The sequence below is a fragment of the Mauremys mutica genome, chromosome 20 (assembly GCF_020497125.1).
Source record: "Mauremys mutica isolate MM-2020 ecotype Southern chromosome 20, ASM2049712v1, whole genome shotgun sequence".
Classification (NCBI taxonomy): Eukaryota; Metazoa; Chordata; order Testudines; family Geoemydidae; genus Mauremys; species Mauremys mutica.
The window spans coordinates 24,876,306-24,934,385 of NC_059091.1; the positions used below are offsets into that span (position 1 = coordinate 24,876,306).

Genomic DNA, 58,080 nt, shown 5'->3' on the forward strand with positions numbered 1-58,080 from the left:
AAGGCCGTACCGGTTCAGACCAAAGGTCCATCCAGCCCAGTATCTGTCTACCGACAGTGGCCAATGCCAGGTGCCCCAAAGGGAGTGAACCTAACAGGTGATCAAGTGATCTCTCTCCTGCCGTCCATCCCCACCCTCTGACAGAGGCTAGGGACACCATTCCTTACCCATCCTGGCTAAGAGCCATTAATGGACTTAACCTCCATGAATTTATCTAGTTCTCTTTTAAACCCTGTTATAGTCCTAACCTTCACCACCTCCTCAGGCAAGGAGTTCCACAGGTTGACTGTGCGCTGCATGAAGAAGAACTTCCTTTTATTTGTTTTAAACCTGTAGCCTATTAATTTCATTTGGTGGCCCCTAGTTCTTGTATTATGGGAACAAGTAAATAACTTTTCCTTATTCACTTTCTCAACATCACTCATGATTTTATAGACCTCTATCATATCCCCCCTTAGTCTCCTCTTTTCCAATATGAAAAGTCCTAGCCTCTTTAATCTCTCCTCATATGGGACCCTCTCCAAACCCCTAATCATTTTAGTTGCCCTTCTCTGAACCTTTTCTAATGCCAGTATATCTCTTTTGAGATGAGGCAACTACATCTGTACGGAATATTCGAGATGTGGGCGTACCATGGATTTATATAAAGGCAATAAAATATTCTCCATCTTATTCTCTATCCCCTTTTTAATGATTCCTAACATCCTGTTTGCTTTTTTGACTCCTGCTGCACACTGCGTGAACGTCTTCAGAGAACTATCCACGATGACTCCCAGATCTTTTTCCTGACTCATTGTAGCTAAATTAGCCCCCATCATACTGTATGTATAGTTGGGGTTATTTTTCCAATGTCCATTACTTTACATTTATCCACATTATATTTCATTTGCCATTTTGTTGCCCAATCACTTAGTTTTGTGAGATCTTTTTGAAGTTCTTCACGGTCTGTTTTGGTCTTAACTATCTTGAGCAGTTTAGTATCATCTGCAAAGTTTGCCACCTCACTGTTTACCCCTTTCTCCAGATCATTTATGAATAAATTGAATAGGATTGGTCCGAGGACTGACCCTTGGGGAACACCACTAGTTACCCCTCTCCATTCTGAGAATTGACCATTAATTCCTACCCTTTGTTCCCTGTCCTTTAACCAGTTCTCAATCCATGACAGGACCTTTCCTTTTATCCCTGTGACGATGCGGTTCTGGCGGGACCCAACTGAGGTGCCAATTCAGGACCAATTGCTCAAACAGGGCAGTTACGGCCCAAGGCTGGGGGTTTTCCACCTCTAAGGCACCAAACCAGCCAGACAAAGAGGACTTTGGTTTCACCCCACTGGCTAACCACAAGTCACACAAGCAATTTCCTTAGACACTCCAGTCTCCCAGTATCCCCACCAGTGCCACTCGTCCTGGGGATGAATGGTTATGAAAACCAACAACCCAATAAAAGAAAAAGGTTCCCTCGATCCCAAAGAATCAAGCCCCAGACCCAGGTCAATATATACATCAGATCTTACCCACAAATCACGCTGTTGCCAATCCTTTAGAATCTAAAATCTAAAGGTTTATTCATAAAGGGAAAAAGATCGAGCTGAGAGCTAGAATTGGTTAAATGGAATCAATTACATCCAGTAATGGCAAAGTTCTTAGTTCAGGCTTGTAGCAGTGATGGAGTAAACTGCAGGTTTAAATCAAGTCTCTGGAACATCCCCCGCTGGGATGGGTCAGTCAGTCCTTTGTGCAGAGCTTCAGTTTGTAGCAAAGTCCCTCCAGAGGTAAGAAGCAGGACTGAAGACAAGATGGAGATGAGGCATTAGCCTTTTATAGGCTTTTCCAGGTGTAAGAACCTCTTTGTTCTTACTGTGGAAAATCACAGCAAAATGGAGTCTGCAGTCACATGGGCCAGTCCCTGCACTTTGCTGAGTTACAAGGCGCGTCTGCCTTCTCTCCATGGGTCAGTTGTGTAGCTGATGGTCCTTAATGGGCCATCAAGCCAGCTAGGCAGGGCTAACACCAACTTGTCTGCGGTGTCACCCAGAAGCACAGCACAAATTTGAAATACAGACAGTACAGAGCCAATACTTATAACTTCAACTACAAAATGATACACAGACATACAGACAGCATAATCCTAACCAGCAACCCATAACCTGGTCTTACACACCTTATATGACCCCTTTTACATAAGATTTGGTGCCACTACAGGACCTTGGTTGCAACCATGTTCTATATGGTCCCAGATTATATCAATAACGTCACACCCCCAACGCAAAATTGATGCAGGAAGGGATGTCACAAACATCACTGACTGCATCCCAAGAGCCCCCATCCTTGGGTCTGTCTCACTACAGCTAGTGTTGGGCTAGAGGCCGTACCAGTGTATAACTGAAATGGTTTATCAAAGTCATGTTCAATAACATGATTGAATCTCTTTACAAACTCAAGGTATAACTTGGTTAGCTTTTGCAGCATGGTTCCTGTATGTTTCATGTGATCTTGCCAAGAGCTAACGAAAACAGCTACTTTAGCCATACCAGCTCTGGCCAATGTTTGGAACCCAATTAACATTAAACCAATGTAGATATTGATGTTGTTCATAGTACAGGAATCTTGGCATTTAGCCAGGAAAGCAATATGGTAGCGTGCCTCAGTTTCCCCTTTCATACAGCACATCAGGTCTGGAATGTATTTTCCCCTGTGAAAAGTTCCAATACTGTTTACAGGCATTAACTGTGAAACATCAGTATAGCAAGGCCCTTTAACAAAGTGTGTTCTCATGTATTCCTTTCAACATGTTCCAGGGATTTTCCAAAAGATTAGGCCCATTGTACATTGTTTCAGTTCTTGGCAATAGCAACACATTAGTTACAAAAATCACCATTAGCAATAACAACAGATTCATTGCAAGTGTCCATCCACAATCATGTTTGTCATGCCACACCCTTGGCTCAACACCATTGGAGTTTGGGCATTTTAGGGTTAACCTGTGGCTTCCCTTTGCAAAATTCAGTTTTCTCTTTCCTCCTTGTCCTGCAGGATCAAACCCTGATTTCTCTTGCTTAACAGAAGTCACTGGCTGATGGGGTGGGCCCTCTGTGCTAACAGCTATTAGCAAGGTTTCAGAATAGCAGCCGTGTTAGTCTGTATCCGCAAAAAAAAACAGGAGTACTTGTGGCACCTTAAAGACTAACAAATTTATTTAAGCATGAGCTTTTGTGAGCTGCAGCTCACTTCTTCGGATGCTATTAGCAAGTCTTTCTTCTCCCTGCCAGCCAAGTAATTTGCATCAACACAAATACCAGCTTTTAACTTCTTAGCTGCTACCAATTCCAAGGCTGGACTCTGTCTTACAGAGACCCCACGAATCCAGAGGGGCTGAGGGTGAGAGCTGGCTGGCTCTCCCCTGCATCCTCAAGCGTTCAGCCATAAAACCGTTTTGCTCTGAAACACCAGTAATCAAATCTGTCCTCAGACCCTGAAGCACAGACTGCTCACTCCCAGAATCAGCCTGGAGACAGTCCTGTCCCAACACCATGGTCTTCCCAACACACTGGCCACACACAGCCACGGGGTTATATGGCTACTCAACCTTCTTAACAGCTTTTACGCCATCTGAGACCTTCTCTAAGTTGCCCACACTGGATCTTTTAAAAGGAAAGTCAGTGGATCCATTTACAACAGAAAATTTCTGGCTGTTAGGAACTGAAACTTCCTTGATTAAATCACTTTCACACCCTTCAGTTGCAGTAAACTGCTTGCACAGGCTACCATGAGGATTCCTTTCCCTAGGAGCTTCTCTAAGCAGCAATTCACCCCTCTCAGAACTTCTGCCCTTCCCCGCTTCACCCAGGGCTTGCTCTAAATGAACACTTCCCTGAGCCCCCACAGACGCTTTCTGGGTCTCACTTACATCCAGAATCACCTCAGGCCCATCAGGCGGATTCCTACACAATCCCCTTTCAGGCAAACCTAAAGACTTTCTGGATAACAGGTCAGAAGCAGTCTCCTTCCCTTGGCCATGAACCAGTTCAGGAATCATTTCCTTCTTGCTACAAGTCGTCAAACTGTCAGTAGGTAACAATTAAATCACCTTTCTGGTCCCCTTGTGCCCTGGCCAGGGTATCACCCTGATCAGACAGAGTTGCTGCACCCTTTTCCAACCCCACATTAGCAACTGGCAAACTACAAGCACCAGAATTGTCTGGTCTCTGGGATTTTGCTATGGCACTAACTGGATGCACCCTAGTCACAGGGCCATTCTCCCCAGCAGACACAAACTTAGGACCATTCCCTTCCTGGCCTTTAGCTGTATCCACAACCAACTCTGAGACAACTGCACTATTCTCAACCCTCCCAGGCTGAAAGGCACCTTCTGTCAGCTCCACAGACACAGAAGAGCCGGAGACACATTCTCCTCTACCAGACACACAGCTTGGGATTTCATTTCCCTTGTCCCAGCACACAGGGCTGTTCACAGACAACTGCTTGGAGATTGGGGTAGCTCTCTCCATAGGCAAGTCAATACCCCTGACAGACACAGGCACATTTCCTTCACTGTCACATTTCTCCACACAGGACACAGGTAAGGGACAGGGACACTCATCTTCCACTATCCCTGTCTTCCCACACTGCTGACTAGACAAAGCCATCAGCCCACCAGGCTGCCTAGGCTCCTCCAAACTTTCCCTGCCAGGCACATTGCCACTCCCCATGGATAAGCTGCTGCTTTTTTCACTACACTGAGCTACTTCCAGCAAATCACAGTTACCCGTTTCAGGTTCACTTCTACAAGCTGCACTAGCCACCGATCCACCACCCATCACAAATCTCCCCTCTCCTTCCTCCGTTAGGGCTTCCACCTGACCAGCCACTTTCATCTGCTCCTGAGAAACATTTTCCTTACCCATGAGATCTTTCTGCTCTTGATCTAACTCCAGATTCACTTCTGGGACATCAGACGGACATTCAGAAACGCCACTCACAGCCACGCTGCTTTCTGGCCCAGACACACAGCTATTACCCACCAGGTTAGAATCCCCCTCTCCCTGCCCAGAGCAAAACGGGTTAAACACAGAAAAGAGCCCAGAGTAACCCCACATATCCACACAGTTACAAACGGGATTGTCAAGAGGATACAGTCTCTGCCGTTCTTCCCTTGCTCTTTTGACTTGGAGCCAGAGTCTGGCCGTCTCCTTCTCAGCAGCCAGAAGCTCCTTACGAGCTTTTTCTTCTCTCTCAGCAGCTTCTTTCTCCAGCTGGGCCAAGGCTGCTCCTCTTCCATTCGAATTTCTGCCAGTTTTTGCTCATGTTCAAACCGCAGGCTGTCCATCAGGGCTTGCAGTTTCATTGCTTTTGCTGGTGCTTTCTGGCTCATGGTCATGATCTTTAACCAACCAAACTCTCAATACTAAATTTCAGATTTGGATAGCGTGGGGTTCTGACCCAAAGCTTAATTGAGCTGGTTCTGTGGATCCTAGCACGACTACGCCACTGTGACGATGCGGTTCTGGCAGGACCCCACTGAGAGTGCCAATTCAGGACCAATTGCTTAAACAGGGCAGTTACAGCCCCAGGCTGGGGTTTTTCCACCTCTAAGGCACCAAACCAGTCAGACAAAAAGGACTTTGGCCTCACCCCACTGGCTAACCACAAGTCACACAAGCAATTTCCTTAGACACTCCAGTCTCCCAGTATCACCACCAGTGCCACCCGTCCTGGGGATAAATGGTTATGAAAACCAACACCCCAATAAAAGAAAAAGGTTCTCTCGATCCCAAAGGACCAAGCCCCAGACCCAGGTCAATATACACATCAAATCTTACCCACAAATCACGCTGTTGCCAATCCTTTAGAATCTAAAATCTAAAGGTTTATTCATAAAAGGAAAAAGATAGAGATGAGAGCTAGAATTGGTTAAATGGAATCAATTACATACAGTGATGGCAAAGTTCTTAGTTCAGGCTTGCAGTAGTGATGGAGTAAACTGCAGGTTTAAATCAAGTCTCTGGAACATCCCCCGCTGGGATGGGTCAGTCAGTCCTTTGTGCAGAGCTTCAGTTTGTAGCAAAGTCCCTCCAGAGGTAAGAAGCAGGATTGAAGACAAGATGCAGATGAGGCATCAGCCTTTTATAGGCTTTTCCAGGTATAAGAACCTTTTTGTCCTTACTGTGGAAAATTACAGCAAAATGGAGTCTGCAGTCACATGGGCAAGTCCCTGCACTTTGCTGAGTTACAAGGCATGTCTGCCTTCTCTCCATGGGTCAGTTGTGTAGCTGGTGGTCCTTAATGGGCCATCAAGCAGGCTAGGCAGAGCTAACACCAACTTGTCTGCGGTGTCACCCAGAAGTAGAGCACAAATACAAAATACAGACAGTACAGAGCCAATACTTATAACTTCAACTACAAAATGATACGTACACACAGACAGCATAATCCTAACCAGCAACCCAGAACCTGGTCTTAGACACCTTATATGACCCCTTTTACATAAGATTTGGTGCCACTACAGGACCTTGGTTGCAACCATGTTCTATATGGTCCCAGATTATATCAATAATGTCACAATCCCATGACAGCTTAATTTACGTAAGAGCCTTTGGTGAGGACCTTGTCAAAGGATTTCTGGAAATCTAAGTACACTACGTCCACTGGATCCCCCTTGTCCACATGTTTACTGACCCCTTCAAAGAACTCTAATAAATTAGCAAGACATGATTTCCCTTTACAGAAACCATGTTGACTTTTGCCCAACAGTTTATGTTCTTCTATGTGTCTGAGAATTTTATTCTTTACTATTGTTTCAACTAATTTGCCCGGTACTGACGTGAGACTTACCGGTCTGTAATTGCCGGGATCGCCTCTAGAGCCCTTTTTAAATATTGGTGTTACATTAGCTAACTTCCTTGGGTACCGAAGCCGATTTAAAGGACAGGTTACAAACCTTAGTTAATAGTTCCACAACTTCACATTTGAGTTCTTTCAGAACTCTTGGGTGAATGCCATCTGGTCCCGGTGACTTGTTTATGTTGAGTTTATCAATTAATTCCAAAACCTCCTCTAGTGACACTTCAATCTGTGACAGTTCCTCAGATTTGTCACCTACAAAAGCCAGTTCAGGTTTGGGAATCTCCCTAACATCCTCAGCTGTGAAGACTGAAGCAAAAAATCCATTTAGTTTCTCCGCAATGACTTTATCGTCTTTAAGCGCTCCTTTTGTATTTCGATCGTCAAGGGGCCCCACTGGTTGTTTCGCAGGCTTCCTGCTTCTGATGTACTTAAAAAACATTTTGTTATTACCCTTTGAGTTTTTGGCTAGCCGTTCTTCAAACTCCTCTTTGGCTTTACTTATTACATTTTTACACTTAAGTTGGCAGTGTTTATGCTCCTTTCTATTTACCTTGCTAGGATTTGACTTCCACTTTTTAAAGGACGTCTTTTTATCTCTCACTGCTTCTTTTACATGGTTGTTAAGCCACGGTGGCTCTTTTTTAGTTCTTTTACTGTGTTTCTTAACACTGACTGGGGGCTTTCGCTTCCAGTTATTAACATCTGTCACGGAGTGTGGGGGAGTCGGGGCCCGGCACCCCCGGCTTCCTGCGATTCACCAGGACGCTCAGCCAGCCAGTAACACAGAGGTTTATTTAGATGACAGGAACACAGGCCAAAACAGGTCTTGCCGGTACAGACAACAGGACCCCCCTTAGTTAGGTCCATCTGGGGGCCCCAGGGAGGCCACAGCCCCGTTGGGAAGCCCAAGCCCCATTGGGGCCCCTCTCCATTTCCCAGCCAGCTCCAAACTGAAACTCCCCCCAGCTCCCCCCCCAGCCTTTGTGTCCTTTGTCCAGTTTCCCGGGCAGAGGTGTCACCTGGGTTCACATGTCACATGCTCAGGTGTCCTCCCTTCCCCAATGCAGCCAGTCCCAGCAAAACTCCCCTGCACCCTTCCCAGGCCAACGCTCCCCACTCAGCATTCAAATAACACATCAAGAACATTCCCACTTTGTCACACCGTCATTGACCTCCTGCCCCCTCCCGCCCCGGCCCGAGGAGCACAGACCCTGCTCCCTGCCACGCCGCAAAGCCCAGCTCAGCCCCACAGGACAGGGAGACCTGGTGTCCCTGAGTCTGCGCCGTGGCCGGGGATACAGGGCGGGAGCGGGGACATAGGGTCTTGCGATTCAGCTGATCCGAGTAACGGACTCCCCGGCCCGTCTCAGTGCACAGACCCGGCGATCCCAAAGCCCGTCTGGTTAGTGTTGAACCGTTTTCACAGTGATCCCGTGGGTCCCTTCGCACGCGCCCCGGGCGGCCGCGGCCCCAGCGGGGGCAGGGCTCCTGTGCGGCTCGGAGGCGCCTTCCCCATCGCTAGGAGAAGTGGTTGGAGGCAGCCGTTATCGCCGTTCCCCTCCCGGCACAACTGTTCCGACTTAGTGTTTCCTGCTGCGCCGGGGGGCTCCCAGCCACCTGCTTCCCCAGCGGGGCAGAGCTCAGCTGCAGCCAGACGTCCCTCCGGCCAAGGACATGGGAGATTCCAGCCCTGGAGGTCCTGGGGTGTCTGCCCCGCTCCGGGCGCCTCCCTCCCTCTCCGGAGAGCAGCTGGGGTGTGCAAGGGAGGGCCCCGGGCTGCCAGCGCAGAGGCCATGAACCGCCAGGCTCCTGGCACTGCCCAGCATCCCAAGGGTTAACGGGGCCGCCCCGCGGGCGAAGGGTAAAGCAGCAGCGAGGAGCCCCAGGGCTCCGGGTCCTGCACTCCAGGCCTAGACGCTGTGCTCCACAGCGGGTGTGTTCTGGGCGGCCCCGTTCAGGCTCATCTGCTCGGCCGGCTTGGCCTGCTTGGCCTGCTGCTGTCTGAGCCGGTACTTGCGGATTCTCTTGGAGCGATAGTACATGTAGCCCCACGCGGCTAGTCCGGCCCCAACAGCACCCGCAGCGACCAGCCCCAGGACCAACGGCACGATGTCGAAGTCTGTTAAAGAAGGAGCAAGGTTGAGCAGGACTAAGAGCTGGTTCAGCCTCGTGGGGTGGGCAGTGGGCTGGGACTCAGGACACCTGGGTTCTACCCACCTCAGCCACTGGCTTTGGGCAAGTACCTCACCCACTCAGTGCCTCAGTTTCCCCTGCCATTCTCTGCCTTTTAGATGGTGAGATCTCTGGGCAGGGACTGTCATGCTGTGTCTGGGCAGCGCCTGGCCCGACGGGGCCCTGATCTCAGCCGGGGTCTGGGCAGCGCCCGGCCCGACGGGGCCCTGATCTTGGTTGGGGTCTGTGTAGCACCCAGCCCAACGGGGCACTGATCTCGGCCAGGGTCTGGGCAGCGCCTGGCCCGACGGGGCCCTGATGTCGGCTGGGGTCTGGGCAGCGCCTGGCCCGACAGGGCCCTGATCTTGGCTGGGGTCTGGGCAGCGCCTGGCCCGACGGGGCCCTGATGTTGGCCAGGGTCTGGGCAGCACCCAGCCCAACGGGGCCCTGATATTGGCCAGGGTCTGGGCAGCGCCCGGCCCGACGGGGCCCTGAGCTCGGTTGCTGTTCTGTCATATTACACATAATTAGTAGGAGGAGGAGTTGGGACAGAGATGAACCTGAGAACCGCCAGGCTGCAGGACGCTGGACCCATCCCCGCTCGCTCCGGGGTGGGAGTGATGCCAGGATGCACCCCCTGAGCCTGGGGGCGGGGGTTGTGCCCTGGCCAAGCCTGAAGAGCACAAGCCCCACTGATGGACCGGCCAGACGGGATCACTGGGTCTGCCAGTCTGACCTCCAGCAGGACGCCAGGCCAGAGAATGGCAGCCCGGATCCCCATACTGAGCCCCATGGCTTGGGGGGGGGGGTTGGGCTCCTAAACCCCATGGAAAGTCAATGGGGTTTTACCTGAGACCCATTCAATTTTGCTCCTAAATCCCCTTGGAGCTCTGGAATCCCCACTCCGGGTCGCCTGCTGGAGGCTCCACCAAAGGCCACTTACACTCCACCTGGACGGTCACATCCCGGCTGGCCGAGCCGTGCGCGTTGGATGCGTTGCAGTGGTAGGTCCCGGCGTCCTCTCTGCTGACCTGCCGCTGCACCCCGATGCTGACGGACACCCCGTCCTTCGTGCACCCCACGGCTGGCGCTGGGTTCCCCCGGGCCAGGCAGGAGAAGCTCTGCTCCGTCCCCTCCTTCCAGATCCACTCCCTGGGGCAGCCGGAGTCGTCCATCCTGGGCCCGTCTGGAAGCGAGAGGGGGCGGTTGGTTATGCTGCCCAGTGCCAGGTACCCCCATCTCCTGCCGTCCCCCTGGGCTGCTGCCAAGGACGGCGGCTCTCCCCTGCCACAGGAGCCTCCTCGCTGGGCTCTCCCCAGCGCCCTGCTCTGGGGCAGCACAGGGGGCCCTGCGGGCAAGGCAACAGCCTGGACTTGGGAGCTCTGGGGTCAAGCTCTGCCTCTGCCATGGCCGCCCGGTGTGACCCTGGGTCTGAGCCAATGGGGCCCGGATCTGGGTTGGGGTCTGGGAAGCCCCTGGCATGACGGGGCCCTGACACCCTAATGCTAAGAACTGATCAGACCCTTCCTGCTTCTCCACACGGGCACCAGTGATACGGCCAAGAATGACCGGGGTTCAGCTGATCGCCATATTTGGGGTCGGGAAGGAATTTTCCTCCAGGGTAGATTGGCAGTGGCCCTGGAGGTTTTTCGCCTTCCTCCGCAGCATGGGGCAGGGGTCGCTTGCTGGAGGATTATCTGCTACTTGAAGTCTTTAAATCAGGATTTGGGGACTTCAACAGCTGAGTCAAGGGAGAGAATTATGTCAGGAGTGGGTGGGTCAGCTTTTGTGGCCTGCATCTTGCGGGAGGTCAGACTAGATGATGATAATGGTCCCTTTTGATCTTAAGTTCTATGATTCTATGACCTTGAGCGGGTCACTGCAGACTACGTGGCTCTGGGAAGAAGGATGAAGGAGTTTGAGGCACAAGTCGTGTTCTCGTCCATCCGCCCTGTGGAAGGAAAAGCCCTGGGTAGGGAGTGTCGAATTGTGGAAGTGAACGAATGACTACACAGATGGTGTCGGAGAGAAGGGTTTGGATTCTTCGACCACGGGATGGTGTTCCAAGAAGGAGGATTGCTAGGCAGAGACGGGCTCCACCTAACGAAGAGAGGGAAGAGCATCTTCGCAAGCAGGCTGGCTAACCTAGTGAGGAGGGCTTTGAACTAGGTTCACCGGGGGAAGGAGACCAAAGCCCCGAGGTAAGTGGGGAAGTGGGATACCGGGAGGCAGCACGAGCAGGAGAGTGCAAGAGGGGAGGACTCCTGTCTCAGACTGAGAAAGCAGGACAATCAGTGAGTTATCTTAAGTGCCTATACACAAATGCAAGAAGCCTGGGAAACAAGCAGGGAGAACTGGAAGTCCTGGCACAGTCAAGGAACTATGATGTAATTGGAATAACAGAGACTTGGTGGGATAACTCACATGACTGGAGCACTGTCATGGATGGATATAAACTGTTCAGGACGGACAGGCAGGGCAGAAAAGGTGGGGGAGTTGCATTGTATGTGAGGGTACGTCCATACTACCCGCCGGATCAGCGGGTAGCAATCGACTTCTCGGAGTTCAATATATCGCGTCTCATCTAGACTCGATATATCGAACTCCGAACGCGCTCCCATCGACTCCGGAACTCCACCACCGCGAACGGCGGTGGCGGAGTCGACGGGGGAGGCGCGGACTTCAATTCCGCGCCGTGAGGACGGGTAAGTACTTCGAACTAAGGTACTTATAGTTCAGCTACTCTATTCGCGTAGCTGAACTTGCGTACCTTAGTTTGAACGCCCCCCCAGTGTAGACCAGGCCTAAGAGAGCGGTATGACTGCTCAGAGCTCGGGTATGAAACTGCAGATAAACCTGAGAGTCTCTGGATTAAGTGTGAACAACAAGGTGATGTCTTGGTGAGAGTCTGCTATAGACCAGGGGGATGAGGTGGACAAGGATTTCTTCCGGCAACTAGCAGAAGTTACTAGATCACAGGCCCTGGTTCTCATGGGGGACTTCAATCACCCCGATATCCGCTGGCAGAGCAATACAGCGGTGCACAGACAATCCAGGAAGGTTTTGGAAAGTGTAGGGGACAATTTCCTGGTCCAAGTGCTGGAGGAACCAACTAGGGGCAGAGCTCTTCTTGACCTGCTGCTCACGAACCGGGAAGAATTAGTAGGGGAAGCAAAAGTGGATGGGAACCTGGGAGGCAGTGACCATGAGATGGTCGAGTTCAGGATCCTGACACAAGGAAGGAAGGAGAGCAGCAGAATACGGACCCTGGACTTCAGAAAAGCAGACTTTGGCTCCCTCAGGGAGCTGATGGGCAGGATCCCCTGGGAGAATAACATGACGGGGAAAGGAGTCCAGGAGAGCTGGCTGTATTTTAAAGAAACCTTATTGAGGTTGCAGGAACAAACCATCCCGATGTGTAGGAAGAATAGTAAATATGGCAGGTGACCAGCTTGGCTTAACAGTGAAATCCTTGCTGATCTTAAACAAAAAAAAGAAGCTTACAAGAAGTGGAAGATTGGACAAATGACCAGGGAGGAGTATAAAAATATTGCTCAGTCATGCAGGAGTGAAATCAGGAAGGCCAAATCACACTTGGAGTTGCAGCTAGCGAGAGATGTTAGGAGTAACAAGAAGGGTTTCTTCAGGTACGTTAGCAACAAGAAGAAAGTCAAGGAAAGTGTGGGCCCCTTACTGAATGAGGGAGGCAACCTAGTGACAGAGGATGTGGAAAAAGCTAATGTACTCAATGCTTTTTTTGCCTCTGTCTTCACAGACAAGGGCAGCTCCCAGACTGCTGCACTGGGCAGCACAGCATGGGGAGGAGGTGACCAGCCCCCTGTGGAGAAAGAAGAGGTTCGGGACTAGTTAGAAAAGCTGGACGAGCACAAGTCCATGGGGCCGGATGCGCTGCATCCGAGGGTGCTAGAGGAGTTGGCTGATGTGACTGCAGAGCCATTGGCCATTATCTTTGAAACCTCATGGCGATCGGGGGAGGTCCTGGATGACTGGAAAAAGGCTAATGTAGTGCCCAGCTTTAAAAAAGGGAAGAAGGAGGATTCGGGGAACTACAGGCCAGTCAGCCTCACCTCAGTCCTTGGAAAAATCATGGAACAGGTCCTCAAGGAATCAATTCTGAGGCACTTAGAGGAGAGGAAAGTGATCAGGAACAGTCAGCATGGATTCACCAAGGGCAAGTCATGCCTGACTAACCTAATTGCCTTCTATGAGGCGATAACTGGGTCTGTGGATGAGGGGAAAGCAGTGGATGTGCTATTCCTGGACTTTAGCAAAGCTTTTGATACCGTCTCCCACAGTATTCTTGCCAGCAAGTTAAAGAAGTATGGGCTGGATGAATGGACTATAAGGTGGATAGAAAGCTGGCTAGATCGTCGGGCACAACGGGTAGTGATCAACGGCTCCATGTCTCGTTGGCAGCCGGTATCAAGCGGAGCCCCAAGGGTCGGTCCCAGGGCCGGTTTTGTTCAATATCTTCATTAATGATCTAGAGGATGGGATGATTTGCACCCTCAGCAAGTTTGCAGGTGACACTAAACTGGGAGGAGTGGTAGATACGCTGGAGGGCAGAGGTAGGATACAGAGGGACCTAGACAAATTAGAGGATTGGGCCAAAAGAAATCTGATGAGGTTCAACAAGGACAAGTGCAGAGTCCTGCACTTAGGACGGAAGAATCCCATGCACTGCTACAGACTAGGGACCGAATGGCTAGGAAACAGTTCTGCAGAAAAGGACCTAGGGGTTACAGTGGACGAGAAGCTGGATATGAGTCAGCAGTGGGCCCTTGCTGCCAAGAAGGCTAATGGCATTTTGGGCTGTATAAGTAGAAGCATTGTCAGGAGATCGAGGGACACGATCATTCCCCTCTATTCGACATTGGTGAGGCCTCATCTGGAGTTTTGGGCCCCACACCACAAGAAGGATGTGGAAAAATTGAAAAGAGTCCAGTGGAGGGCAACACAAATGATTAGGGGGCTGGAGCACATGACTTGTGAGGAGAGGCTGAGGGAACTGGGATTGTTTAGTCTGCAGAAGAGAAGAATGAGGGGGGATTTGATAGCTGCTTTCAACTACCTGAAAGGGGGTTCAAAGAGGATGGAGCTCGGCTGTTCTCAGCGGTGGCAGACAACAGAACAAGGAGCAATGGTCTGAAGTTGCAGTGGGGGAGGTCTAGGTTGGATATTAGGAAACACTATTTCCCTAGGAGGGTGGTGAAGCACTGGGATGGGTTACCCTCGGGAGGTGGTGGAATCTCCATCCTTGGAGATTTTTAAGGTCAGGCTTGACAAAGCCCTGGCTGGGATGATTTAGTTGGGGTTGGTCCTGCTTTGAGCAGGGGGTTGGACTAGACACCTCCTGAGGTCCCTCCCAACCCTGATATTCTATGATTCTGTGACCCAGTGCATTTCTCTGGCCGCTGCTGCACAGAAATGGCCGCCCCAGGTCACAGGCAGAAGGAAAGTCACTGTCCCAGCCGAGTGCATCTGAAGAAAAGCTTGTGGGAGTGAAGTGGGAGGATGGGCCGGGAGCCCTGGGTTCGAGTCCTTGGCCGAGGCTCTGGGGGGCTCAGCGGACATGTGAAAAGGGGGCGTTGCTTCCTGAGTGCACGGGGTGAGCGCAGAGCGTGGCCGGTGGTGACGGGGCCGGAGCAGCACCGACGACAGAGCCGCGGCCCCTCTACTCACAGAGGACAGTGAGCCTGGCGGACGTGCGTTTCACGGCGGGGATGCCTGAGCCAAGGCTTGCTTCACACGTGAACTCCCTCCCGTCGTCTTCCTCGCTGGCCGTCAGCTGGAGCTGCACACGGGGCTGGGCGGGGGGGCTGGAGACCAGGACTTGTTTGGCGTCGCTGAGCTGGAGCAGGACGCCCTGGGGGTTGGCCTCAGGGGAACGGCATGTAACGGTCACGCTGCTGTTAACGCGGGTCCGGGACTCAGTCACCTCCAGGACAGGCTCAGGGAGACCTGCAAGGGACCAGGACAGAGCTGCTGCTTGGCCCGGGCTGCTGATCCCCCTCCCAGGGGCCGCACGCTGGCTCCCCGGCAGGACGCTTCACTCGAGAGCGGACGGGTGAGATGGTCGAAGCCACCGGGGGCTGGCCACACCTGGGCCGTTCGTTAACCCCCAGACCCCGGGCGGAGTTAGGCCCAGATCCCATGGGAGTCAGGCGCCCAGTTCCTCCACGCATGGACTGGTACCTAAATCCCCATGGCTCCCCCCCGCCCCACCTCTGCCCTCCAGCTCCGGCCGGGGAGGGCTCCGTTCTCTGGCAGCGCCCGCTCCTCATGCCCTGCGTCAGGGTAGGAACCTGCCTCTCCCCAGCGGGGCAGGCCGGGCCGGGGGCAGACTGACCCCAGTCTGCGCATGGCTGGGGGGCTCGGTGGCCTCGCCCGCTCCCTTCCAGCCCAGCGCGGCTCTGACTCTCTGGAGCCGCTGGCAGGAATTCCCTGGCCTGGGCTACGCAGCCGCTCGGCCGCGCTGGCAGAGGTTTGTTGGGAGCGTCCCCGGCTCAGTGGAGCGCCTGTGTGGAAGGGGAGCCAGGTCAGAGCCCCACAGAGGGGCTGTCTGGGACGAGTCCCAGGCCAGGCTAGGGCTGGGCGTGGGAGCAGGGTGGGGATCTGGTGCGGGGGGACCCGTGGGAAATCAGGACGGGGGGGCTGAGTTCTGCTCTGGGCTTGGGGCGAGTTTCAGCCTGAAAACTCCGATGGAAAGTCCAGGGGGAGGAACCGGCGTGAACTGAAACCAGCCCCCGCGGGAGCTGAACCCACAGAGATCTGCCCAGCCCCCGCGCCAGCCCGGCCCACAGTGCAGACGTCACCCGCCGAGCCCCCCGAGACGCCGATATCCGGGGAGACCCCGCTCTGGGCGCGGCCGGGAGCCCCCAGACACTCACTGTAAACGAGAACGCTCCGCCCTGTGGATCTGGACACGGGCCCCACGGACACGGTGCAGCTCAGCTGGTGCTGTCCCGGGGACGGGGACCAAACCTCGCCCAGGGCGGTGGCCGTGTCGCCCGACGTGGTGACGGTGAGGTTCAGGCTCTCTCCCCTGAAGGACAGGGTGAACCGGGCCTCTCCCACGGCGGGGAACACCCCGGCCACCGCACAGCGGGCGGGCGCCCTGGTGCCCACCTCGATATAGAGGGAGGTTTGGAGCTGGGGCTCCTCGGGGAGATCTGCAGCGGGCGAGAAAAACCATGTCAGCAGGGGGTGCAGGGAGCTGGGCAGTCAGGCAAAGCCCCTGTGTCCCTTGAACCGCCAGCACCCGGAGCGGTGTGTCTGGCACCCAAAGCGAGTCTCCAGTGCATGGAGGAGCAGTGGGCATGGCACATGGAGCGTGTCTATGGTGTGCAGAGTAGTGTCTATGGTGCATGGACCAGTGTGTATGGCACATGGAGAGTGTCTATGGTGCTGTGAGGAAGTGGAACTGTTCTAATGTTCCCTCTGAATACTGTGGGGGGGGCCTCAGCTCTGGCCGACCCTCTGTCCCCTGGCAACTAATGGCCAGGCCCTTCCCTGGGGATGCTAAAGGTGGGGGAGACAGAGAGATCAGGTGACCTCCTGGCCCGGGAAAGAGACACAGCCCAGGGAGGAGGGGCTGGGGCGGGGGGGTTGGGTAGTTTTTGGAAGCTGGCTGGGAAATGGAGGGGAGCCCTGATGGGGCTCGGGCCTCCCAGCGGGGCGGTGGCCTTCCTGGGGCCCCAGATGGACCTAACTGAGGGGGGTCCTGTTGTCTGTACCGGCAAGACCTGTTTTAGAACCTGTTCCTGTCATCTAAATAAACCTCTGTGTCACTGGCTGGCTGAGAGTCACGTCTGCCTGCGACGTGGGGGGGGCAGGACCCTGTGGCCCCCCCAGGGCCCCGCCTGGGCGGACTCGCTGTGGGAAGCGCACGGGGGGGGCAGAGGATACTGAATGCTCCAAGGAGAGACCCAGGAGGTGAAGCCGTGGGAGCTTCTTGCCCTGCAGACAGGCTGCTCCGAGGGAGAGGAGGCTCCCAGAGTCCTGCCTGGCTTTGTGGGGAGCAGTTCCAGAGCAGCGCCCGGGGACTCCGTGACCGGTGTATGGAGTGTGTCTCTGGTGCCCAGAGTGGTGTGTCTGGCACATGGAGCGTGTCTCTGGTGCACGGAACGGTGTCTCTGGTGCCCAGAGTGGTGTGTCTGGCACGCGAAGCGTGTCTCTGGTGCACGGAGGAGCAGTGGGTATGGCACATGGAGTGTCTCTCTGGTGCATGGAACGGTGTCTCTGGTGCCCAGAGTGGTGTGTCTGGCACATGGAGCGTGTGGGAACTCACCATAACCCTTGAGCTCCACCGCAGAGGAGCTGTTTTCGAAGTGGGGCCCGTGCGGCCTCAGGTCCAGGGCTGCGTGGCAGGTGATCTCCTGCCCGTGGTCCCAGCGCTGAGGGATGATCTCGTGGGTCACTGTGACGTTGTCGGGTCCGGTCCCGGTGCGGTTCTGGAAGGTCTCCGTGTGCAGGGTCCGTCCCCCCTGGCGGAGGGTCACGGTGAGGCGCGTGACGGGAGCCACGTTCAGAACCCGGCACGTCAGGTTATAGGCCCGGCCCAGCTCCATCTCGGGGAGCGGCTCCAGCACCACCCGCTCCGGCGGCCCTGGAGCCAGAGGGGGAAGCACCCGAAGGTGGGTTAATCGGATCCCGTCACCCGGGTGCTGCTGAAAGGCGCCGCTGGGGGAAGAGCCTGCAAGGTGCATCCCCGCGCCCCAGGCCGGCTGAGCCCTGCCCCGGAGGGGACCCTGCTGGCGGCGAGAGCCAGGCTCAGACTCGCTGACTGGCCGCCAGGGGCTCTACGTGGGGCAGGGGGTTGGGAGGTGGATTCCTGCCCTGCCAGGAGCCGGACTGAGCCCCCCCAACTCCTCCCACCCAACGGCTGCCAGAGGGGAACTACCCGCAGGTGCTGCCTGGCTTCATGGAGCGGAGCCGGTGTCCCCAGCGGGGAAAGGCCCGTGTCCCGTTCCCTGCCCCCCCCCACCCCGAGCCAGCCAGTCCCCTGCCTGGGGCCAGAGCCCAGCTCTGTACCCTACTGTCCGCCAGCGACTGTTCCCTTCCTCCAGCGCTGCACCGCACCAGTGTATCAGTGGCACAAAAGCTGCCCCAGGCCCACTGCAGCTGGGAGCCAGCGGCACTTACGGTAAGCGGAGATGTTTGCAGCCGCCACATTCGTAACTCCACTGCAGGTGAAGTAGCACTGAGGGGCCGACACCCACTCCGTGATACCGACGAGGAGAAAGGCCGCCCACCCAGGTCCACCTTTACTATCGGTTTTGATGAGCGAAGTCTCCAGGCCGCCCCTGGCGCCAGGATCCTGGCACGTGTGGCTGCAGTTTATCCAGACGGACCCTCCGTGCTCCACCATGGGAGCGTCCGGTGAAACGCTCACCTCAAACGAGCCCTGCGCGACCCCTGAAACGGCAAACGGATCTGTCCCGCTGTGGCTACACCTCTGGGGGATACAGCCCAGTGGAACTGAGAAAACAGAACATCAAATCCCACTCCCTTCCCCGAGCCAGGGAGAGAACCCAGCTGTCCTGGCTCCCAGACCCCTCCGTCCCCCGTCTGCTCTAACCACTAGGCCCCACTCCCCTCCCAGTGATTCTATAAGAAGGCACCTTCATTAACAATGAGTAAAACAAATCGATGTCACTGCCGGGCCAGTGGGGCGCTGCCAACCCAGCCCAGCCCGGCCCCACTAGCATTCCCCTGGGGACACGCAGCCTGAGCCGGCGAGGGGGATGGGGGCACTTACCCGGCAGCGCCAGGAGAAGCAGCAGCCACGCCAGGGAGCCCCCGGGAGAGGGATGCTGGAGCCGCTGGGGTCTCATGGCTGAGGAGAGAGGGACAGAGAGAGCAGGAGTCGGGGGAGCCGGGCTTGGGTTTTCCGTCGGTATCCTGGGGCCTGGTCCAAGCCCCCTGCAGTCAATGGGAGACTTGCCAGGGGCCCGCCTAGGCCCTGGGCAGAGGGGGTGGGGACTGAGTCGCTGTCACTGGAAATGCGGGGATGGTGCACAGGCACTGCCAGGGTGGCTCAGCCCAGGGCCCATCTAGCCCGGTATCTGGTCTGCAACAGAGCCCAGCCTCAGCTGTGAGACCGACGGCAGGAGGACGTGATGGGAACCCAGTGGGGACAGTTCCCTCCTGATCCCTGCTAGTTAGAGATCAGCCCAGCCCCCGCCTGCCAGCTCTAACCACCAGCCCCCGCTCCCCTGCCAGAGCCAGGGAGAGAACCCAGGAGTCCTGGCTCCCAGCCCCCCCTGCTCTAACCCACCAGCACCCGATCCCCTCCCAGAGCCAGGGAGAGAACCCAGGAGTCCCGGCTTCCAGCCCACCCTGCTCTAACCCACCAGCCCCCACTCCCCTCCCAGAGCCAGGGAGAGAACCCAGGACCTTACCCCCAACAATGGTGGTGCTGGCTGGAATGGTGGAATGAGGGCGCAGCCTGTGGGGAGCGTGTGCGGAGCTGTCTGCTGGGTGAGATGCAAAATGCAAATGCAAAGTGCTCCACTTAGGAAGGAACAATCAGTTTCACACATACAGAATGGGCAGAGACTGTCTAGGAAGGAGTGCGGCAGAAAGGGATCTCGGGGTTATAGTGGACCACAAGCTAAATATGAGTCAATGGTGTGATGCTGTTGTCAAAAAAGCCAACGTGATTCTGGGCTGCATTAACAGGTGTGTTGTGAGCAAGACACGAGAAGTCCTTCTTCCGCTCCACTCTGCGCTGGTCAGGCCTCAGCTGGAGTGTTGTGTCCAGTTCTGGGCACCGCATTTCAGGAAAGATGTGGAGAAATTGGAGAGGGTCCAGGGAAGAGCAACAAGAATGATTAAAGGTCTTGAGAACATGACCTAGGAAGGAGGCTGAGAGAATTGGGTTTGTTTAGTTTGGAAAAGAGACGACACAGAGGGGACACGATAGCAGTTTTCAGGTATCTAAAAGGGTGTCATAAGGAGGAGGGAGAAAACTTGTTCACCCTAGTCTCTAAGCCTAGAACAAGCAGCAATGGGCTTAAACTGCAGCAAGGGAGGTTTAGGTTGGACATTAGGAAAAACTCCCTAACTGTCAGGGTGGTTAAACACTGGAATAAACTGCCTAGGGAGGTTGTGGAATCTCCATCCCTGGAGATATTTAAGAGTTAGATAAATGTCTATCCGGGATGGTCTAGGCAGTATTTGGACCTGCCATGAGGGCAGGGGACTGGACTCGATGACCTCTCGAGGTCCCTTCCAGCCCTAGAGTCTATGAATCTATGAATCTATGAGATAAGGGGACGTCCCAGGGAGCCCTCAACCATCTGACAGCCCTGGGCACGGAGCTACCTCGCCGGCCCTCGCGGCCGCCTCTAGCTGCCCTGCCCCGGGGGTGCGCCCGCAGGACACGGAGCCGTACCCGAGCCAGCTTTGCTGCAGCTCTCGCGGACGCCCCAGCGGGGAAGCCGTGGCAGCAGGGCCGTGCCCGCCGGGACCTGGGTAATTCCAGGGGCGGCTCCAGCCCAGGGGGCGGCAGCGTGACAGTGACGGGCGCTCCCGTGGCTCGGTGAAAGCCGGCACGGGGCCGTCTGCCCACGTGGCACTGGCACCTCTGGCTGCAGCAGACATCACGGGGCAGTGCCCTGGGGGCTTCCACCAGCCGGCAGCGCTGAGCCCCAGCCAGGGCCAGCGCCTGGGGTAGGGGAGCCCTGCCAGCCTCCTTGTCACTCCGGGTGAGAACTTGCTAATTTGTATCCTACCTATGGGGTGTGCTAAGCTCAGTCTGCAGGTTCTGTGTCAGTCGCTTAGTGATCTGCTTTGTTCTGTCTGAACCACTTAAAACCTGCGCTCGGGGTTAATACATTTGTTTTGTTTCTGATTAAACCCAGTTGATGTAATTTCTACCTGGGGAGGGGGGGGAAGTCGGGATCATCTCGCGTCACATTGAGGAAGAGGAGGGATTTTGTGTGACCCACACACCACCTGGCTGCGGGGGGGGGGTCTGGCCCAGCTGGTGGCACCTAGCGAGAGAGATTAGTGAGTTTGCTTAACAGCCGGTTGGCTTCTAGCTCCTGCCCTAGCGGCTCATGCCCTAAGTTCTAGCGGTCCCAGGTTCGATCCCCGGGTCTGTGGGTGTTACGCTTGCGCCGTGCAGATTTTTCTATACAGGGCAAGACAGTATTATTTCAGGTTTGTCTCCCAAAGGGGTGTGCCCGTGAGTGCTGGGGGAGTTCTCTCACCCCGAGCTGACCTCAGTCTGTGTCTGCAGCGATACCAGGCAGCTCTGTGTTCTTGGGGAACCAGGGTGCAGTATCCAGCCGGTCTGACTCATGAAGGATCCCCGCCCGCGCCTCTGCTTGAACCAGAACGGATCAGAGAAAAGACTTGCGGAGAGCAGTGAAGGGCGATGGGAGACACACCCAGACCCCCCTGACAAGGGTGACAGGATTAAGGCAACTCCCGTAGCCTCATGTGCATCGAAGATGGGCCAGGGCGGCATCGCCATTAGCTACAGAACGGAGACCAGAGATTCCAAGGCAAGAACCGCACTGAACTCTGGGACCAGAGGAGCAGGGAAGCAGTGCATGATGGGGGATCTCTGCTCCAGATGTTAATGAACCCACACCTGCACCCACCCAGCCCAGCAGTTACCAGACCAATTCTAGTCATAAATCCTTCATTGGGATCCAAAATAGTGAAGCCGCCTAATTGCATTGTGAGCTCCCTGGAAGGAACATCACCCATTTAGGGATCTGGGGCAAAAATCTGGCTAGGGATTGGTCCTGCTTTGAGCAGGGGGTTGGACAAGATACCTTCCAACCCTGTGATTCTATGATTCTATGATCAGCTCCTATGGTGTAGCCTAAAGAAAACCCTTGAGTCATCAGTTTACCTGTAGAGAAATCTAGTTTTCTCCCATGAGCCATTGTTGTTTCTCTACAAACCCCCCGACCCATGTTCAAGGAAGTGTTCTGATGCAGGGAGCCAAACGCTGCCTTTTTTTCTGCTTTGCCGCTCCGGCCGCCCCACAGGTTTGAGCCAGAGCCGGCCCTGCGACCAGAACAATTGTAACGTGGAAGTGCGGATAGAGACGTGCTGAACCTGGGGCATATGAGGGTGGCAGCTTGAAAGTGCTGCTCGCCCCAGCCTGCTGAGCACTGAAGGACCCGCCGCCGAAGTGCCGCCGAAGACCCGGACCTCCGCCGGGTGAGTAAAAATGAGAAAGGCGCCTAAGTTAGGCCTCTTCTTTAGGGCGCGGGGCCCGATTTGGGGGAATTGGCCTAAGCCGGCCCTGCGTGTGTCCGTTCACCTGGTTGTGGGGCTGGAGGAGCCCAGCCCTGGGGACCCGAGGTCCTGCAGGGTAGCTCCATTGGGAGGGGCCGTGCAGCGGGGAGAAGCAGCACATTGACAGAATTACAACCCCCCTCCCCCGAAGAGTAACCCAAATAAACGAGCGTACCCCAAAGTCACAGGCACATCTGGTAACAGCAGCGGGTGTGGGCCGACCTGGGTGTGCTGCAAGAGGCCAGAGAGCCTAACTCCCAAAGCAGGGCGAGGGAACCCCGGCTGGGGGAGCGGGGGGGGGCTCAGTGAAATCCCAGGAGGTGAGGTGACATCCCAGAACGGGGCTCCAACCCATCACACCCCCGCTCTCCCTGGGCTGGCTGGGGCCGGTCGGTGTCGGCCGGGGGCTCTGACGGGCCAGCCTTGCCTTCTCCTGGGCTGGCCACTGGCTGATCCTTTGACGCCTGGCTCGGGAGGTGCCTCTCCCCATGTAACTGCTCAGCGCCCGGCTGGGAGGGGGAGCGGCCGGGTCTGAGCCCAGTTTTCTGTACCTGCCAGTGTGTAAAACCCCTCCCCACGGCCTGGCTGTGTGGTGCCAGGCGCCCACGCTCAGCTCGCCACACGCCTTCCTGCAAGCCCTGGCGCCACATGTTACCCTGTGTAGCCTATAGGATTAGCCCGCTGGCTTGCATAGATCTAGCTTTTCTTAGCGTTCAGGTATTTGGTTTAGTGTAACAGGTTTATAGATTTATAGAAAGGTGAGTTCGGCTGTAATGCCAGGGCCCTACAGGCCAGATCCTGTATGTTGAGCTCAGGCAAAGTTAGCATCCGTGTCTGGGGCCTTTCACCCAGAGAGACAGATAACGGTACAATGGCACAGGGGGGTTCCAAGTCTGTACCCTCAGACTGAACCGGTGCCCCACCAGGCAAGAACCGAAATAACCGGGAGAACAAAAATAGTGTGTGTGCGTGTGTGTGTGTGTGTGCGCGCGATCTACTGTCATTAATATGTCTGTACATGTCATCAATGCGCACAGACAGACCAGCCTATGGCGTACGAGACCCTAACATTGTTGTGGGTGAGAACTGAAGGTTGGGCACAGGGGGAGGGGCCAGGCACCTGGCCCCTATGCAAAGGGCCTGGCCAGAGGGGGCCTGGGCTGGTTTTCCCGAGCAGGGTCTAAGTTCCAAGGGGACTGGGCGAAGCTGCTTTCCCGCAGCGTTTGCTCTGAGTTCTGTGTGGTGGGTTTTCCTTTGCAGTGTAAGTCAGTTACGTAAACTCTTAGCTCCAGCTTCTTCTAAGCTCTGCCCCCTCCCTCAAGACCCTTGCGGCGAGGCTGGGCCTGTGTCTCTCACCACCCGGTTACCAAGGAAGGGTGTGAGTGTCACCCAAAGCTTTGCAGCATATAACACCGCAACACCATCGTATCTTCTGAATAGCAGCAACACAATCGTAACTTTGTAACTCTGGTTATTTTACCATTTAATTACTACTTCAGTTCTCTTAATAGAACGCCTTTGCGGCTCTATTTGTCTCAGTGGCAGCTTCCTGTCATCCCCCCGAGGGCCCTTTGTAAATTCTGTGGAGCCTGATTCAAGAACCGTATTATCTTCTATTGAAACAGACTGGTGAGCCTGAAACTCACACGATCCAAATTCATATTATTAACCTCCTAAATCAGGCAACAGACCAGCAGGCCAGGCAGGAAACTCCAGGTGTGTCTGACAGGGATTTCCCGGGATGCCAGGCCTCTTCAGACCCCTGAGACTCTCACCTGAGTCATAAGTAAAGAGTTAGAGCAAGATTCTGTGTCTTGCTCACTCACTCTTAAGAGCACAGGAACCTGATTTCCGGTGACTGCTTCCTGTTTACGTGGTTGGACTTGGCGTTTTAGCTCAGAGGTTTTGAATTTAATCTTGCAAGATAAAGAGTAACCGTGTTGTTATTTAAAGTGATACGCGCGTTTAAGGGGCTTTGCTGAAGGCTGAGTTAGAACAAATGCTACTCGTAAGATATTAGCAGTAGCATTGGGCCTGATGACCCACGCTAGCGGTGGCGGGGGCGTTGATCAATCTATGTATTAATTGCCGCCAAGAGGCAGCAGTAACTCAGAACTTGTACAGTTCAAGCTACCTTATTTCAGTCCCCTCAACTCTCCCAGGCTGCACGTCTGAGCTCCCTGCCTCAGTTTCCCCCAGCTTTTTGGCAGGCCCCGACGGGAAAAGAGACCCTCTCGATCAGCTACGAGCCATCGAGGGAAGAGAGGGGAACACGCCCCCTCCCCTCTATCGTTTACTTGGGACTAATTGAACTAAGTGTAAAAACCGGTTGGGGGGGGGTGTTTCCTGTGGTTTCTGTGAAGGGAGCCTGCAGTTTTCAGAGTAAAGAACAGCAGCGTGTTCATTATACAGGCAGGTCAACAGGGAAATTTTAGAATTGAAATGAGTTCTGTGTTATGTGTTAAGGTGAGTGGAGCAAGCGCAAGAGCAGAGTTTGTTGGAGTTACCTGCAGTCTGCGTTTAGAAAACTTTGCCAGAAAAGACATTCAGGAACATGGAGAAGGTTTAAACAGCTGAGGAATAGTGAGATGATCTCTGAGGATTGTAACCCGGGGGGTTTTGTGAGTGAGGTGTTTGATGTAGAAACAGAGCAGAAAAAAAGGGCTAAACTGGTAACGGAAATAGCTCTTGAATGTCTGCTTGTGGCTTGTAGTTCGCTGGGAAAGTAACTGAATAAAAAATTAGTTACTCAGAAAAGCCCAGCAAACTTTGGCTGAGGGAGGAAAGTTACTCAGGATTTAACGAATCGGCTCCATGCAGTGTCAGGGAGCGGTCAGCGCTTTTCCAAAACAAGCAGGAGTTAGAGAAAACATTAGAAGGGTCTAGGTACCAGGTACAGGCAGCAGGAGAAGAAGCACGTTGTTGGCAAGAGCGAGTGGCTGCCAGATTAAAATCACTGGATGGTATAAATCAGACCGAGGTCGGCTGTTGGAAAGAATCAAAGAGCTGGAAACAACGGGAGAAGCGTTAGAGGAGGACGAGGAATCGGTTCCCATCCCTACTGGCATGGTGGAACCGACGAGAGAGAGAAACGTGCAGGCCAATTACTAGAAGGAGGGCGAGAGAGTTCGCTCAGGCTGATTCGGTACCTTTAGGAGCGGAGCTGGAGATCGAGTCTCAGGAGCCACTGGGAGTCAGGAGAGGAAGTTGGTGGTGCAGAAGCTACTAGCAGTCTGCAGATAGGAAAAGGAAGTCCCAGGGTGGCATCACAAGAGGTGAAGTTAAGTAGAGGAGGCCACTAGCGATGTAAAGGATGAGATGAGCAGAGCAAAGGGGGAGGAGATCTCCTCTCCTCTTAGTGTCTGCCCCAATAGTGAAGAGGCAGTGCCTTTAGAGACTGCGATTGTTCAGGGACTAGGAGAGGCGGTGTCACGAGTAGCTAGTGCCTGTGCTGTAGTGATCTCTAGGTTACAACAGAGAGAGATACAACAACCAGGGATGCCATTCCTGCTCCTCCACCCAATGTTACATTGGCACCAGATAGATCAGGAGACCCAGCCCCTTTGGGTAGACACTTATTGGCATTTGGGCGATCATCAAGGTTGCCTACATCCCTAGGATTTCATGGACTCTCTACACCCCCTTGGTATATGCTGGTCGCCTGGTAGAACACCCTGCTACACCAGATCTTAACGGACTGAGAGATGTCCTGCATCAGTGTGGAGATGCCTTGAGTGTAGGACTTACAGGGTTTATGGAAAGTTACCCTGCTCATCCAGGATTATTTCCAGAGGAAAGTTCTGATCACTCTGATGAGGAAAATGTGGATTTGGGTAGGAGAAGTCAAAACATAGAAATTATAGATTCCAGCCCAGATCCCGATCCGGAGAGAAGATCCTCAGATTCTAATTCTGATTGCCCTGTAGCAGTCTCAGTCTCTTGCATCTGAAGAAGTGGGTATTCACCCACGAAAGCTCATGCTGCAAAACGTCTGTTAGTCTATAAGGTGCCACAGGATTCTTTGCTGCTTCTGTAGCAGTTGTTACAGATATTAAGACCCTAGATCTGGTAGCTAAGCAAGTAGGGATGATGGAGGATTCGTCGGTTGCAATGCATGCACAACGTGTACAAGAAACAGCAAAAGTGTTTGGCTTACCAAAAAAGATTGGATTAAAATCTTACGACTCACAGTGAATCGAGCATTAGGGAGTACTTTGCCACCTGCGTTTAGGGTAGGAGAGAGATCTTTTAAAGACACAGTAGCCCTGTTGGAACATAATCAGCATCTGGGGCAAGCTGGAGTGACCATCCTGTCTAATCTAAAGCAGAGACCTAATGAGTCCCGCCATCAATTTCACCTGTGGTTAAGGGCAGCATGGCACAGTCACATGAAAAAGGAAACAGATGAGCAACTATACGTTAGTTTCTTGGTCAATAACTCTCTTCCCCATTTGCAGCAAAGGTTAACATGCGTATAACTGATGGCACTTCTTTGAAGCAGAAGGTCATCCAGTCCCACCCCCTGCTCAAAGCAGACCTACTCCCCAGATTTTTGCCCCAGATCCCTAAATGGCTCCTCAATGATTGAACTCACAACCCTGCACTTAGCAAGTCAATATGCAAACCCCTGACCTATCTAACCAGGCCAAGCAGTGCCCTACTTGGGCACCAAATGTTAAGGCTAATGAATATGTATAGATGGTGCCCACTCCAGAAACGAGCCAGGGTCCAGAATACCAGCTTTATAACCACCTTCCTCCACCCAACCAAGGGAAACTGACATTAAAACTGTCCCCACAGATATGTAACCACCTGCATCTGTACCTATGTGACGGGGTTCATTGTTGCAAACCACCCCGTCAAAGGGGGACACGTAGCCTATAGGATTAGCCCGCTGGCTTGCATAGATCTAGCTTTTCTTAGCGTTCAAGTATGTGGTTTATTGTAACAGGTTTATAGATTTATAGAAAGGTGAGTTCGGCTGTAATGCAAGAGCCCTACAGGCCAGATCCTGTATGTTGAGCTCAGGCAAAGTTAGCATCCGTGTCTGGGGCCTTTCACCCAGAGAGACAGATAACGGTAGAATGGCACAGGGGGGTTCCAAGCCTGTACCCTCAGACTGAACCGGTGCCCCACCAGGCAAGAACCGAAATAACCGGGAGAACAAAAATAGTGTGTGTGCGTGTGTGTGTGCGTGTGTGTGTGTGTGCGATCTACTGTCATTAATATGTCTGTACATGTCATCAATGCGCACAGACAGACCAGCCGATGGCGTACGAGACCCCAACATTGTTGTGGGTGAGAACTGAAGGTTGGGCACAGGGGGAGGGGCCAGGCACCTGGCCCCTATGCAAAGGGCCTGGCTAGAGGGGGCCTGGGCCTGGGCTGGTTTTTCCTAGAACGTTCTAGGCATGGGGGTGCAGCTGCCCGTGCCACCACTAGGGGGTGCTGCTGGTGCGTACAGTGCGGTATGGTGGCAAAAAGCCGAGTGAGCTGGGGGGCGGAGTGGGGGGGGGGACTGTCTATTTTGGGCTCTGCTGGTGACCTTGAGGAAGTACCCGCACCTCTCTGTGCCTCAGTTTCCCCTGCCGCCCCCTCTTTAGTTAGATTGTGAGTCCTGTGAAGCAGGAACTGTCCTGCACGGTGTGTTTCTGCAGCGCCCAGCACATGACCCTGGTCCTGGTTGGGGTCAGGGAGGAACTGGGCGCAACAGATCCTCAATATCAGCGAGGTTGGGGCGGCGCCCGGCCCGACGGGGCCCTGATCTCGGCCGGGCTCTGGGCGGCGCCCGGCCCGACGGGGCCCTGATCTCGGCCGGGCTCTGGGCGGCGCCCGGCCCGACGGGGCCCTGATCTCGGCCGGGCTCTGGGCGGCGCCCGGCCCGACGGGGCCCTGATCTCGGCCGGGCTCTGGGCGGCGCCCGGCCCGACGGGGCCCTGATCTCGGCCGGGGTCTGGGCGGCGCCCGGCCCGACGGGGCCCTGATCTTGGCTGTAGGCGCTGTGTAATGCGACCTGCTACGGGTCACTCTTGCGTGGGTGCCAGGAGCACTGTTCTGAGCAGCTCTGGCCACCCGCCCCAGTGAGCACACGGGAGCTGGTGGGTCACACTGACAATATTTCCATCCTTTATTTGCACCAGCAGGCACGTTACAGCCTCCTTCTCGTTAGCCGGCCTGCGCTGGGTTCTCCGTGATTCTAGCTCCTGGCTCAACCCAGGTAGACAATCTCTCTGATCAGCAATGCTCCCTTCGCTCCAGGCCTCTGCGCGCTTGTGATCCGTCGTGCGGCAGCTGCCAGGCGCCCGGGGCTCCAGGGCGTCGCTGGGCTGGGTCTCTGCCTTGCAGCGTGTGCCGTTACTTACCCCAGTGCAAAATGGGCATTAGCTGGCGGGACGCCGGCGGGGCTGGGCCAGGCTCTGAGCTGCTCCTTCCTCCAGCTGCCGGCGGGTGAGGCTGACTCACGCTCAGGGCTGTCAGCGTGGGGCTAGGGAGGGAATTTCCCCCAGCTCAGTGTGGCGGGAGCCCTGGGGGCTTTTCCACCCTCCTCTGCAGCGTGGGGCCTGGATCACCCCAGCACAGGGCCCCTGATCAGTTCCCTGCATGGCAGAGCCTCCAGGGCTGGTCGCTCCTGATCTCTGCCCCGGGCCGGACCTGCTGGGCTCAGCACAGGGGTGACGTGCTGAAAGGCTGGACTGTCCCAGGGGCTCAGCCCCTGTCCGTGGGGGAGGGGGGTTCCCCAGAGCCAGGACCCAGCGAGGCGCCCCGAGAACAGCTGGTTTGGCCAGAGAGCGTCTTCGTGTCCCCCAACGCGCCGGGCTCTGCTGGCAATCCCGGCCCCGAGACGCTCTGCAAACGCCACCGGCCCTTTAACTCTGACGGCTCCGGGGCCAGCTGCTCCCCAGCCCGACAACAACAAAGGAGCCACGGGGGAGGAAAAGTCCCGCAGGGGAATTTACCAACGTTTGCCTGTAACATAGGAACAGTTCCCTTCGCCCCCCGCCAGAGTCTCCCCCTTCCAGTTATTAACGTCACTGACCCCCTGACCCCTCCTGGCCCCGGCCCGAGGAGCACAGACCCTGCTCCCTGCCACGCCGCAAAGCCCAGCTCAGCCCCACAGGACAGGGAGACCTGGTGTCCCTGAGTCTGCGCCGTGGCCGGGGATACAGGGCGGGAGGGGGGACGTTGGGTCTTGCGATTCAGCTGATCCGAGTAACGGACTCCCCGGCCCGTCTCAGTGCACAGACCCGGCGATCCCAAAGCCCGTCTGGTTAGTGTTGAACCGTTTTCACAGTGATCCCGTGGGTCCCTTCGCACGCGCCCCGGGCGGCCGCGGCCCCAGCTGGGGCAGGGCTCCTGTGCGGCTCGGAGGCGCCTTCCCCATCGCTAGGAGAAGTGGTTGGAGGCAGCCGTTATCGCCGTTCCCCTCCCGGCACAACTGTTCCGACTTAGTGTTTCCTGCTGCGCCGGGGGGCTCCCAGCCACCTGCTTCCCCAGCGGGGCAGAGCTCAGCTGCAGCCAGACGTCCCTCCGGCCAAGGACATGGGAGATTCCAGCCCTGGAGGTCCTGGGGTGTCTGCCCCGCTCCGGGCGCCTCCCTCCCTCTCCGGAGAGCAGCTGGGGTGTGCAAGGGAGGGCCCCGAGCTGCCAGCGCAGAGGCCATGAACCGCCAGGCTCCTGGCACTGCCCAGCATCCCAAGGGTTAACGGGGCCGCCCCGCGGGCGAAGGGTAAAGCAGCAGCGAGGAGCCCCAGGGCTCCGGGTCCTGCACTCCAGGCCTAGACGCTGTGCTCCACAGCGGGTGTGTTCTGGGCGGCCCCGTTCAGGCTCATCTGCTCGGCCGGCTTGGCCTGCTTGGCCTGCTGCTGTCGGAGCCGGTACTTGCGGATTCTCTTGGAGCGATAGTACATGTAGCCCCACGCGGCTAGTCCGGCCCCAGCAGCAGCCGCAGCGACCAGCCCCAGGACCAACGGCAGGATGTCGAAGTCTGTTAAAGAAGGAGCGAGGTTGAGCAGGACTAAGAGCTGGTTCAGCCTCGTGGGGTGGGCAGTGGGCTGGGACTCAGGAAACCTGGGTTCTACCCCCCTCAGCCACTGGCTTTGGGCAAGTACCTCACCTGCTCAGTGCCTCAGTTTCCCCTGCCACTCTCTGCCTTTTAGATGGTGAGATCTCTGGGCAGGGACTGTCATGCTGTGCCTGTGCAACGCCTGGCCCGACGGGGCCCTGATCTCAGCCGGGGTCTGGGCAGCGCCCGGCCCGACGGGGCCCTGATCTCGGCCGGGGTCTGGGCAGCGCCCGGCCCGACGGGGCCCTGAGCTTGGTTGCTGTTCTGTCATATTACACATAATTTGTAGGAGGAGGAGTTGGGACAGAGATGAACCTGAGAACTGCCAGGCTGCAGGACGCTGGACCCATCCCCGCTCGCTCCGGGGTGGAAGTGATGCCAGGATGCACCCCCTGAGCCTGGGGGCAGGGGTTGTGCCCTGGCCAAGCCTGAAGAGCACAAGCCCCACTGATGGACCGGCCAGATGGGATCACTGGGTCTGCCAGTCTGATCTCCTGCAGGACGCCAGAGCAGAGAATGGCAGCCCGGATCCCCGTACTGAGCCCCATGGCTTGGCGGGGGGGGGGGTGTTTGGGCTCCTAAACCCCATGGAAAGTCAATGGGGTTTTACCTGAGACCCATTCACTTTTGCTCCTAAATCCCCTTGGAGCTCTGGAATCCCCCCTCCGGGTCGCCTGCTGGAGGCTCCACCAAAGGCCACTTACACTCCACCTGGACGGTCACATCCCGGCTGGCCGAGCCGTGCGCGTTGGATGCGTTGCAGTGGTAGGTCCCGGCGTCCTCTCTGCTGACCTGCCGCTGCACCCCGATGCTGACAGACACCCCGTCCTTCGTGCACCCCACGACTGGCACTGGGTTCCCCCGGGCCAGGCAGGAGAAGCTTTGCTCCGTCCCCTCCTTCCAGATCCACTTCCTGGGGCAGCCGGAGTCGTCCATCCTGGGCCCGTCTGGAAGCGAGAGGGGGCGGTTGGTTACGCTGCCCAGTGCCAGGTAGCCCCATATCCTGCCGTCCCCCTGGGCTGCTGCCAAGGACGGCGGCTCTCCCCTGCCACAGGAGCCTCCTCGCTGGGCTCTCCCCACCGCCCTGCCTGGCGCCAGCAGCCCTGCTCTGGGGCAGCACAGGGAGCCCTGCGGGCAAGGCAACAGCCTGGACTGGGGAGCTCTGGGGTCAAGCTCTGCCTCTGCCATGGCCGCCCGATGTGACCCTGGGTCTGAGCCAATGGGGCCCGGATCTGGGTCGGGGTCTGGGCAGTGCCCGGCCCAATGGGGCCCTGACACCCTAATGCTAAGAACCGATTGGACCCAGTGCATTTCTCTGGCCGCTGCTGCACAGAAATGGCCGCCCCAGGTCACAGGCAGAAGGAAAGTCACTGTCCCAGCCGAGTGCGTCTGAAGAAAAGCTTGTGGGAGTGGAGGGGGAGGATGGGCCGGGAGCCCTGGGTTCGAGTCCTTGGCCGAGGCTCTGGGGGGCTCAGCGGACATGTGAAAAGGGGGCATTGCTTCCTGACTGCAGGGTGTGAGCGCAGACCGTGGCCGGTGGTGATGGGGCCGGAGCAGCACCGACGACAGAGCCGCGGCCCCTCTACTCACAGAGGACAGTGAGCCTGGCGGACGTGCGTTTCACGGCGGGGATGCCTGAGCCAAGGCTTGCTTCACACGTGAACTCCCTCCCGTCGTCTTCCTCGCTGGCCGTCAGCTGGAGCTGCACACGGGGCTGGGCGGGGGGGCTGGAGACCAGGACTCCCTTGGCGTCGCTGAGCTGGAGCAGGACGCCCTGGGGGTTGGCCTCAGGGGAACGGCATGTAACGATCACGCTGCTGTTAACGCGGGTCCGGGACTCAGTCACCTCCAGCACAGGCACGGGGAGACCTGCAAGGGACCAGGACAGAGCTGCTGCTTGGCCCGGGCTGCTGATCCCCCTCCCAGGGGCCGCACGCTGGCTCCCCGGCAGGACGCTTCACTCGAGAGCGGACGGGTGAGATGGTCGAAGCCACCGGGGGCTGGCCACACCTGGGCCGTTCGTTAACCCCCAGACCCCGGGCGGAGTTAGGCCCAGATCCCATGGGAGTCAGGCGCCCAGTTCCTCCACGCATGGACTGGTACCTAAATCCCCATGGCTCCCCCCCGCCCCACCTCTGCCCTCCAGCTCCGGCCGGGGAGGGCTCCGTTCTCTGGCAGCGCCCGCTCCTCATGCCCTGCGTCAGGGTAGGAACCTGCCTCTCCCCAGCGGGGCAGGCCGGGCCGGGGGCAGACTGACCCCAGTCTGCGCATGGCTGGGGGGCTCGGTGGCCTCGCCCGCTCCCTTCCAGCCCAGCGCGGCTCTGACTCTCTGGAGCCGCTGGCAGGAATTCCCTGGCCTGGGCTACGCAGCCGCTCGGCCGCGCTGGCAGAGGTTTGTTGGGAGCGTCCCCGGCTCAGTGGAGCGCCTGTGTGGAAGGGGAGCCAGGTCAGAGCCCCACAGAGGGGCTGTCGGGGGACGAGTCCCAGGCCAGGCTAGGGCTGGGTGTGGGAGCAGGGTGGGGATCTGGTGCGGGGGGACCCGTGGGAAATCAGGACGGGGGGGCTGAGTTCTGCTCTGGGCTTGGGGCGAGTTTCAGCCTGAAAACTCCGATGGAAAGTCCAGGGGGAGGAACCGGCGTGAACTGAAACCAGCCCCCGCGGGAGCTGAACCCACAGAGATCTGCCCAGCCCCCGCGCCAGCCCGGCCCACAGTGCAGACGTCACCCGCCGAGCCCCCCGAGACGCCGATATCCGGGGAGACCCCGCTCTGGGCGTGGCCGGGAGCCCCCAGACACTCACTGTAAACGAGAACGCTCCGCCCTGTGGATCTGGACACGGGCCCCACGGTCACGGTGCAGCTCAGCTGGTGCTGTCCCGGGGACGGGGACCAAACCTCGCCCAGGGCGGTGGCCGTGTCGCCCGACGTGATGACGGTGAGGTTCAGGCTCTCTCCCCCGAAGGACAGGGTGAACCGGGCCTCTCCCACGGCGGGGAACACCCCGGCCACCGCACAGCGGGCGGGCGCCCTGGTGCCCACCTCGATATAGAGGGAGGTTCGGAGCTGGGGCTCCTCTGGGAGATCTGCAGCGGGCGAGAAAAACCATCGGGGGCATGAGGGAAACGTCAGCGGAGGGAACCGCCTGGGCCCCAGCGAGGAAACCCAGCGACGCGGCGACAACGGGGGCTGAGACGCAGTTTGCTCCCGATCGAACTACCAACCTGGTTATCCAGCCCCGTGCTCCCCCGCCCCCGAGTCCTCTCCCCATCTCGTGTCTCTATCCCTGCACCGTCCCCTCCAGCTGTGTCCATGCCCTGCCCAGACTCACCCCTCTACCCTCTTGTCCCGCCCCAGACTGCCCCCCACACCTCTCCCTCCATCCCCCCCCCGCCCCCCGCTGATGGACCCATTCCACACCCTGCTCTCCCCACACCCCCGCAGCAGCCCCGAGAGCGCTCTGCCCTCCTCTGCTCCGGCCAGGCCAGGCCCCGAAGGGGACGAGGCGCCTGGAGGGGAAGGAACCATCACCCCGAAGGGGAAGCAGGAGCCTGACGCCGCACGAGGCCGAGCCCCACAGCGACTGCGTGTTGCGGGGGTGAGACAACCCCCCCCCAGGGACCCTCCCTCTCACGGGTGGGCGGGGGCCCCCGGGCTCAGACAGTACCCTCGGCCCCCACCCCCAGCACTGGGCAATGTAGGGCATGGGAGATGGGGGGCATCCCTTTACATAGCTGTGACCCTCCACGGGTGCTCACTCTGTTCTGCGGGTCAGAAGCCAGCCCCAGCTGGGCCTGGGGGGGCTGGGGGGGGACTCGCAAACAGGGTGCGTGGGACTCACGCTGCAGTTGTGTAAAGAGCAGGAGACGCATCAGTCTGCGTTAGGGGAGCTCCCAAAGGGGTAGCCCTGGACATCTCGGCCACCTGGGAGAACAGATCTCAGCCCCCAACCTGGGACCGGCATCGACAGGCCCAGGACAGCAGGGAATCCATCCTGGCCACAGAGCATTTGGGGCCCATTTTGGGTGAGGGGGGGTGAATGTCAGCAGGGGGTGCAGGGAGCTGGGCAGTCAGGCAAAGCCCCTGTGTCCCCTGAACCGCCAGCACCCGGAGCGGTGTGGCTGGCACGCGAAGCGTGTCTCTGGTGCACGGAGGAGCAGTGGGCATGGCACATGGAACGGTGTCTCTGGTGCACGGAGGAGCAGTGGGTATGGCACATGGAGTGTGTCTCTGGTGCCCAGAGTGGTGTGTCTGGCACGCGAAGCATGTCTCTGGTGCACGGAGGAGCAGTGGGTATGGCACATGGAGTGTCTCTCTGGTGCATGGAACGGTGTCTCTGGTGCCCAGAGTGGTGTGTCTGGCACATGGAGCGTGTGGGAACTCACCATAAACCTTGAGCTCCACCGCAGAGGAGCTGTTTTCGAAGTGGGGCCCGTGCGGCCTCAGGTCCAGGGCTGCGTGGCAGGTGATCTCCTGCCCGTGGTCCCAGCGCCGAGGGATGATCTCGTGGGTCACTGTGACGTTGTCGGGTCCGGTCCCGGTGCGGTTCTGGAAGGTCTCCGTGTGCAGGGTCCGTCCCCCCTGGCGGAGGGTCACGGTGAGGCGCGTGACGGGAGCCACGTTCAGAACCCGGCACGTCAGGTTATAGGCCCGGCCCAGCTCCATCTCGGGGAGCGGCTCCAGCACCACCCGCTCCGGCGGCCCTGGAGCCAGAGGGGGAAGCACCCGAAGGTGGGTTAATCGGATCCCGTCACCCGGGTGCTGCTGAAAGGCGCCGCTGGGGGAAGAGCCTGGGAGGTGCATCCCCGCGGCCCAGGCCGGCTGAGCCCTGCCCCGGAGGGGACCCCGCTGGCGGCGAGAGCCAGGCTCAGACTCGCTGACCGGCCGCCAGGGGCTCTACGTGGGGCAGGGGGTTGGGATGTGGATTCCTGCCCTGCCAGGAGCCGGACTGAGCCCCCCCAACTCCTCCCACCCAACGGCTGCCAGAGGGGAACTACCCGCAGGTGCTGCCTGGCTTCATGGAGCGGAGCCGGTGTCCCCAGCGGGGAAAAGCCTGTTCCCTGCCCCCCACCCCCACCCCGAGCCAGCCAGCCCCCTGCCTGGGGCCAGAGCCCAGCTCTGTACCCTACTGTCCGCCAGCGACTTTCCCCTTCCTCCAGCGCTGCACCGCACCAGTGTGTCAGTGGCACAGAAGCCCCAGGCCCACTGCAGCTGGGAGCCAGCGGCACTTACGGTAAGCGGAGATGTTTGCAGCCGCCACATTCGTAACTCCACTGCAGGTGAAGTAGCACTGAGGGGCCGACACCCACTCCGTGATACCGATGAGGAGAAAGGCCGCCCACCCAGGTCCACCTTTACTATCGGTTTTGGTGAGTGAGGTCTCCAGGCCGCCCCTGGCGCCAGGATCCTGGCACGTGTGGCTGCAGTTTATCCAGACGGACCCTCCGTGCTCCACCATGGCAGCTTCCGGCGAAACGCTCACCTCAAACGAGCCCTGCGCGGCCCCTGAAACGGCAAACACCCCTGTCACGCTGCGCCCCTGGGACACACTCCCGGCAAAGCAGCGTGCGAGACACACAGCCCACGTGGGTGAGCTCAGCCCCTGGAGACCCCTTTCCCTGGCGGGGACGGCTCCTGGCCAAGGCACAGGGTGCTTTGGCTGGACGGGGCCGGGTGGGTCTGCGCTGCGGCCCGAGGGGGGCTGGACCTCGCTGCTGCTCTTTGCCAGGCGCTGGGCGAGCGACGGCGCTGGAAAGTCCCGGGTTCAGTTCACTCCCGGCCCCAGGCGCAGCGGAAAGGGGCTCCGGCCCTCCAGAGAACCAGGTGGTGCTAACGAGGCGCCTTTCCCAGGGCAGGAGGAGCTCGGCCGGGGCTGGTTCTGCAGGGACCCAGGAGAATATCCCCACCCAGCCCATTGCTCCCTGCAGCCCTTCGCCGCCGGTGCCCAGGGGTCTCTCTCTCTCTCTCTCTCTCTCGGTTACCGCGAAGCTGGCTGAACACTGCACACCCCCAGGCGCCCCCTCATCTCCGCACTCTGCCCTCGGCTGCAGTGGGGTCCGAGCGAGGCCCACGGCTCTGCACCCGTCTGCCGAGTCCTGGGACTGAGTCGTTTGGGAGTGGGGGATTCCCGGCCTCGTCCCGGGCCAGCCACGCCCGCTGGCTACAGGAATTCCAGCCCTCGCTTGCCCCAGCCAAACACTCATCCCCGGGCAGGAGCCTGGTCTCCCCTTTCACCGGCTCCCCCAGCCCCAGGGTCGGCTACTCAGCTAGTGGGAACCAGCCCAGCTCCCTCGGCTCAGTGGAACGAGGCTGATTAGCACCAGCCGGGCACCAAGCCCAGAATCTGAAACTGGCAATGACAGAGGAAACCGTGGGCCAAGCGTGTCCCTGTTGTCAGCCCCCTGCAGAACTGGCCCGGCCCAGGGGTGGGTTTAATACTCCACAGGCCGGACTCTGGGGCTCGCTCTAGCGAAAACAAACTCCGGAGTCCAGGGGAGCTTTGCTCCAATAGGGACCGGAGTTTGGCATCAGAATTAACAATCCTACATTATTCGTGTCGCGTTCCAGCCCCCGGAGACCTGCCCCGTCCGTGCCCCGGGCAGCGGGCAATGGCCTGCGGCCTGGGCCAGGAGAAGGAGAAGCAGTATCTCTCTCTGCAGCGCGCGGTCACTCCCCTCTGCCGGATCCACGCGGAACCTGGCCCCAGCTGCCCCCAGACATTTAGGGGCTGATCCCCCCCCCATGCAGTTCGACCCCGGTGCAAAGTGAGCGTGAAACACTCCTAGAGCCAATGGGGGCAGCGCTTCCCTCGCACTTGGGAGGCAGGCCCCCTTCACCAGCCTCACGCACGGGGCAGATTCCAGTCTCAGCTCCCCGGCGTCGATCCGGAGTCACTCCGGAGGAGGGGAGGAGGCATAGTCACAGCAGGGTGCATGAGAGTGGAAACTGACTTGTGGGTCTGGAGACTTTTACACACACACACACACACACACACACACACACACACACACACACACACACACACACACACTCTCTTCTGCTCCACGATCCACTCAGCCAAACCCCTGGTGCCAGGGTGCGGCGGGCAGCGGCGGGCAGGGCTGCGGGCGAGGGGCCGGCCGGGCCGGGGGCTGCGGGCCGGGGGCTGCGGGCGAGGGGCTCGGTCGCCGCTTACCTGCCAGAGCTGCCAGCGCGCACCAGGCCAGGAGCGGGAGCAGAGGCTGCGCCATGGCGCTGCAGGGAACCCCCGGGGCCGGACCCCTCCCTGGGCAGCAGCCGGGCTCGGCGCGTCCCGCGGGGAGGCAGGCGCTGAATGAGCGGCCCGGGCGCTGCTTTATGTTCAGAGGAGGATCCCGCTCGGTTCCCGGAAGCCGCCCCCCCCCGGGCTGCTCCGGAGCGGGGAATTTCCAGCCCGGCTTTCGCAGAGGGACTTTTGATGGTCTCAGGCTTTCCAAGGCGTGGTTCCCCGGGGAAAGGCACCCGCCCCCCGGCCCCGGCCCGGCGCCCTCGGGGGGCTTGGGACGAGCCCTGGCTATTGGTTATGTGGCAACAGGGACAGCACAGGGGCTTTCCCGCCCCGCACTGCCGGGATCCCCGCCCCCCCCGTCCCGCACCAGGGGCCTCCTTGGCTATGGGGCCGGGGGGTACCGCCCCCCCCATCGCTGACACAACGCTCCTCACCCCCGCAGGGTCTGAAACGGCCCCTGCACTCGCTCCGGGGAGGGGGGGGTCACACCCCGCAGCAGGGGCCGGAGCCTCCTCACGATCTAGGGAGCCCAGCTTGAGACAGCGCAAAGGGCTCCGGCTGCCAGAGGCCCAGTGCTCGGCGCTGGCTGCGCACCCACAATCAACAGCTGCTTTTGCAAAGTGTCTGGCTGCACAGCTGGGGTGCTCGGGGCTGAGACAGAGGGAGAGAGAGATGGGGTGTAGATAGATAGAGAGGGGGGGGGGCGGACAGACAGACAGGCGGACAGACAGACAGACGGGCGGACAGACGCTACAGAGGGCAAGACACTGTGGTCGCTAGAACAGCAGCCAGAGGCCCCCTCAGAACTAGGGCCCATTCCGGATGCTGCATGAACCAAAATAAAATAAATCCTGCCGCGCATGCACGTGTAAAACACCCGACACGCATCTAACCCCCCGCCTGGGTCACCTTTAACCCACCCCCCTTTGCAGCCTGTTTGCAGTCCCACGGCTGCTACATCCCGCGCCCTGAGAGCCGTGGCGGCGGCGCCTCGTTTCATCCTTGTGGTTTAGGGGTTGAGCAAGGGACGAGCGAGGATTTACAGCATAAATAACGACGCTTGTAAAACTCTGTGGCCGAAGGCGGGGGGACCATTTGGCCTTGTGGTCAGGGTGCTAGGCTGGGACTTGGGGGAGCTGGGATCAATTTGCAGCTCCACCACTGACTCCCCGTGTGACCTTGGGCACGTCCCTGAGTCGCTCTGTGCCTCAGTTTCCCCATCTGGAAAACAGGGTAATAAAACAAACAAGTCCATGCTGCCTAGTGGGCAGAGCACTGTGCCGGGGCTCAGGACACCTGGCTCTGGTTCTGCTGTCCCGTCAGCAGGGTGTGACAGCCCCGTGGCTGGCTTAGAACAGCCCTGCAGGCAGACACGGGGCTGGCTCCCTTTGCGATGCTGGGATGCCAAAGGGCCGGGCTGCGTGACTGTCTGAGTGCACACGACACCACAACACCCTCCCGCCGGACACCCCGGGGCAAGAGAGGTGCTGTGACATACATGGGCAGCCTGCTCGGGCTCTGGGGCGCCAAGCATTGCTGGAGACAGCAGAGCCTTTAACGAAAGGAAACATTGTGGGATCTGTTTGCTGTTAAGGTACCCGACCCAGATCGGGGCCCCGGTGCTGCCTAGCCAGAGACAGCCCCTGCCCCAACAGCTCACGCTTGGAGACAAGGGACGGTTCGTTATCCCCAGTCACAGATGGGGAGCTCAGCCTGGAGGGATGCAGGGATTTGCCCAAGGTCACACAGGGCGTCTGTGGCAGAGCTGGGAATCAAACCCAGGGCTCCAGAGTCCCAGCGCAGAGCCTGACTCCCCCACTCCCCAGCACCATGTGCCACCAGCACAACCCGCCTATACCAGGGGCCGGGAGCAAGGCAGGTGCTGCCCCCCCAAGCCCGGGACAGTCTCAGGGGCCCCTTCCCCTCATTTGAAAGCCCCACTCCTCCCCCAACGTGCCCGTCACACTCCTGGGGCCTAGTGGAGCTGACCTGTGTGGCACAGGAGTGCAGGGCCCGGGCGGGGTGGAGACACTCCACAGATCTTTGGACCTGTGTATCTGCCAGGCGTTTCTTCCATTTATGGAGAAGTGTCAGAGCCTTGCCTGGGGACGCCAGGCCGAGGCGTTAGCACCGGGGGTTTCACTTCCTTGTTCCTGGCTGAGCTCATCAGCCTCATTCCCACACAGACGGAACAAGCCCCCGGCCCCTGGGGAGTTCTCCAAAACGCTGCACCTAAACACCAGGGCTCAGGATCACACTTAAAACCAAGCCCCCGCCCTCCCCAACGAGGTTCTGCTAAATAGCCAAACTCCCCTGTTGCCATTTTGGGTCTTGTCTTCGCTTCCTGTTGGGCAGCAGGGCTGGAGCTGAGCAGCTGCTGCGTTCCACCCCAGAGGTGGCTGCATTCCTGTTCGGGGCAGACTTTCCGGACTGTGCAGTGCCCAGTTAGGCATGTAACTAGAAGAGCTGCTCAGGAGCGCGCACTAGCTGCTGGAGTCTTGCGGCGCTCTGGTCACTAGGGTCGGACCGAGGCTGCTGGGTCTGAAAATCTGGCTGCTTATTTAGGTGGCTAAATGGCAACGGAGTTTCGGAAAGTTTGGCCTAGTCTGGGGGTGCTGCTGAGCCTTCGGGAATCTGCTTTGAAATCTGGCCATTCACGCGCCAAATTCGCCTCTGCTCCACCAATGCAAATCCGCAGCGACTCTACGGGTGACAGTGAGTTACTCTGGATTTGCAGCGGTGCAGCCAAGGCAGGACTCGGCCTGCCCGGTGCTCTGGGATCCTGCAGGTTGAAAGCTGCAGGCGGACTCGAGGGGTTATTGCTGTTCTATATCCTGGGCTGCTCAGACCCTACAGAGGCTTGCGCCGGCTGCCTAGGGTGAGGGCTGCCCAACGGTTCCGAACTGGCACCAGCTTGGCATGAACATTACGACTAACTAGGCAAAGCAGGTGTAACGATGCTGCCTTCGGCGGGACACCTCTGAGAGTGTCAATTCAGGACAAATTGCCGAGAGCCGGGCAGTCTCAGCCCCAGGCTGGGGTCCTTTGCACACCACGGCACCAAACCAGCCAGCCAGAGGGAACTTGGGTCTCACCCCCCTGGCGAACCACAAGTCACACAAGCAATTCCCCCAGACACTCGTTATGGGGACGAATGGTTATGAAAACCAACACCCCAGTAAAAGGAAAAAGGTTCTTCCGATCCCAAAGCGACAAGCCCCAGACCCAGGTCAATCTACAAATCAGATCTTACCCACAAATCACGCTGTTGCCAATCCCTTAGAATCTAAAATCTACAGGTTTATTCATAAAAGGGAAAAGATCGAGCTGAGAGCTAGAATTGGTTAAATGGAATCAATTACATCCAGTGATGGCAAAGTTCTTGGTTCAGGCTTGTAGCAGTGATGGAATAAACTGCAGGTTCAAATCAAGTCTCTGGAACATCCCCCCTGGGATGGGTCAGTCAGGCCTTTGGTCAGAGCTTCAGTTTGTAGCAGGTCCCTCCAGAGGTAAGAAGCAGGACTGAAGACAAAATGAAGGGGTTTCTAGGGCCTTTTATACTCTCTGCCTGTGGAAGGGCCCCTCCATTCTTACTGTGGAAAATCACAGCAGCAAGATGGAGTCTGGAGTCACATGGGCAAGTCACATGTCCCTGCATGACTCAGTTTGCAGGCCGACGCCATTGTTTCCATGTTAGTCTGAACGTTCCCAGGAAAGCTCAGAAGTGGGTTGGCGTCTCCCAACGTTCATTGTCCGTTAAGTGTTTCTTGTCCTGGCACTTCCTGCGAACAGCCCCGTCTCGAGACGCCGACCAGATGCTTCACTGGGGCCACTTAGCATCAAAGCACATTGAGCTCCAAGTACAGAGCCAACAGTCCTAACTTCAACTACACAAATCACACCCACACACACCCACACACACCCACACCCACACACCCACACAGACACCCACCCGCCCACACACACAGACACCCACACCCACCCGCACACCCCCCCCCAGACAGCGTTATCGTAACCTCTCCATAGACACCTCACACAGCAACTGTTGTACGACACTTGCTGCAAATATAGACCAGTGGTTGCAGTTTCTGTCAATAATGTCACAGCAGGTCATTAGGTTCATTATTATTTGTGCTGTAGCAGTGCCACAACTGCGACCAGGGCCGCACTGTGCCAGGTGCTGCCCTGACACAGAGGGAGAGACAGGCACAGAGTAGCAGGGCTGGAAGGGCCCTCGGGAGGTATCTAGTTCCACCCCCTGCTCAAAGCAGGCCCAAGCCCCAGACCCCTAAGCAGCCCCTCAGTGATTGAACTCCCCACCCTGGGTTTAGCAGGCCAATGCTCAAAGCACTGAGCTCCCCGTCCCCTCGGGGGGCCTGAGGCGCAGCGAGGGGACAGAACCTGCCCCAGGCCAGTGGCAGAGCTGGGACGAGCACCCAGCTCCCCTGAGTCTCACTCCCGCCCCCTCCCCACTGTGCCAGCCGCAGTCCCGCTGGAGCCCGCAGCCTTTGCACGGAGGCCACGCTGCACCTTGGGTGACGCCGCAGCACCCCGTGCCCTTCCGGAGCCATGGCAGCCCTGCCTCCGCTGCAGCGTCAGCGCGAGAGGGAGGCCTGGTGGTGTGGGAAATTCTCATGTGCTCAGGGTTATTTTGGGGCTGGTTTGTGGTTTAACTGTCTCTGATGTCAGCGTCACATGGAGGCTGCGCTCGGCTCCCCCCGCCCCGCCCTGGCATAGCAGAGAATTGTGTGAGGTTTTATCAATGGCCGAGGCGGGGCGGGGAGCTGTGTGAACGGGGAGGCAGGAAAGTCCAGGGCTTCTGCTTTGGCCAACACCGAGAAACAGACGCGAGCCTGTGAAATGACACTTCCCCTTTGCCTTTGCAGCACGGTCCCAGGGGGGACTCGTCCCTTCCCCGACTTCCAGAGAGAAACCGGAGACTTTCAGCCCCTTTCGGGGGAGCTCTGGTGGGAAAGAGTGAGGAGACCCCCCCCCCCTTCGGCTCCGGAGAGTGAAACCCGGCCAGGCTGAGGGTAACTGTGCAAAAAGTCTTACGCCTCTCCGCGTTCCAGCCGGCCAGCCCTCCTCTTCCAGCCCTCCCCCTCCACCCATCCCTCCATCCATCTCCCTCCCCAGCCCTCCTCCTCCATCCCTCCATCCCTCCCCCTCCACCCATCCCTCCATCCATCTCCCTCCATCCCTCCCCCTCCACCCATCCAGCCCTCCCCAGCCCTCCTCCTCCATCCCTCCATCCCTATCCCTCCGCGTTCCAGCCGGCCAGGGCCAGCCCTCCCCCTCCACCCATCCAGCCCTGCCCAGCCCTCCTCCTCCATGACTCCATCCCTTTACCTCCGCGTTCCAGCCGGCCAGGGCCAGCCCTCCCCCTCCACCCATCCCTCCACCCATCCCGCCCTCCCCAGCCCTCCTTCTCCATCCATCCCTCCACCCATCCAGCCCTCCCCAGCCCTCCTCCTCCATCCCTCCATCCCTATCCCTCCGCGTTCCAGCCGGCCAGGGCCAGCCCTCCCCCTCCACCCATCCAGCCCTCCCCAGCCCTCCTCCTCCATCCCTCCATCCCTATCCCTCCGCGTTCCAGCCGGCCAGGGCCAGCCCTCCCCCTCCACCCATCCAGCCCTCCCCAGCCCTCCTCCTCCATCCCTCCATCCCTATCCCTCCGCGTTCCAGCCGGCCAGGGCCAGCCCTCCCCCTCCACCCATCCAGCCCTCCCCAGCCCTCCTCCTCCATCCCTCCATCCCTATCCCTCCGCGTTCCAGCCGGCCAGGGCCAGCCCTCCCCCTCCACCCATCCAGCCCTGCCCAGCCCTCCTCCTCCATCCCTATCCCTCCGCGTTCCAGCCGGCCAGAGCCAGCCCTCCCCCTCCACCCATCCAGCCCTCCCCAGCCCTCCTCCTCCATCCCTCCATCGCTATCCCTCCTTGTTCCAGCCGGCCAGGGCCAGCCCTCCCCTTCCACCCATCCAGCCCTCCCCAGCCCTCCTCCTCCATCCCTCCATCCCTATCCCTCCGCGTTCCAGCCGGCCAGGGCCAGCCCTCCCCCTCCACCCATCCAGCCCTCCCCAGCCCTCCTCCTCCATCCCTCCATCCCTATCCCTCCGCGTTCCAGCCGGCCAGGGCCAGCCCTCCCCCTCCACCCATCCAGCCCTCCTCCTCCATCCCTCCATCCCTATCCCTCCGCATTCCAGTCGGCCAGGGCCAGCCCTCCCCCTCCATCCACCCATCCCTCCATCCATCTCCCTCCCCAGCCCTCCTCCTCCATCCCTCCATCCCTCCCCCTCCATCCATCCAGCCCTCCATCCCTATCCCTCCGCGTTCCAGCCAGCCAGCTGGTAGCCCTCCTCCTCCATCCATCCCCCTCCACCCATCCATCCCTCCATCCATCCCTCCATCCATTCCTCCATCCATCTCCCTCCCCAGCCCTCCTCCTCCATCCCTCCCCCTCCACCCATCCCTCCATCCCTATCCCTCCGCGTTCCAGCCGGCCAGGGCCAGCCCTCCCCCTCCACCCATCCAGCCCTCCCCAGCCCTCCTCCTCCATCCCTCCATCCCTATCCCTCCGCGTTCCAGCCGGCCAGGGCCAGCCCTCCCCCTCCACCCATCCAGCCCTGCCCAGCCCTCCTCCTCCATCCCTCCATCCCTATCCCTCCGCGTTCCAGCCAGCCAGGGCCAGCCCTCCTCTTCCAGCCCTCCTCCTCCACCCATCCCTCCACCCATCCAGCCCTCCCCAGCCCTCCTCCTCCATCCCTCCATCCCTATCCCTCCGCGTTCCAGCCGGCCAGGGCCAGCCCTCCTCCTCCATCCATCCCCCTCCACCCATCCATCCCTCCATCCATCCCTCCATCCATCTCCCTCCCCAGCCCTCCTCCTCCAGCCATCCAGCCCTGCCCAGCCCTCCTCCTCCATCCCTCCATCCCTATCCCTCCGCGTTCCAGCCAGCCAGGGCCAGCCCTCCTCTTCCAGCCCTCCTCCTCCACCCATCCCTCCACCCATCCAGCCCTCCCCAGCCCTCCTCCTCCATCCCTCCATCCCTATCCCTCCGCGTTCCAGCCGGCCAGGGCCAGCCCTCCCCCTCCACCCATCCAGCCCTCCCCAGCCCTCCTCCTCCATCCCTCCATCCCTATCCCTCCGCGTTCCAGCCGGCCAGGGCCAGCCCTCCCCCTCCACCCATCCAGCCCTGCCCAGCCCTCCTCCTCCATCCCTCCATCCCTATCCCTCCGCGTTCCAGCCAGCCAGGGCCAGCCCTCCTCTTCCAGCCCTCCTCCTCCACCCATCCCTCCACCCATCCAGCCCTCCCCAGCCCTCCTCCTCCATCCCTCCATCCCTATCCCTCCGCGTTCCAGCCGGCCAGGGCCAGCCCTCCTCCTCCATCCATCCCCCTCCACCCATCCATCCCTCCATCCATCCCTCCATCCATCTCCCTCCCCAGCCCTCCTCCTCCAGCCCTCCACCTATCCACCGATCCATCCCTCCCTCCCACCCCCTCCATCCATCCATCCCTCCATCCCTATCCCTCCGCATTCCAGCCGGCCAGGGCCAGCCCTCCCCCTCCACCCATCCCTCCATCCCTCCTCCTCCACCCACCCATCCCTCCATCCATCTCCCTCCCCAGTCCTCCTCCTCCATCCCTCCCCCTCCACCCATCCCTCCATCCCTATCCCTCCTCATTCCAGCCGGCCAGCTGGCCAGCCCTCCTCCTCCACCCATCCAGCCCTCCCCAGCCCTCCTCCTCCAGCCCTCCCTCCCTCCCTATCCCTCCTCTTTCCCTGTATCCCTCCCTCCCCCTCATCCCTCCCTCCATATCTCTCCATCCATCCATCCATCCATCCATCCATCCATCCATCCAGTGTTTTCCCCAGGAATTGAAATGGGGGCGGGGGGTCGAATTTTCAGGGCGGGGAGGGGGGTGTCAGACCGTAAGGGCAAAGGCGGGCTGTATGGCACCATAGTAAAACTGAAAAATGTTTCATGACCATTTGATTAGATTTAACTCGTGTTTTGAAATCATCGCACAAGTTAAAGTTGGCTACTCAAGCCTTCTATGAAGCACTACGTCTACATCCGTCTTGGGTTCTTGTTATAATTTAGCACAACTCTGTTAATGAACTTCTTGAATGCATCTTTGGTGGCTTCTCGTGTGTCCGGTACTTCCATTCCTTCAATTGATATGCTCATTAGTTCATTCACATGATCAGGCAGAAGGTGACTTCTTTCAGAACACAAAACTCTATTCACTGATGAAAAAGACACTCAACTATCGCTGTTGTGACTGGGAGTAGCAAGAGATGAATTCCTACTTCTTTCACCTCAGGAAACAGAACACAGAGATCAGGTCGAGCCACTAGTGATGATAAAAAAGAAGTTGAAGTCAAATCTTCATTTGTTCCTCGTACGATATTCCACTTTGTGTTCAAATTCTCTATTCTGTCCTGAGCACATGGCAGCCCCATTGCTGGTAGTGCCTCACTCCACTCGAATGTTGGTGTTTTATAGGACAGGGATCTGTAAAAGCTACGCAGAGGTTGAGTAGAATCTAGAAGTCGCTGTTACAGATGTTTAAGAATCAAGTCTCTACTTTTTCAGTTGTCTTAACAAACACTCCTTGCCCTCTTCACTGAAGGATTCAATATAAATGCCTTCATTAGTCAACTTCTGGACTGAAGTCTTTGCTTCTTCCAGTACTTGTTCAATGGAGAGCTCTCGGATTGATCCAAATGTAGCTGCTTTTGCTGGACAAAGATCTACTGCTGTTGTAGCCGATGCCTGGATGGCATTGTTTAATGACCCAAGTGATTTCAACAGTAGACTTATGAGAGAGAGAATGGCAATAGTCTTCTCTGAACGTAGTAGCAAAAGTAGTGCACCAGCCTCGCTACTTAGATCCATCCCATCTTGGTAGATACTTTCCAAAGCCAGTAATAACGGCTGGAGTAATTTTAAGACAACAGCCAAGGATCACTCATGAGAAAGCCAGCGGGTTTTCCCAAGTTGGACTAATTTGAAGTTCAGTCTCAGTGTTTCTTCTATATTTTCCAGGATATTCAGTCTTTTTGGAATATAATGAAGACATTAAATTTATAGCTTTTGTAATGTCTTTTGAAGATTCTGCAGTGCTAGTGCTAGTTGGAGTAGATGGCCTCTGCAGTGTGTATAGGAGAGATTAGGGTTACTCTTTTCTCTGAAAAAAGCTTGGACTCCACCATGTCTTCCAGAGAAGTTTGCAGCTCTATCAGATGCACAAGCAGCCATTTGTTTGGGGTCCAATTGACAAGCATTTAACTCTTCTAAGATGTGGGTTGTCACAGATGCAGCCGATGTGTCTTCTATAACTTGAACATCTAGAAATGCATCTACTGGCCTACCCCTGACATCAAGATAACATACACAATGACTTAATACTTGATGCCCATCTGCAACGGTACATTCATCAGGCATGTATGCAAATTTTTTGAATGTGGTGAGAGAGTTCTTCACTTTTTCAACTGCTGAGTCTTTCACTGTTGCACCGCATGCTTCTAGCCAGTCAGTTGAGTTTCTTGCAGAAAGCTAGTGAGCATTTGCTGGTCTTGTTCGGAACCAGTGTTCAACTTGAGGATGAACAAGTGACAATGTACTTAACATTGGCCTCCAGTCTGTAGTGTGTGGTATCTCTTGCTTAAATAGAAAGTAGGATGCCACAGCCATGTTTGTTTGCATGAACTGTGTTGTGGCTCCAGCATTCTTAACAGCCTCATTAACACTCACCGGTGTTGTCCTTGGTCAGTGGAGACTCAAGAGTTCAGAGGTGCTTTCACGTGAGTACACCTCCCAGGTGGGGGGCAAGGAGGCACCTGGCTCGTTCCTCCAGCTGGTCACTGTTCACTCTGGCCACTGTTGTTTGTTGTGCCACCGTTCACTCCACCACTCTGTTGCCAATGGCCCTGCGCAGTCATCTTCTGCTGCCACTGCCACTGTGACCTCTGCGAGTTGGTCTCTTGAGGTTCCACCAGCTCTCAGTGATTTCAGCTGAGCTCTCAGTGGGGGAACCTCACTGCTAGTGCAGTCTGGGCCGTCTCTTCCACAGAAACACTGTCCCCACAGCAGGACTAAGCACTTAGACCTGATTATCAGTGATTTCAGCTGCAGTGGTCACTTAACAGAACAAAAGACTCTCTATGGAGTCTAATCAGCTCTGTCTTTAAACAGTGGAGAGGGACACTGCTTTCTTGCACAGACAAACAGCTATTACCCACCAGGTTAGAATCCCCCTCTCCATAGCCAGAGCAAAACTGGTTAAACACAGAAAACTGCCCAGAGTAACCCCACATATCAACACAGTTATAAACGGGATTGTCAAGAGGATACAGTCTCTGCCGTTCTTCCCTTGCTTTTTTGACTTGGAGCTGGAGTCTAGCAGTTTCTTGTTGCATCTTGTGAGTCTCCTCCTCAGCAGCCAGCAGCTCTTTCTCTCAGCAGCCTCTTTCTCCAGCTGGGCCAAGGCTTGCGTCTCTTCCATTCGAATTTCTGCCAGTTTTTGCTCATATTCAAACTGCAGGCTGTCCATCAGGGCTTGCAGTTTCCTTGCTTTTTTTGGGTGCAGGAGAGGGTGCGGGGGGTGGGCTCTGGGAGGGAGTTTGGGAGCAGGAGGGGGTGCAGGGGTCGGGCTCTGGGAGGGAGTTTGGGTGCAGGAGGGGGAGGGCTCTGAGCCAGGGCAGAAAGTTGGGGTGCAGGGGGGTGGGCTCTGGGAGGGAGTTTGGGTGCAGGAGGGGGTGCAGGGGTCGGGCTCTGGGAGGGAGTTGGGGTGCAGGAGGGGGAGGGCTCTGAGCCAGGGCAGAAAGTTGGGGTGCGGGGGGTGGGCTCTGGGAGGGAGTTTGGGTGCAGGAGGGGGGAGGGGGAGGGCTCTGAGCCAGGGCAGAAAGTTGGGGTGCAGGAGGGTGTGCGGGGGGGTGGGCTCTGGGAGGGAGTTTGGGTGCAGGGTGGGGGAGGGTGGGCTCTCGAAGGAAGTTTGGGTGTGGGGTCTGGGCTGTGGAAGGGGGTTGGGTTGCAGGAGCAGGTGAGGGGTGCAGTGCTTACCTCGGACGGCTCCCGAAAGCGACCCGCACCCCACTCTGACAGCAGCTCCTAGGCGGGGGGCCGGAGGCGTCTCTACATGCTGGTGCTCGCAGGCACCGCCCCCGCAGCTCCCAATGGCCACAGTTGGCAGAGTGGGTGCTTGGGGCGGGGGCAGCGCACAGAGACAACCCCCCCCGGGGGGGCGCAGGGACATGCCAGCTGCGTCCGGACGTGGAGCCGGTGGGCAGGAAGCCGCCGTAGCCCTGTTATGCTGCCGGGGGTGGTGGCGGGGGCCCCGGGCCCTTTTAAATCACCAGGAGGCAGCAGGTGAGACTAGGGGGGGACGGCTGGGGGAGGTGCACGGAGGCAGCAGCCGGGGACGGGGGAGAGACCCGGCCCTGAACTCTGGTGGATCCGGGACCCCCTGCTCTCATGCTGGTGGGGCACAGGCACCACGGGCCCATACAACTCGCCACCCCTGTAGGGAATGGCTGCCATGTGAGTGAGATTAATAAAGCTGGGACATTTCAGCTTGGAAAAGAGACGACTCAGGGGGGATATGATGGAGGTCTATAAAATCCTGACTGGTGCGGAGAAGGTAAAGAAGGACGTGTTATTTACTCCTCCTCATAACACAAGAACCAGGGGTCACCCAATGAAACCTAGGCAGCAGGTTTCAAACAAATCAGAGGAAGCTCTTCACCCAGCGCAGTCATTGAGTGGAACTCCTCGCCAGAGGATGTTGTGAAGGCCAAGACTGGAACAGGTTCAGAAAAGAACTCGAGACGTTCACAGAGGCCAGGGGTCCATCATGGCTATTAGCCAGGCTGGGCAGGGATGACGTCCCTAACCTCTGTTTGCCAGCAGCTGGGAATGGGCGGCAGGGGCTGGATCACTTGCTGATTCCCTGTTCTGTTCATTCCCTCCGGGGCACCTGGCACTGGCCACCGTCGGCCGACAGGACACTGGGCTGGCTGGACCTTTGCTCTGACCCAGGTCGTTCTGATGTTCTTATGTAGAACCCAGGTGTATCTCCCCCCAGCTGTAACCCGCTCGACCCCCCTCCCCTCCCCGAGCTGAGATGGAACCCAGGAGTCCTGACAGGGGCTCCCTCTCCGCAGTTAGTAACAAAGTGAGAACAGATGTTACAGTTTTAAACCACACCAGCATCCCTTAAGTGACTCGCCCCAGGATGTCAGAACGTGTTCGCATTAGGGCCGAGTGGGTCTAATAGTTACTGAATTTTCTTTCTTTTCTATAGGAATTAGACCCAGGGCTCCTGTCAGCTAATTGCTAAGTTCTCTGTCAAAACACCAGTTTTTTCAAATGCCTCTGTAGCCCCTGGAATCTCAGTCAAAGTTGCCCCTCCCCACCAAAATCTGAAATAGTGCCCCGATAAGTGTGAAAGCAGCTGTGCATGCGCGTGCGTTTGTGTGAAGGTGAGTATTGGTGTGCGTTGGTGCACACGCGTGCGTTTGGGTGAAGGTGAGTATTGGTGTGCGTTGGTGCGCACGCGTGCGTTTGGGTGAAGGTGAGTATTGGTGTGCATTAGTGCTTGCGTGCGTGTTTGGGCAAAGGTGAGTGTTGGTGTGCACTGGTGCACGCGCGTGCGTTTGGGTGAAGGTGAGTGTCTGTGCATTGGTGTGCACACGTGTGTGTGGGTGAAGGTGTGTGGTGCACACGTGCGTTTGGACGAAGGTGAGTATCGGTGTGCGTTGGTGCACGCACGTGTGTGTGGGCGAAGGTGAGTGTGGCTGTGCGTTGGTGTTCACACGTGTGTGGGTGAAGGTGAGTATTGGTGTGCATTGGTGTGCACACGTGCGTGTGGGTGAAGGTGAGTATCGGTGTGCGTTGGTGCACGCGTGCGTTTGGGCGAAGGTGAGTGTGGCTGTGCGTTGGTGTTCACACGTGTGTGGGTGAAGGTGAGTATTGGTGTGCATTGGTGTGCACACGTGCGTTTGGACAAAGGTGAGTATCGGTGTGCGTTGGTGCACGCGTGCGTTTGGGCGAAGGTGAGTGTGGCTGTGCGTTAGTGTGCACATGTGTGTGGGTGAAGGTGAGTATTGGTGTGCATTGGTGCATGCGCGTGCGTTTGGGTGAAGCTGAGTATCGGTGTGCGTTGGTGCACGCGCGTGCATTTGGGCGAAGGTGAGTGTGGCTGTGCGTTAGTGTGCACACGTGTGTGGGTGAAGGTGAGTATCGGTGTGCATTGGTGCATGCGCGTGCGTGTGGGTGAAGGTGAGTATTGGTGTGCATTAGTGCTTGCGTGCGTGTTTGGGCAAAGGTGAGTGTTGGTGTGCACTGGTGCACGCGCGTGCGTTTGGGTGAAGGTGAGTGTCTGTGCATTGGTGTGCACACGTGTGTGTGGGTGAAGGTGTGTGGTGCACACGTGCGTTTGGACGAAGGTGAGTATCGGTGTGCGTTGGTGCACGCACGTGTGTGTGGGCGAAGGTGAGTGTGGCTGTGCGTTGGTGTTCACACGTGTGTGGGTGAAGGTGAGTATTGGTGTGCATTGGTGTGCACACGTGCGTGTGGGTGAAGGTGAGTATCGGTGTGCATTGGTGTGCACACATGTGTGTGGGTGAAGGTGTGTGGTGCACACATGTGCGTTTGGACGAAGGTGAGTATCGGTGTGCGTTGGTGCATGTGCGTGCGTTTGGGCGAAGGTGAGTGTGGCTGTGCGTTAGTGTGCACACGTGTGTGGGTGAAGGTGAGTATTGGTGTGCATTGGTGCATGCGCGTGCGTTTGGGTGAAGGTGAGTATCGGTGTGCGTTGGTGCACGCGTGCGTTTGGGCGAAGGTGAGTGTGGCTGTGCGTTAGTGTGCACACGTGTGTGGGTGAAGGTGAGTATCGGTGTGCGTTGGTGCACGCGTGCGTTTGGGCGAAGGTGAGTGTGGCTGTGCGTTGGTGTACACACGTGTGTTTGGGTGAAGGTGAGTATCGTGTGCGTTGGTGCACGCGCGTGTGTGTGGGCGAAGGTGAGTGTGGCTGTGCATTAGTGTGCACACGTGTGTGGGTGAAGGTGAGTATTGGTGTGCATTGGTGCATGCGCGTGCGTTTGGGTGAAGGTGAGTATCGGTGTGCGTTGGTGCACGCGCGTGCGTTTGGGCGAAGGTGAGTGTGGCTGTGCGTTAGTGTGCACACGTGTGTGGGTGAAGGTGAGTATCGTGTGCGTTGGTGCACGCGCGTGCGTTTGGGCGAAGGTGAGTGTGGCTGTGCGTTGGTGTGCACACGTGTGTGGGTGAAGGTGAGTATCGGTGTGCGTTGGTGCACGCGTGCGTTTGGGCGAAGGTGAGTGTGGCTGTGCGTTGGTGTGCACGTGCGTGTGGGTGAACGTGTCCATTTGTAAGCGTAAGCATGTGGATGTGTGCGGTGCGGAGGGCTGTTTGCTTTCGCAGCTCCAGGTGGCCTGGCCAGGCAGAACCAGGCCCGACCCCTCCCGGAGCGGGACACCAGCCTGCAGCACCTTGGTGCGCTGCACAAGAGCCTGTGCACGGGCTCCTGGGAGTTTGGCTCGGCGATAGCAGCGCGTTCCTTAGCACAAGCCCTTTGCCCTTTGCTGGCTCGGGGCTCGGCTCCTCGCTGCACATTTTCCCAGCTGTCGCTTCCTCAGGAAGCTCCGGAATGGGGACGAGGATCCTGCCGGGCGTGGGGGGTTGTTCCACGGCTCCGTCTGTGCCAGGGAAGAGCCGGGAGGGGGAAAACAGGGCAGGGGCTGGGGGAGCTTCGCTCACAGCTGCCTTTGGCCGAGGTGCTGCCCGGGGCTGCATTTCTCTGGGCTCTGCCTCTCCCTGCAGCTGCCACGTGCCCTCGGCCTCGCGCTCGCCCGCACAAAGTCCAGCTCGCGTGGACCCCGGGCCTCTCGCGCACTCCCGCACCCCTGCCAGGAATGCAGCTCAGAAAACCGCGGCTTGGCCTCCCACAGGGTCAATTTCCTCAAAGCCCCCCAGCCCCTCCCGCTGGGCGAGCGCGGAGCACCCAGCCCCTCCCATTGCCCAGGGGGGGGGGGGCAGGAGGACTCTCCGCTGGCCGCAGCACTTTCTCCGGGTGGCCTGGTGCTGGGAAAGTCCAGAGGCCGCTGCGCCCAGCTCCCCACACCGCCAGGGAGGAAGTCAGCAGCTCTGGGGGTTTCTGGTGGCGGCGCCGCAGCGGGAGGGAAAGCACATTGCTGCTTGTGGGCAGCGCCGGCGCAGGGCAGGAATAAAGCCCAGGCGGCAGCGGGGAAGGGGCCGGCCCCCAGCGGAGGCTGCCGGAGAGCAGCTCTGGCTACACACACACAGATCCCTGGCTCTGCGCTGAGCCCCGGCTTTCCAGCCCCCTGGCAGGAGCCCCTCGGCCTGCCAGAGCCCCCGGGGGACCCGCTCTGCCCGCAGGCCTGGCCACGCGCCTCACCGCCTCCGAGGCTGAGCCTCTGGGCTCCAGCCCTCCTGCTGCCCGCCCGGAGCTCTGCCCCGTGGGTCCAGCTGAGCCCCACGCCTGGCCCAGCCCTGGCCCCTCTGCAGGGACCAGCGCGGCTCAGCCGGGACTGGCAGCGGCCCCCGGCCGCGCTCCCCAAGCAGAGACGGGCTCCTTAGCCCCCGGCCCCGGGACGGCCCCCGGTTGGCGCAGAGCAGCGAAGGCTCCGACATGGGCCATGCGGCCGAGCCGGGGCTCCGCCCGGCCAAGCTGCCGTGGGTCCGTCTGGGCTGGATCTCCGGCTCTGTCAGGCCCGGTGAGAGCTGCTGAGCCCCTCCGCAGACCCGGCCTCACCCCGACACCTCTCGGGCCATCGTCCCCCTCCCGCGGAGCCCGGCAAAGTTCCCGTGTGCTGCCCGCCGGGCCACAATGACCCAGACAGTTCCATGACACTCGCCCCTCTCAGGTCTCCTGCTCGGCGCCAGGAGCCTCCTATTCTCGCAGGTCCCAGTCCCGAGTCCCGGGGGGTCACTGCCTGCCCTTCATTACAGGGGCATGGGGGTTAGAGCAGGGGAGCCCGGACTCCTGGGTTCTCTCCCCAGCTCTGGGAGCGGAGTGGGGGCTGGGGGCCCGGACTCCTGGGTTCTCTCCCTGGCTCTGGGAGGGGAGTGGGGTCGAGTGGTTAGAGCGGGAGGGCTGGGAGCCAGGACTCCTGGGTTCTCTCCCATCTCTGGGAGGGGAGTGGGGTCCAGTGGTTAGAGCAGGGGAGCTGGGAGCCAGGACTCCTGGGTTCTCTCCCCGGCTCTGGGAGGGGAGTGGGGGCTGGGAGCCAGGACTCCTGGGTTCTCTCCCCGGCTCTGGGAGGGGAGTGGGGGCTGGGAGCCAGGACTCCTGGGTTCTCTCCCTGGCTCTGGGAAGGGAGTGGGGTCGAGTGGTTAGAGCGGGGTGGCTGGGAGCCAGGACTCCTGGGTTCTACCCCAGCCCTGGGAGGGGAGTGGGGGCTGGTGGTTAGAGCGGGAGGGGCTGGGAGCCAGGACTCCTGGGTTCTGTCCCTGGCTCTGCCTCTGCCATATGAGTCACTTCAGCTGTTTCTAGCGGGAGGGCGCAATGATCCTGATGGGCAGTCGGGAGCCGGCATTCCTGTGAAGACCTTGGGCCTCCCGAGCTAATTTCAGCAGCGCAAGCCAGGGCCTGCAGCAGAGCGGGGCGGGGGCGGGGGCGGGGGTGAGGGGGGGGGCTGACGCGCTGCCAGCTCTAGCCCCTGCTGGGCGGAAGGGCTCAGGAAAGCGGGGAGCTCCCCCAGTCTGTGGAGCTGGGGCTGGAACTGCCAGCTGCCCCTGCTGCCCGAAGGAGCGACCCCCCCGGCTGACACGGGGTGCCTTTCCCTCCGCCCGCTGGACTTGGAGCAGCACAGACAATTCCTGTTACCAGCCCAGAAAGACAACCCTGGGCTCCCCCCCCACCCCCGGCTAAAGCTGTAAGAACCACCCCACCCCCGCTTTTACAATGCAAAATAACCTCCTGAAAGACACTGATCTAACCACTAGCCCCCCCTCCCCAAAGCTGGGAATAGAACCCAGGAGTCCTGCTCCCAGCATCGCCTACTCTAACCACTAGCCCCCCCGTCCCCAAAGCTGGGAATAGAACCCAGGAGTCCTGCTCCCTGCATCGCCTACTCTAACCACTAGCCCCCCCTCCCCCAAGCTGGGAATAGAACCCAGGAGTCCTGCTCTCAGCATCGCCTACTCTAACCACTAGCCCCCCCGGCCCCAAAGCTGGGAATAGAACCCAGGAGTCCTGCTCCCAGCATCGCCTACTCTAACCACTTGCCCCCCCTCCCCCAAGCTGGGTATAGATCCCAGGAGTCCTGCTCCCAGCATCGCCTACTCTAACCACTAGCCCCCCCTCCCCCACGCTGGGAATAGAACCCAGGAGTCCTGCTCCCAGCATCGCCTACTCTAACCACTAGCCCCCCCGTCCCCAAAGCTGGGAATAGAACCCAGGAGTCCTGCTCCCAGCATCGCCTACTCTAACCACTAGCCCCCCCTCCCAGCAAGCTGGGAATAGAACCCAGGAGTCCTGCTCCCAGCATCGCCTACTCTAACCACTAGCCCCCCCTCCCCCAAGCTGAGAATAGAACCCAGGAGTCCTGCTCCAAGCATCGCCTACTCTAACCACTAGCCCCCCCTCCCCCAAGCTGGGAATAGAACCCAGGAGTCCTGCTCCCAGCATCGCCTACTCTAACCACTAGCCCCCCCTCCCCCAAGCTGGGAATAGAACCCAGGAGTCCTGCTCCCACGCCTTTTGCTGCTTGTGACACATGACAACACCCTCCTGGCACCAGTGCAAAGCCAAGGTTTCTGCTGCTCTTTCTGGGGCGGGGACGGGCTTGGATCTGCAGAAGAGGAAGCTCTCGAGGACCTTTCTTCCTCCACCGCTAACTTCAGCCGCAGCACCAAAGCAAACCGCCGCGTCTCCACGGAGATTATCAGCCTGGAGCTCAGTACCTGGAAATGACCGGGCCTGTCCTGGCACGTGCGGATTAAGACAGGCTCGAGCCAAGCAAGGAGGAGCTGAGCGGCGGCTGCCCTCAGAACTAGCTTCAGCCACAGCTGTAAAGGTCAGAAGAGACCCAGGACTCAGGGGCGGCTCTAGAAATTTTGCCGCCCCAAGCACGGCAGGCAGGCTGCCTTCGGCGGCTTGCCTGCGGGAGGTCCCCGGTCCCGCGGATTCGGCGGCACCTGCGGGAGGTCCCCGGTCCCGCGGATTCGGCGGCACCTGCGGGAGGTCCCCGGTCCCGCGGATTCGGCGGCAGCCTGCGGGAGGTCCCCGGTCCCGCGGATTCGGCGGCAGCCTGCGGGAGGCCCCCGGTCCCGCGGATTCGGCGGCAGCCTGCGGGAGGCGCCCGGTCCCGCGGATTCGGCGGCAGCCTGCGGGAGGCGCCCGGTCCCCCGGATTCGGCGGCGCCTGCGGGAGGTGCCCGGTCCCGCGGATTCGGCGGCAGCCTGCGGGAGGTCCCCGGTCCCGCGGATTCGGCGGCAGCCTGCGGGAGGTCCCCGGTCCCGCGGATTCGGCGGCAGCCTGCGGGAGGTCCCCGGTCCCGCGGATTCGGCGGCAGCCTGCGGGAGGTCCCCGGTCCCGCGGATTCGGCGGCAGCCTGCGGGAGGTCCCCGGTCCCGCGGATTCGGCGGCAGCCTGCGGGAGGTCCCCGGTCCCGCGGATTCGGCGGCAGCCTGCGGGAGGTCCCCGGTCCCGCGGATTCGGCGGCAGCCTGCGGGAGGTCCCCGGTCCCGCGGATTCGGCGGCAGCCTGCGGGAGGTCCCCGGTCCCGCGGATTCGGCGGCAGCCTGCGGGAGGTCCCCGGTCCCGCGGATTCGGCGGCGCCTGCGGGAGGTCCCCGGTCCCGCGGATTCGGCGGCGCCTGCGGGAGGTCCCCGGTCCCGCGGATTCGGCGGCGCCTGCGGGAGGTCCCCGGTCCCGCGGATTCGGCGGCAGCCTGCGGGAGGTCCCCGGTCCCGCCGATTCGGCGGCAGCCTGCGGGAGGTCCCCGGTCCCGCGGATTTGGCGGCGCCTGCGGGAGGTCCCCGGTCCCGTGGATTCGGCGGCAGCCTGCGGGAGGTCCCCGGTCCCGCGGATTTGGTGGCAGCCTGCGGGAGGTCCCCGGTCCCGCGGATTTGGTGGCAGCCTGCGGGAGGTCCCCGGTCCCGCGGATTTGGTGGCAGCCTGCAGGAGGTCCGCCGAAGCTGCGGGACCAGCGGACCCTCCGCAGGCAAGCCGCCGAAGGCAACCTGCCTGCCACCCTCGCAGCAACCGGCAGAGCACCCTCCATGGCTTGCCGCCCCGAGCACCCGCTTGGCGTGCTGGGGCCTGGAGCCGCCCCTGCCTGACTAGGGGCTGGTCTACACTACAAATTGCCAGGGCCCGTGCTTTGAGAGAAGTCTGTGTCCATGTCCTCATCACTCTGCCGTCACCTCCTTTTGAAGTTTCTGGTGCTGCATATACTGCAGGATAATGCATGTGGTGTTTATAGTGCTCAGAACTGCCGCGGTGATCTGAGCGGGCTCCATGCTTGCCGTGGTATGGCATCTGCAGGAGAGCAGAGTGGCAGTGGAAGCGGTCATTCGATGACGATAATTTGCAGCCCTACTGCACCATCTGCTGCCAGCAGCTCCCAGGACACAACAGCGGCGGCTGAGCTGAGTGGGCTGCACGCTTACCATGGTATGGCGTCTTCGCGGAAAAAAGGTGCGAAACGATTGTCTGCAGTGGCTCTCCCGGAGGGAGGGGCGACTGATGACATGGCTTACAGGGAATTAAAATCAACAAAGGGGGGCGGGTTTGCATCAAGAAGAAACACAAACAACTGTCACACCGAAGCCTGGCCAGTCATGAAACTGGTTTTCAAAGCCTCTGTGATGCGCAGCGCACACTGCTGTGCTCTTCTAATCGCAAACAGCCTAGTCAGCAAACAGCGCCAGCGAGCTTTTAAACGTCCAAAGGCCCATTCTACCACCATTCTGCACTTGCTCAGCCTAGAGCTGAACTGCTCCTTACTACTGTCCAGGTTCATGAGCCATAGGAGCGAGGGGTAGGCTGGGGTAGGTGTGACCGCACGGTGCTGCCGGCTGGGAGAGCAGCCTGAGGCAGAAGCCTCCAGCTCACATGATATTCCAGGCAGGACTGAATCTCCATGAGATGAAACTTAAAGAAGAGAATGACTTGGAGTCACTCCCATTTATGTCCAGGAGTCCCGACCGACCTCACCGAGGTCTGCCAGGAGCATCCATGTCTATCCAGGCGCCCTTGACCGACCTCACTGAGGTTGGCCAGGAGCACCCAGGAGATGGTGGCTAGCAGTCGTATTGCACCGTCTGCTGCCGCGAAGGCAAGGAGCTGCTGCTGTGTAGCAATGCAGCACCGTGTCTGCCAGTAGCACCCAGGAGATGTACGGTGACGGTGAGCTGAGCGGGCTCCATGCTTGCCATGCTAAGTCGTCTGCACAGGTAACCCAGGAAAAAAAGGCAAGAAATGATGCA

General features: G+C 58.7%; 1 protein-coding gene across 1 annotated transcript; it reads right to left on the reverse strand.

Annotated features, from left to right (window-relative positions):
• Positions 1-7,818: 7,818 nt before the first annotated feature.
• On the reverse strand, positions 7,819-37,682 carry LOC123353504 (intercellular adhesion molecule 1-like). Its single transcript, XM_044994626.1, has 10 exons — positions 37,533-37,682; positions 35,591-35,863; positions 34,744-35,061; positions 33,163-33,444; positions 31,954-32,232; positions 31,068-31,310; positions 15,929-16,210; positions 14,721-14,999; positions 9,961-10,203; positions 7,819-8,964 (listed from the first exon to the last, which is right to left on the reverse strand). Exons 1-10 carry the CDS (start codon positions 37,585-37,587, stop codon positions 8,756-8,758), a joined length of 2,463 nt encoding a protein of 820 aa, XP_044850561.1. The 5' UTR covers positions 37,588-37,682; the 3' UTR covers positions 7,819-8,755.
• Positions 37,683-58,080: the final 20,398 nt, after the last annotated feature.

What these genes read in the sequence shown, in the direction of transcription:
- LOC123353504 (XM_044994626.1), bottom strand. Translation starts at nt 37,587, where the DNA reads ATGGCGCAGCCTCTGCTCCCGCTCCTGGCCTGGTGCGCGCTGGCAGCT. An exon ending in TGCAAACATCTCCGCTTACC is followed by an intron (nt 35,062 to 35,590) that starts GTAAGTGCCGCT and finishes CTCTGGCTCCAG; the next exon opens with GGCCGCCGGAGCGGGTGGTG. An exon ending in TGTGACCGTCCAGGTGGAGT is followed by an intron (nt 16,211 to 31,067) that starts GTAAGTGGCCTT and finishes CGCCCGCTGCAG; the next exon opens with ATCTCCCCGAGGAGCCCCAG.